Source organism: Rhipicephalus microplus, chromosome 8, assembly GCF_043290135.1.
Source record: "Rhipicephalus microplus isolate Deutch F79 chromosome 8, USDA_Rmic, whole genome shotgun sequence".
Lineage (NCBI taxonomy): Eukaryota > Metazoa > Arthropoda > Arachnida > Ixodida > Ixodidae > Rhipicephalus > Rhipicephalus microplus.
This window is the reverse complement of record NC_134707.1, coordinates 101,270,745-101,342,833: the sequence shown is the minus strand read 5'-3', so window position 1 is coordinate 101,342,833 and position 72,089 is coordinate 101,270,745. Positions and strand designations below refer to the sequence as shown.

General features: G+C 45.8%; 2 protein-coding genes across 2 annotated transcripts; both read right to left on the bottom strand.

Moving 5' to 3' along the window:
* Window positions 1–573: 573 nt before the first annotated feature.
* LOC142768334 (uncharacterized) lies at window positions 574–6,855 on the bottom strand. Its single transcript, XM_075870303.1, has 4 exons — window positions 6,742–6,855; window positions 2,779–2,952; window positions 1,974–2,105; window positions 574–811 (listed from the first exon to the last, which is right to left on the bottom strand). Exons 1-4 carry the CDS (start codon window positions 6,853–6,855, stop codon window positions 644–646), a joined length of 588 nt encoding a protein of 195 aa, XP_075726418.1. The 3' UTR covers window positions 574–643.
* Window positions 6,856–22,637: 15,782 nt separating this feature from the next.
* LOC142768689 (uncharacterized) lies at window positions 22,638–26,328 on the bottom strand. The gene is made up of 3 exons (XM_075870702.1): window positions 26,129–26,328; window positions 25,032–25,179; window positions 22,638–22,762 (listed from the first exon to the last, which is right to left on the bottom strand). Exons 1-3 carry the CDS (start codon window positions 26,287–26,289, stop codon window positions 22,640–22,642), a joined length of 432 nt encoding a protein of 143 aa, XP_075726817.1. The 5' UTR covers window positions 26,290–26,328; the 3' UTR covers window positions 22,638–22,639.
* Between the last annotated feature and the right edge of the window lie 45,761 nt (window positions 26,329–72,089).

Genomic DNA, 72,089 nt, shown 5'->3' with positions numbered 1-72,089 from the left:
CACCACTTCTAAATTGTCCACGCTTTCGTGGTGCTGTTCGGGGGAACGATACTTCGGCCCTTGGAATTAGCCCGGCGATCGCCTCCCAAATTAACGGGACCGGTGCGACAGAGGGCACAGCCGGTCGGCACGGAATCCAGCGAGCGACAGCAATCGCCGGACGGTTCATCCCTAGTGGAGCGTGTTTCGAGAATAAGTGGTTTCGTGCGGCACGCTTTCCTCTGTGGTTGCTCCTCAACGGTCCGTCCATTCATCGCGCGCGCCTTTTGGGCCCCGTTCCTCCTTTTTCTGGAAATTTCGCCTTAAAAAGTAAAAACAACTCCTCAAGTATCACAGTGCAGCTGACGTAGCCAGCAAGAATGTGTTATGCGCTCACCTATGCTATTTACTGCTCAAGTCGTACAATTCACCATCTTGCTTACACCACAGACTGCCATAGAAAACATTGCATGCCACAATGACGTAACCCACGCGTTTTGTGTCTTTGCCCAGTTGATACAGGAACACTCCTGAGCTACACAAATGCAGATGACAAGCAATGATTGAAGCGTCTTTATTTTATGCATCTTTATTATCAAGATAACCTAGCTCAATGGCTAATGACACAAAACACCAAAATCACGCATTCTGTTCACAAGCAGAGTCAGCGAAACGTTGGACCTTGCACGCCTTTCAGTGCCGCACTGAAGTTTTTGAGGACACTGAATGGAGGTTCAGCACATTGGTTGTTGGGTCCCTCGTTGTGCACATTGTAGAGGAGCCACGCAGTATTTGCACGCAAATCTCCGAAGTGGGCTACGGCTTTGAGGAACTGCAAACAATGAAATGGCATTCAACGTTTTATTCTAACGCTCACGAAAAAAAAACGGGTGTCTCAGCTCGCCTGCTCATGGCTGCTGAAACAATCAGGCACGCGCAGTGCGCCGCAATGAAGTGCAGCTTTTTCTTTGTTATTGCGATATCGATCAAAAGGACAATCTACGTGTGGAGCTGCATATGAAAGAGCAGAAAATTTTAAATGACCAGATCAAAAGTTTCAAAATATAAGGCCGACTATTATAATCACTGACTCCTCACTACAGAGACTGGAGCCATAGGTACAACTCCACCACGAACCATGCCTGCAGTGCCTTAATAACAGCGAGCTGTTTTGTATAGGCAATTTACCAATGTTGGAACACGGTATCTCGGAGTAGTATGAGCGTTTTCTGATTTATGCAACGCTCTTCATTTTTGATGTGAAAACACTTGCGCCGGCCCGAGAATCACCTCATAAGGAACAGACTAAAGAAAACTCGAAATGTAAAGCCAGTTTTAAGTTTCAATATTGAAAAGTATACACTAAAATTGGCTGGGCAGTTTGTTTGAAAGCGTGTTAGTTTTACCTAGCGAGACAGATATCTGTCGAACGTGTGTACTTTTATTCTTCCTGTGAGACCCGCGGGGAAAAGGGGGCAACTGTTTTTAACCACTTTTGTTATGAAAAAAAAGCTTGACACGTCTAGAGGTAGCATACACAGTACCTCTAGGCACACACTGTGCTGGGCGCTACCACGTGGCAGGAAACACAAAGGGGGCCATTCGGTGCCATGAGCGGAGAGTTAACATATTCTTGGAGGGGCTGGGGGCTCGACGTTTTACTGTGGGGCTACGTAGATCTCAGGGGCGCCTCGGCATGTTCTCTATCCCCGGCGAAATGACGCGAAGGGTGCCCTTTAAAAACAAGAATCCGACATTTTCTTTCTGTTTCAAAACTGTTCTTGAGACGCAGATAAAAAAGAGGCTCCCTGCTGCGCCATGAGAAGCCTTAAAATTGCAAGCATTTCTACACCAGATTTAGGGGTGAATCTCCTGAATGTCGCCTTTCCGATTCCTTGAAATCACAATTATTCTGTCGCTCTTTTCGTATCGTACGGCGGCTAGCGAGGAAGTGCAAACAAATGTGTCATAGCACAAAATACGAGCTCACTTACCTTTGTAGCAAGCGAGTCCTTGTACTCACTCAACGTAAGCACTTTTGACGAATTAGAGAAAACTCCATACGTGAATACAGGTTCACCGATGTAGTTTTCGGGACCACCAGTGAAATCTTTATGCCGACAGAGCTGGAAAAATGAGGTTTGCGAACGCCTAATACGTGCACATGTACATAAATATACAGAAAAACAGATTGAAGAACTGTTAAAGCTGAGCGCGATCTTTGAATTGACACCTGCTTATTGCACCCGCTCATCGGCATTCGCGGCGCCTCCTGCACTCCTTTGCCTAACGTTGTGCATTGTAACAATTCCGACACGGGTGTGCAAGGAATTAAAAAGAATTATGTTTCATATCACCTGGCTGTTTTTTGCACCCTGCCTTATTTCTCAGTAATAAATATATTTAATATAATGATTACGTTTAATCAGGATTAGCCCTTTGACAACAGTTTTATTTCTAAACGCGCGTTTGCTACTTAACGTAGTCTACTTTCACTTTAGATGTGCGCAATTATTGTAAGGATAATTCAGATATATAATTGAGTTCATTGATCAACTGTACGCATCTGTGACCATTGCAACTAACTAAATTATCAGATTGCAACCACCTCCATCTTTCACATCTTCGAAAACTCCTTCGGCTGCTCGCGAAGCGCATAGTTACGTCAAGAAATACACCCCAGCAAAACTACCATCGACTATCTAGTGCCAGAGAGCTAACTAAAGAATCAAAGTTACCTGCAAATTTCATTTAGTATGGAGCAAAAAGTGAGAATGGACGATAGCAAAATGTACGCACTGCTTCTCGCCCAGTCTTCTTGACGGACAAGCCCCGCTTATAGACGCTATTGATGAGTGTTCTCGGTTGATCCACCATGACGTACTCAAGAGCGGACAGCTCAAAAGACAGGCCAGTGACTACGGACGCCTTTGAGAAATTCGTGCTCTCCGACACAATGAACCAGTGGGCTTCCTAAAATGAGCAACAAAAAAAGAATACAAAAATATTGCATGATTTCAGTATAGCACAGGTGAACAGTGGGATTCCTATAATCAGCGACAAAGAAATAATACAAAAATATTGCATGATTTCAGTATAGCACACGTGAACAGCTTCTGAAGTCTTCACTGACGCATTCCTGTTTTAGAAATTGATCAGTGCCAGTGTGTATTTAGGAAGAGTTCGTAGACTCAGACACGGAAAAAGAGAATCAATTCAAGCTGGTGGCCAACTACCGACACGTGTACTTCTCTTACAGCGAAGCTGCATATTTGCCAGCTTGATTGCATACGCATAAATGAGATGCCTAGCACAACACTTTTCACCGCCCCTCACCTTCTTCGCATCGCTACATCGTCAATGTTCCGCTCTCGTTTTGCCACCTTACCACCGCCAATGCTACTCTTGCAAGCAATGTAATATACGGGCGATGACCCTCTCAATGATTCGCTGTACACATTTGCCTCGCTGCGTGAGCCAGCGCAGACACTGTTATCAGTGCTCGGCCTTTTTGACTCACTGTTGGTCGGACACGTGCCCTTCAATCGGTGGAAGTGAAGCCGTGCTGCAGCACTGTTCGTCAATCAAGATGTTTTCTGTGCTCGCTCCCCAACAACGGTACAGACTTTATTTCTTTCGCGAATCATGTGTTGAGGTGCAAACAACGCTGTGCCAAAGAAAGCCTACATGCCAAGTTCCTGATGCCTAATTGCAAATAACAAATTAACTTTCTGAGCAAAGAGTTTTCATATGTGGAAAAGAAATTGATATTTTTGTTTCTTAAGAGGGCCCTGTAAAACTAATTCGAGAATGGCGAGAAAACGCTGCAGAGCAGCAATAGAGGCTCCTGAGAACACGTAAGCAAAATAGTGTAGCACAGCACGCGGCTTGCAATTCACAATAAATTATCAAAGCCAGCTAAAAAGGCTCTCTTTTCTATCAGCAAATTACAGAGAAAGCTAGAAAAAGAACTCGTAGAAGGCCTTTTATGAGCCATTGACTGATGTGAACACGGTTCGCTGGGTTGTTACGGGAATCGCCACGGAAGGCCGGGACTTGTCCACGCATGCAGGTGCCATCACCATCAAAACTTTGCGTATTCACAAAAAAAAGAAAAATTGCTCAAGATCATGAGGTAAGCATGACGTAATATTTTTTTTTTGCCTTCGTCATTTCATTCCTCCCTGCATAGCTTCCAGTGGTTTCGTTGGCAGGAGAGAAGATATTTGACTGATTTGTGGAGTTTAATGTCCCAAAACCACCATATGAGTATGGGAGACGCCGTTGTGAAAAACTCCAGAAATTTCGACCACCTGGGGTTCTTTACCGTGCACCACAATCTGAGCCCACGGGCCTTCAGCATTTTCGCCTCCAAAGAAAATGAAGCTGCCGCAGCCCAAATTTGATTCCGACGAGGAAAGAGAGAATGCGATTGCAGCTTGCAACAAATCTTTCTAACTCCGTAAAATTTTCGAGGTGTTGAAATCGTGCGCCAATGAGATGTTTTAGTGAATCCTGTTCATGGTTACTTGAAAACGTGTTGGAGGGCTCTTCAATGCACTGGATCTCGTTACTGCCTCGAGGGATTAGTTTGAACTATGCTCTTTCTGGCACGGTTAACATTGTTGATTGATATGATTGATATATGGCGTTTAACATCCCAACACCCCCATATGATTATGAAAGATGCTGTAGGGAAGGACTCCAGATATTTCGACCACCTGGAGTTCTTTAGCGTGCACCCAAGTCTGAGCACACGGGCCTACAACATTTCCGCCACCATAGGATTAACTTAGTTGCCACCAAGTACGTTGATATTAGTGTTCAATGTTTTTACTCTTTATTTGATATAGTGCCCATTTGAAATTGAAGTGACACAACTAAAGATGCCACTTTTACCACTTATGTCTTCCTTATTTATATAAAGGCTGGCGGAGGGGTTAATGTTTGCATCCCCTCCAACTGCCTCTGTAATGTATTGTGGACTTGCACGCTTCTGTCGTATATAAACAGAAACAAATAAATAATTCAATGAATAAACTAAGGCTCAATGCACAACTACATTATTTACAACATCATGCTGCATTTAGGATGTGTCTTTACAAAGTATTAGCCTCCCCAAATGAAAAAAAAACATGTTCTGTTTTCAACATTTTGGAGTACTCTTTTAGTATTCTTGCAAAACTATCTCAGAACCAGTTTTTTGCGTCCGTGGAAAATGCATATTAGTATCTGTCTTCCAGACTACCAGCCTATGTATTTCGGTATATCTCATGCGGAATAACTTTTGAGTATCTCTGAACAACTCAGGTGAGTCTTATGCGAGCTGGTGATTGCCGAATCTGCTGGAGTAGCAGCCATGACGGCTATAATGTAAGGTGCTACATACGTAAGCGTCGACACAACCACCGGCTGCACACACAAAAATACCGCAGACTATCGTGCCGTCCACTTTTAGAGGGAACGAGACTCCGCGTTGGTTTACGCTGATCAGCGCTATTGCATCCGGAGCGGCAGCGCATCGAACCAAAGCAGCAAATGCGCCAGCGAGTGCACCGGTTTTTTTTTGTACAACAGCGTTAAGCAGACCATGCTAGGTATCATACGCTGTTCCCTGTACTAACGCTAGGCATTGACAAATGGTGATGCTGCAGGTCGCAGAAATACTGTGCTGTGTTCGTCCTAAATGTTGACGGTAATGTACCTCGAGTGTCACTACTATTGCTGTAACCAAGTTCACCCAATGAACAGATTATGAACTCTACAAAGTACACTCTAATGAACATAAATTATCATACCCTATACAAAACAAAACATATCGTCATTTTCTTTCCTTAACTGTAATGCTGAGCGCTTCGGAATCATCTAGTGCGACTTTGACGCAACTGCATACAATGCATCCTATTGCGTGACTTAACGAGATATCTGTGTCTTCATTTTCATAGTTACCTCTCCCTCGAGTGAATATGCTTGACTATAAAGGTGTAACACTGTCAAGCTAGAAAGCGCGTGTGTGGGAAGAGTCCTTCCGTAGCCCTTACTCTAGCTCAGCGCTGTGGCATCAAAACTTGGCCTACCTAAAATGTGCAAAACGCCGAAGCTCACCAAGACCAATCACACAATCTGTTATTTTTTTATGCGTTCTTTTTTTAATTCATGAACCATTCCCAGCCCCCCTCTGTTTTAACAATAACACACGGCATTTTAAGTGTATAAGCCTGGTGATCTTGGTGTACTTAGCTAATCAGATTCATGATTCCATAACGTGTATACAAGTATTTGACTGTACTTTCGAAAGCTTTCTCGTGTTCAATAATGTCATCGCCGATCAGCTTTAGCGCATGTAGAATCCACCGCCACCAAAAAAATATATAGTTCAAGCTGCTGTCTAAAAGCTGTTTAAGCTGCTCTCCTAAGTCTAACACGCGATCATTCTATCTCCATTTACAAGCCTTAGCCTACGTTGTTGCTCCGGTCAACTGTGTGTCTTCATGATCAATCAAGAGTAGGAACTCCAAGGTGAAGTGTTGAGTCGTCCATCTGGTGAAGAGTGAGCTGATGTGAGAAAACACAACTTTTCAACGTTTGAAGTTTGGGGATTGAGCTGTAATCGATGGCAACTTGCTTTCTTTGCTCTAAAACCATTTTAGAACCATGTGATAACTATTAACCTATCGCTAAACATAACAGAGCTGTTCCTCAATGCATTTTATTGCTCTAAATGGGTCGACTTGGTTTCATTATGTCATAAATAAAACTCACCAGCACGGTATGGCCGAGGTTGTCGGTCCTCACAGAATTGGGGGGTATGGCGTAGTACGATCGCGCGGAAGTGTCCCAACCCGACGAAATGATGGCGATGACGATGTCTGCCATAAAAGTGCTTTGAAGAGAAAGAAGCAGAGACATAAATAAAAGATTTATTTGCGATATAGTCTCTGAAAACCCAATATACTGGAAAAACTGAGAAAGAACAACACGGTAATGCAGCTACCCTCACCTCAGCTCCAACTTCAGTTACGAAATGAACTCAAAAGTAGGAGAGGCCGTAGGATCAGAAGAACCATTGCTACAAAAGTGTTGGTTGCAAACACGTCTTGGGCGCTTCTCAACGCCGAGCCAGATGCTACTTTTTTAGAACAAAATTGCCTAAAGGCATTCTCCGTGCCGCATCAATTTACCCCGAAGTATATGTGACGCTATTTTAATTGTGGGATAGGATTCAACACAGGGACAATCTCCTATTTGTGATGCATTCAGACATTTTCAGGCGTAAGTGGCATTAGACGTATGCCAACACAAAATTTACCAAAGAAACACGTAACCTTTCGTAATTGACGTAATTGCCACGTGGAGGGACGCTCATTCCACGTGGCGGCACGAGCATTCGGTAAACAAGGTGGAGTGGGTTATCTCCTCGAGTTCTTTACTAGCGTCACGCATGTGATCGAGTGTAGCCGTGTGCCATCCTGACGACCGATGTATTTCCACTCAGCGAACAGGTACCGCACCCTCTGCTACGCAGACTAATAGCCATCGCTCGGGCCAACTGTCCTATCTTTTTTTTATTTGCTATCACCGAGTGGTGCGTGTTAGCTTACTTTTAGAGCAAGTCATCGCAATACATTGCACTTATTTTATTATGGTCGTGGTCTGCCACTCTTTATGGTGTCTGCACCGGCCAGCGCACTGTCACCTACGGAACATCTGATAGAAGTGTTAAAGTTCAGGACAACCCCAACGCACCACGACCCAAGTGCCTCCTAAGCAAGCGACACGCGTGAAGGCACCAAAGTAGACATGAAAGAACAAACCCGCCGTAACCACCAGATATATAGACCAACGGTGGAATTGAGACTGCTGCCAGCTTTCAACTCGTCGTAATAATCACCTTTTAGCTTCACCTATCGCGGACGCCAACAACCACACGTGTAATCATCCAAACACCCACACCGGTAACTATCAGCGGCTTCGTCAACCCACACTGTTTTGTGGATCTGCTTGCGAAGATGTGCTCTCCGCTTAGATTCAAACTGGAACAGCAGCAAGCCTTTGCGCTGTCAAATTATCACCATTGGCAAGTGCGCGCATCCTCTGTGTAGCAGCTCTGCGCGTATATGCGTGCCTATCTATGGTGATAAGTGTACGGCGGGCACTACATACACCATCGCGAAGGCTTGCCGCTTTTCGGGATTATTCTGACGGGGATGGTACATTACAAGGCTGGCTGAAGCATCACAAGCAAGTCGCTTCTTTGAACAACTGGTCAGATGACAACAAACTACGAAACGCTTTCTTTCACTTGTGGACTCCTGTAGCCCTTGGTACGATCCAGGCGGCCTACTTCGGAGCATACACCTTCAAGGCGCAGGCGTCTAAAACGTACCGAAAGGTAATGCGGAAAGAGCGAGCAGAGGTCTTGCTTCAAACTCGCCAACAGCATCCATTTGTGCCTTGAACATCTTTAGTGAAGAAATGAAAAAATGCTATTCCGCCACGCAGACGCGAACATGACTGAAGACAGGAAGCTTCGTTATCATAGGAGAGCCGTCAAAGAGAAACTTTTGCTGGCTGTCATTCGCAGCCTGCCGAAAAGTGTCGAGAAATTAATAAATTTAGCCCCCACCAATGCAGTACTAGCTCTACTACCATGCTCTCTGACTGACTCCAATGATCCTCATAGTAGCACCGCAAAGTTGCTTCGAGGCACCATTCGTGCTCTTGTGTGTGATGAGCTGTGCAAAGTACTACCGGGTGCAGAATCCGCTATCGAATCACTTGCTAACGTTGTACGGGAGGATAATCAGCAAGCTCTCTGAACACTTGATTCCACCGATACATCATCACTAACATCACTACATATCGTGGAGGATTCAGGCAGGACCAACCTGGTGGCAACGCGATAGCTACACATCAGCACATCGCATACCATCTAGCCCACCCCGCGATGGGCGCCATCTTCTAATCGCCCTGCAACGTACCAGCAAACCGTACCATGAAATACCGACGTTTGGAAGAGCACAGATTGACTACCTAGTTGTTTCCACTGCAGCGAACCTGACCACTTTTTACGACACTGCCCCATAGGCAGACTGGCCTTCGCAGTTACATCAACGCCCCCCCCCCCTACCCCGTTGATTCAAAGTCAAAGTCAAAGTCAAAGTTCAGGCCTCTATCACTCCACTCTCGCTGCTATCTGTCACCCTATAGTAGGTACTCGGTAGGCAGGTCACTCATCCCCCGTAAGGAACACTAACACTAGCGACGTCAAGAGGTGATGCCGCTCACGAGCGGACACCGGAAAACCATCCAGTTACACCGCTGCAACGCGCCAACTCGACTGAAGCCAGCACCCCGAAGCAACTCGGTATTACGACGACTCGACAGGATTCCCCAGCGTATTGCTAAGAGGCTTTCAAATGGCCCAGCTGTGACACCAAAACGAAACACGGGAGAATCAGTTATCTATCGACATCGATGCCGCACATCGAATGTTGACTTGGAAGTAACCTTTGAAGAACGTCCAGTAGTCTGACTGGTCTATAAAGGGGCCGGCTACTGTGTAGCGAGTGAACGATTCTTTAGTCTTTAGGTTCTTTAGATTTAAGAACCTATGGTACGGCCCCCAGATACGCACTGCAGGGGGCCACCTATAACCCCTACTTGACAATGCACAATGTGTGTGACTTTCACGGCGAGCATACAACAGTGCTTTCGCGACGTGATAAAGGGGGTGGGCTTGCTGAACGAAAGCGGAACAGTGATCGACTCGCAGATGAAAGCCTGGTCATGGACAAAAAACAGCCCGCATCAGTGTAGAGACGTCCTCACCACGCCCCATTCACCGTCTTTACCGATCAAGTAAGCATCCCACGAAATGCGAGCGTTATGGCACTCGTCGAAAGCGATGTGCTCTCAAATGGTGATGTGAACATGGAAGCAACGCTACAGCTACTTCTTGACCACAAAGTTTGCGTCACACATGGGGTCATCCACCTACGTCAAGGCTGTGTTATTCAACTGTTTCAGCACGGAACAAAAGCCCCTCAAGAACGCCACGCTGATTGCTTTTAGGAAGAGAAAATTGACTATAAAGTAAGTGACGCCCTATTGCTCTCTGATTCCTCACAATCAGCACCGTTGACAGCAACCTAGGAGGTGAATTTTGACATTAACCCCGACTTGCCCCAATTCAAAGAAAGAAGGTAAGTCGCGTCCTTTGGCATAAAAGGAATGTTTTTCAAGGACGTTGAAGATCCGACAATTGCCGTTAGCGTAGCATTGCATGATAACAGATGAATCAGCTTATCTGATCCGATGAGGTTCTAACCGCATCTAAGTTCGAGAATGCTACGCAAGTGAAGAGAGGTTAAGGTGATCTTCAGCGGCAAAGGAAGCTGAAGCAACTAAGATAATCGGCTGCCGAACCGCAGGTCGCGGGATCAAATCCCGGCTGTGGCGGCTGCATTTTCGATGGAGGCGGAAATGTAGCCCCGTGTGCTCAGATTTGGGTGCACATTAAAGAACCCCAGCTGTTCGACATTTTCGGAGCCCTCCACTACGGCGTCTCTCATATTCATATGGTGGTTTTGGGACGTTGAAGCCGACAAATCAATCAAATTAATCGAAGCTGAAGCAACTTTCTAAAAAAATTGATTATTAGCATACAAGGATACTTTGATCTGTGCTGAATTACAAAAGCGATGGAAGAGTAATCAAAATGAATGCCAATAGCACTGTTTGGTTAAAATACAGCAGCTGTCACCGCCGGGCTTCTTCATACGCCGAACGAACACGGTGACGTCATTCTAAGCATGCTACGTCATCTGCAACAGCAGCACTGCTGAAGTGTGGCCTCTTCGATAAGTTCCGGCAATGGCACGTTATGAGTCAGTCACATCGAGGCCGTTGTTAAAGATAACAAAGAGCATTTGTTGAGGGCCAGAGAAAACGAAGTTGACGTACGTTCCATGCCCACACTGCCCACACATTCAGCGCGCTCGAGGGGTGGAGCTTGAGAAGCTTTTATCTCGCCTGTTCTAATTGCTCCTGCTGCTACAACTGCGAAAATAATTATGAAATCGCCAACAACAATGCCGGTCCTTCTGAAACACGAAGCTTGATTTGATTCTAAAATTCCTTCAGTGGCCCTTTAATATTCATCGTGGTGATAGTAAAAAAAACATGGCACTTCATGCTTCTAAATCAATGAGCGGCGACTAGACAGCGTCGCCAAGAAGGACGTCCACACAATCACTGCTGATAATCGACGATACGTTGCACCGACTGTTAGGCGCCACATTTATTTCCTCCGTGGACTTCAGGAGCCGGTATACAACTAAGTGGACGAGAGGCACCGTGAACTGACTAGTTTCGTCACACCAGTTGGACATTACGTGTTCATAGTTATGCCGTTCACATAGGCGTATAAGGAGGGGGGGGCAAGGGAGGGCGAGCCCCCCCCCCCCCCTACTGAATGAAGTTAGAAAAAGGGGGCGGAGCCCTCCCCACTTTCGACAGTGGTCCGTCTTGGCTGCATGCTGTGGAAACTAACAAGTTAGGCGTAGTTTTTCATCACAACAGTAATCACAGAATCATGTTTTTACGGGAAAATGGAATTGTTACGAGGCTATACTACAGCATAGGGAAATTTCGCCAACAATTCCACTGTGATGATTTTTTTTGTAGGCTCCTATATAATTGTAGATATTCCGGCTGACGAGTGAGGTAGGTTTGCACCCATCTTCGCGTAAGAGCTGGTGAGCCACAGGCTGTTCAGGCTATGCTCAGCACCGTAAATATTCCAGCATGTCGTGGTAATGCCACCTAGATAATTTCATGCATATTATATCTGCCATGGGCTTGGACGTCACTCCGTTTAAAACAGTGTGCTTCGCTGCACAGACGTGCTTACGCTTGCCCTTGCCGCTTGAGAGACATGGATTGCCAAGCTCGACGAACGTTTTCGTGGCGTGTTGGTGGGCTTGTGGGCAACTCGAAAAGACCGTCTTTTGCTGTGTCGGCTAAGTGCAGAGTGGATATGTAATTCGTTTTGTGCACTGGTTATTCCCAATCTATATGGCTCCAAATCTGAACGGTTGGGCTATTCTGCATGGTGAATCGCCACGGCAAACGGACCGAAGCCTCGAATGGTCCCGTTTCCAAAGGGCAACCGAAGAAGGTAATGGGAGCGTGTCGTTCGTCGAGCTGACGTTAACACCCGTTTTTTTCCTGACCCGAAGGTACGTGTGCCCTTACTACCCATTCTCAAGTGGTTCCAATTGCCCCGTCTACACCATGTTTCATTCTTGCTCTAAAATAATGGTGTTATGTGTGCTTCTGTCTTGTTGGCGTAAGCCCTGGCATTAATTTAATAAACGCGCGTGGCAGCACTTTTTCAGAACAGGCACTTTTCCTTCAGCGTTGGTAAAAATTTTGCTATTAGCGATTAGCGCACGGACTTGTTACACCTTTGTTCTCTTCAATGAGAGAAACAAAACGAATGCTGTAGCATTACTTAGTGCGTCAGTTTTGTGCATAATATTTTCTTGCCAGTGTCCGTAAAACTTTATTGCGGTATTAGATTTTGAGCCAGTATCGTGAGCACCTTAGCCTAGTATATTTCCTTGAAATTCAGATGCGCGTAGACACATACGAAAAAGAGCTTTCGTAATTTATTGTCAGGTTTGTGAGCTCTACTTCAAGCCAAAATGTTTGAAAAACCACTGCAAAAATATACCGGTCCAAGAACTTGCGGTGCCATATAAGCTCGCATGGGGGCTACACGATTTCCAATACACCCAGCACTAACTTTTTTTCTAGGCCCTAAGTTATATTTCCGACTACGCACAGTTGCGAGAAGGGCAGAGCGAAAGAGGAAAAGTCGCTCCTCTTTCCGGTCAAAAAAGATGTTTGTGAAAAGAAGCGTTTTCTTTCTTCTTTCAATTGCCATCGTCCTGATATTGTGCTGAATAACACACTTTTGGCAGCAGCACACATTTTCCTCTAAAACTACATGTCCACGAAGAGACAGATGTTCTAAATAGTACAAATCGACCTGAATAACCTTTGCAAATGAGTATAAACAGTTTTTTAGCATGCTATAGATAGTGTGTGGTTGTGTGTATGTGTAAACTGTAGAAAATGAATGACATTTACACTATTTATTTCGTTTTTTTGTTGGTTCATCAAGTTTTGCTCTAAGATATCGACTACACGTTCTCTTGCTCACAATCTTTGACTGCATCATGGAAGAAATGTCTCACATGTGACTATTCAAATGCTTTCAAGCGCAATATATTACTGAAACAAGCGCGATATGACACAAACGGCCCAATAAAACTGTTAGGCATGTAAAATTTGCCTTGAACGCTCATATTTTAACGGGAGGCGATAGTGGCACTGGAATAACTGCCTCCCGTACGCACTCTCTCGGGCAACGCGAGTGACGTCACGGCGGCAGTGAGGAGGCCTGGTGATATTTTTCTGGGCAACGTTGGTCATGAACGCAGTGTTATCCAGTTTGAAATCAAAGACATACATCGTCTATCTCGACGACGTTGTTGTTCTTGCGTCCACCTTATACGAGTGCCTTCACTGGTTCCAGGCAGTACAACATACGACTAAGGCGTCTGGACTCATATTGAAACAGCACACAGGTCGCTTCGCCTGCGAAGAGCTCTTTTTTCTAGGCCACGTATTGAGGCGCAAAAGCGTCCGCCCCGATCACATGAAAATGGCATCCATACAAGTTTCCCAACACCCCCTGACAAGAGATTTGTCTGCAGAGTCTTGCACAACTTTGCAGTTTACAGGTGTTTTGTACGAGACTTTTCAAGGATCACCGAGCCTCTCACGCACCTCACAAAAGCCGACGTACACTTCATGTGGCAGAAGCCCCAGATAGATTTTTTTGTGAACAACAAAATCGGGTGAAGTCGTCGTAAATACTAGGCCGCTTCGATGAAAGCGCTGACAGATAGGTCCATACAGACGCGAGTGGCGTGGGACTCGGAAAAGACCTGAATGATGATTCAGAGGAAGCATAGCCTCGAGCAAATCACCACCTATGCAAGCAGGTCTCTTTCGAAAGCTGAAATACCCATCGAGAAAAAAAGGGATGGCTTGCTCTCAATTGAGCAGCCATAAAATTTGGGCCGTATCTCTACGGGAAGCACTTCAAGGTCTTCACTGACCACCACGGTCTGTGTTGCTTTGCTAGCCTACGAGACACATCAGGTCGTCTCGCTCTTGGACCCGTGAATTCCGGTGCGTTTGCAATCGATCGACGTGCTGAGTTTAACCTACGCGGGGTACTTCAATACCTTGAAGGTGAGAAGGTTTCACCACCAAAGGTGCTCTAGCGCTCAGTCTTCTCGGTGTGCCCGCGGAACTAACTGCTTGTAAAGAAAAAGTCAACGCCCCACAGAACAACCCACCTACGAGGGGTTCTAGTCACTCTATGACAAAAAAAAAGAGTTTTGGGGGAATTTCACGACTAACTGACTGCAGCACATCTGGAGGTTCACTCGTATACTGCGGTAAACTCAAGAAAAATAAACTGACTCGGCTTGAGGATGAATGTGGCACACTTTGTAAAAACCCGTCAACATTGCCCACGTCAAAAAACGGTGCAGAGAAGGTCCGCAGGCTTCCTGAAACCAAACGAAGCACAGCAGAGGAGAAGCCATTAGAGAAAATTAGAATTGATTTACTTGGTCATTTTTTGACTTCTGGCTTTAAAATTAAGTGGATAGTGGTAGCAAAAAACTACCTGACATGCTACGTGGGGACCACGGCCACACCTTCTCGCCATACGGGCGAAGGCACCGGATTTTTCGCGAAGAAGCTAGTTCTGTCGCATGGCGCACTTATGCTCATTGTGACCGACAAGCCCGCATGCAGCAGATTTTATGCTTAAACCAAACGCTTAATCGAAAAAGCACAGCCTGCCACCCACAGACAATCGGCCTGAAGAAGCGCTTGAATAAGACCTGTCGCCAACATGCTCGCCATATACGTTGACGTCAAGTACGAAGCTTTGGATAGAGTCTTCCCGTACGTCTCTTTTGCGTACAACACTGCGTCGCAGGAGATACGCAGATGACTCCTTTCAAGTTCGTCTTCGGCCGCTCAATCACAACCTTGCTGGATGCAACGTCATTTCGCGTCTATAACAGGAGCACCCGTGCAGACGTCACCGGATTCCTTCGACGTGCCGAGGGAAGCCGCCAGCTTGCTCGAAAACGTAGCAATACACGGACACCCTACTTTTCAAACAAGGACGACGAGACCGACTGTACGCGCCCGGTGACCGCGTTAGTGTATGGACCCTGATTCGCCGCTGGGTTCTTGATGAAGAACTCCAGCGCCTCAAAAACTTTTTTGAGCACTAGTAGACTGACATTTTTCTCAGAGTACTCTCACTAGGCCCTTGCAATTTTTTCATTTGCTTCTGCTGCGGTCTTCTTCATTCAAGAGAATACACTTTTTCACGGATGGGCAATGCCATGTGCATTTGGGAAAAGCGAAGTGGGCTGGGCAATGTTATTGAGTTCTGTACCAGCGCCACGCATGCTATTGAGTGTAACTATGTGCCGTCCTGATGACGGATGTGTAGCTGTGTCCCGAAGAGATAACGGATCTCTCATCCACCCCACGCAGTCTGGCAGCCACCATTTAGGTACGCTGTCCTTTTTTTCGCCCTCGCCAAGCGGTGCGCGTTACTGGCTTTTAGGCGCGAGTATGAGCGCAATAAATTACATTTAACTAATTACGGTCGTGGTCTGCCTCTGTACCGATCTATGCACTACCCAGTCCACCATCGCGTACGTGACAGTATCTACCCGCACTGATTGCAACATTTTGTCAGGCCAAGTGAGTAGCAGGAGCAGCTAAGCCATTTAAGCCTATATAAATAAGAGCAACCACGCCTTTTTGCTCCAACTTGTCTTTTCTCAGTCAATTATTGACTGCTATTCATATTGTCACGTTAAAGAGACAGGAGACGTTTTTAAGGCGTCCTCACAAAAGTCCGAAGAGCGGTCGGCTCAGCACAGCCAAAAACAGAACAATGGCACGAGGGGAACTGCCACTTCGTCTGCCTCTTTTGCGCTGGCAGATCAAGCGCGCGGCACTGCCCCTCCTCCCTGAAGAGCATCGCCTCGATGCTAAACGAAGCGTGTATCGTAAAAAAAAAACATTGTCACAGTGTGTGGTACGGTTTTAACCGCACCACGTGCACAATCTCGGGTCGTAGCTGTCGGCGTCGGGGTGGTTGGCTTCCGTCCGGAAGGACTTCGTAATTGACGTCGCTCACTTGTCGTAGCACTTTGTACGGGCCAAAATACCGACTGAGAAGCTTCTCAGAGAGACCTTTGCAGCGCACAGGGGTCCAAACCAACACCTGGTCACCTGGTTTATAATCGACTTGTCTGTGGCAGCGGTTGTAGCGCTGTGCATCGACGCCTTGTTGTTTCTTGATGTTTACGCGGGCTAGTTGACGTGCTTCCTCGGCTCGTTGCACGAAACACTCAGCATCTTCGTCGAGATTCTCGATGTTGTCAATGTCGCATGGGAGCATTGCGTCCAACATCGTCTGAACGTCCCGACCGTATAGAAGACGAAACGGAGTGAATCGTGTGGTCTCTTGCGTAGCGGTATTATACGCGAATGTTACGTAAGGCAGTATTTCATCCCACGTCTTGTGCTGTACGTCTATGTACATAGACAGCATATCAGTCATCGTTTTGTTAAGCCGCTCGGTCAGTCCATTTGTCTGAGGGTGATACGCTGTTGTCTTGCGATGCGTGGAGTAACTTAACTGAAAAACTTGTTCAAGGAGCCTTGCTGTAAACGCTGTTCCTCGGTCTGTGATGACACAGGATGGAGCACCGTGGCGTAATACAATTCTCTCGATGAAAAACTGAGCAACTTCACAAGCCGTGCTTTTAGGAAGCGCCTTAGTTTCAGCATAGCGGGTTAGATAATCTGTAGCGACGATTATCCACTTGTTGCCGGAAGATGACAAGGGAAACGGACCCAGGAGGTCCATGCCGACTTGATCGAAGGGTGTTCTGGGTGGCTCGATAGGGTGAAGTAATCCCGCAGGCTTAACAGATGGGGATTTTCGGCGCTGGCATTCGCGGCAGGCTTGAACGTACTGTTTAACGCAAGCGGCAAGTTTCGGCCAGTAGTAAGACTTTCGTACCCTAGCGATGGTTCGGGTGATGCCCAGATGGCCCGATGGAGGCTCGTTGTGGCAGGCAAATAGAATTTCCTCACGCAGCTCTGCGGGGACGACCAACAGGTAAGTTTTGTTGCTGGCGGCTGCGTTCTTCTTGTACAACACGCCCTGTCGTAAGCAGAAGGATGACAATCCGCGAGTTATATGCTGGGGCAGTGATACGTTGCGGCCCTCTAGATGTTCAATGATAGGTCGCAATTGAGCATCTGCTCGCTGCCGTAAAGCCAAGTCTGTTACGCTTACGGAGCCAAGGAAAGGGCAGTCCTCTTCGAAGCTCTGAGCGGCAGGCTCAACTGGCGCGCGTGACAACGTGTCCGCATCTTCGTGTGCACGACCGGACTTGTACACGATAGTGACGTCGTACTCCTGCAGACGTAGGCTCCACCTTGCCAGTCGTCCGGAGGGGTCTCTGAGGTTCGCAAGCCAGCACAGCGAGTGATGATCCGTCACTACTCTGAATGGACGGCCGTAAAGGTAAGGTCGAAACTTAGCAATTGCCCACACGACAGCAAGGCACTCCTTCTCCGTGGTACTGTAGTTTGACTCCGGGCGTGTTAGGGTTCGGCTTGCGTAGGCGATAACCTTTTCAATTCCCTCCTGCCGTTGGACGAGTACCGCGCCCAGACCGACGTTACTGGCGTCGGTATGAATTTCTGTTTCGGCTTCCTCGTCGAAATGTCCAAGAACAGGTGGTGATGCCAGGCGAAGCCGAAGCTCTGTGAATGCTGATTCTTGTTCAGCACTCCAAACGAACGGCGTATCGTCTCTAGTGAGTCTAGTTAATGGTTCGGCAATTTTCGAAAAATTGCCTATAAAGCGCCGGTAGTACGCGCATAGACCAAGAAACCGCCGCACACTTTTCTTATCGGCAGGAGTCGGGAAGGCTGCGACAGCGGCGGTTTTCTCAGGGTCAGGACGGACGCCTTCTGCGCTTACGACATGTCCAAGGAACTTTAGTTCTTCGTAACCGAAATGGCATTTTTGCGGCTTTAACGTAAGGTTAGCCGTCCGAATCGCCTCAAGTACTTGTCGTAGTCGCTTCAGATGTTCGGAGAAGCTGGTTGAAAACACGACCACATCATCCAAGTACACAAGGCAGCTTTGCCATTTTAAGTCAGTCAACACAGTGTCCATCATGCGTTGGAAGGTAGCTGGCGCAGAGCAGAGTCCGAACGGTAGCACCCGAAATTCGTAGAGGCCATCCGGCGTGACAAAGGCGGTTTTTTCGCGGTCGCGCTCATCAACCTCAATTTGCCAGTAGCCACTCTTTAAATCCAGGGAAGAAAAATACTTCGCTCGTCGTAGTCGGTCAAGCGAGTCATCAATACGCGGCAGCGGATAAACATCTTTTTTTGTGACGTTGTTGAGCTTTCTGTAATCTACACAGAAGCGAAGCGTACCGTCCTTCTTCTTAACCAGAACGACCGGTGAGGACCAGGGACTGTTCGAAGGCTGGATAACGCCGTCGTCGATCATTTCTTTCACTTGCTGCTTGATAGCTGCGCGTTCTGTCGGCGAGACGCGGTATGGCTGTTGGTGAATAGGTCTTGCGTCGTCGTAAGTGATTATCCTGTGCTGTGTAATTGGCGTCTGACTCACTTTAGACGACTGAGCAAAGCACGCCCTGAATTCAAACAATAGCTCTCGCAAGGCCCTCTGGTTCTCTTCTGGCAGTGCACTGTTCATGTCAACATCTATTACGGTTTGTCCATTGCGGCTACTGTCTTCACAGGCAAAACACTCAATGACGTCCTCCAAGGCTTCAGCGTAGGCGACCGCAGTGCCCCGGAAAAGGTGACGATGCTCATTGGTGAAATTTGTAATCATGACCTCAGCTGTACCGTTCCGAATGTCAATGATGCCTCGTGCCACAGAAATTCCAAGCGCCAGCAGCAGGGAGACGTTGCACTCTGCCACTGTTTCACCGTCACTGGTTCCTTCGGAAGTCACCTGAATTAGGATACTTGCACGAGGTGGTATTGTGACACTGTCGTCGGAAACACGGAGGGCGGTTGTACGGCGGTTGGAGTCCCTTGACGTAGCGTTGACTGTCGAAAAGGAAATGCAGCGTCGCCGTAGGTCGATTACGGCGCCATATTCCCGAAGAAAATCGAGGCCGAGAATTAATTCGCGGGAGCAGTCACGTAGCACGATGGAGCTGACCAAAAACGTGCAGCCTCGTATTTGTAGCCTGGACGTGCACAAACCAACCGGCGTTACAACATGTCCGCCAGCTGTACGTACATGCGATCCTGTCCAAGGCATTATCACTTTCTTCAAGGTACGTGCCAATTGTCCGCTAATAATCGAGTAGTCAGCACCAGTGTCTATTAAGGCAGTTAAATTGCGACCGTCGAGCAGCACAGGTATGTCCATTGAAAAGTCGCTCAGCTGGGATACAGGCGCCGGCGTAGTCGAATTTCCGTTGGTCCGATGTCGCGTCGATTGGAGGGCGAGGTCTTCATCACGTCGAGAATCAGCGGCCTCGCCTCGAAAGGTCGCTGGCGTTAGTTTTCCAGGCGAGGGCTCGGAGACCGTCCTTGCGGCCTTCGATTTCCGTTGCCTGAATAAGATGACGACCGCGGTGACGGTGAGCGCGACTGACGCCTGAGTGGGACGTTCTGCCGAGCGATAAAATCTTCAATTTCTGGTGGTCTCTGTCCAAACCGGGGGCGGGGTGAATTGGCAGGAAAACCCTGCAGCCCAAGTCGGCGGTACTGGCAGTCTCGGTAGAGGTGACCCGCTTCACCGCAGTGGTAGCAAAGCGGTCGTCGGTCGGGCATGCGCCATATGTCGGATTTACGCATGACGGGTCGAGTGTCTGCAAAATAAGGGACCACCTGTGCGGACTGCAGTGTGGCGTACGGGGTTGCGGCTGGTAGTGGGACTGGTGCAGGTGCGTTGTGTTCGAACGTGTCGGTATAAGTGGTGCGCTGGAAACCACTCACTGGGGATGGTGTCGTGGACGACGGAACGGTGCGTCTCAATACGTCTGCGTAGGTCACCCCTAGAGGTTCACTTGAAGTTGCGAACGCCTGAAGTGGTGCAGCAACCTGCGTTGGTGTCTCGCGGCGAGGTGTGCCGAGCGCATGCTGAACTTCGTCACGTATGATGGTGGCAATGCAATTCGTGGAAGGCTGCTGCTGCGCCTGGTTCAGCTGTTGCAGCTGTTGTAGCTCGTCGCGAACAACCGAACGTATCAGCTCGCGAAGCGCTCCCACGTCGGTCGGGAACGAGCCTAGCCCGGTGGTATAGGTAGCATTCACTTGCCGATCGTACTGGTTCCGCTGCTGCAGCGCCTTTTCCATGGCGACGGCTTCAGTGAGGAACTCCGCGACCGTTCTAGGCGGACTACGAATGAGTCCAGCGAAGAGCTGCTCTTTCACACCTCGCATCAAGTGTCGCAGCTTCTTGTCTTCCGGCATGGTTGGATCGGCGCGAGTGAACAGATGAACCATATCCTCCACGTATGTAGCCACACCTTCATTAGGCATCTGCATGCGGGACTGGAGGGCCCTTTCAGCGCGCTCTCGACGATCGAGACTCGAGTACGTTTCGCGGAGCCTGTGACAGAACTCATGCCACGACGTTAGGAGGCCCTTGCGGTTCTGGAACCATGTGCGAGCACCATCCAGAAGACTAAAGTACACATTCTTGAGCTTCGCTACTTCGTCCCACCCGTTGAAATCCGCTACGTACTCGTACTCAGCCAGCCAATCTTCCACATCTTCATAGAGGCCACCACGAAAGGGACTCGGAACACGTGGTTTTTGTAGCGTGTAATGAGTGGGTGCAGCTGCGGGTGCAGCGGTTGGAGCAGCGGCGGCTCCAGCGGTAGGGGAAGCGGTGACAGCAACAGTATTCTCCATACCAGTCGACGTACTTGTACTGTGAGGCACAAACTCGGGGGACAGTCCTCGAATCCTCCGACTGAAACGGTGTACCGGCGTAAGCTCTGGGTTTTGGGTCACGTTCCGGCTGCTAGAAGGAGTCTGTTGCATAGGTGAGGTTACCCCGCACCTCCACCATTAAAATGTCACGTTAAAGAGACAGGAGACGTTTTTAAGGCGTCCTCACAAAAGTCCGAAGAGCGGTCGGCTCAGCACAGCCAAAAACAGAACAATGGCACGAGGGGAACTGCCACTTCGTCTGCCTCTTTTGCGCTGGCAGATCAAGCGCGCGGCAATATTTGTAAGTCAAGGTAAAAGCAGATATATACACGCATTAGGTTGATGTTGCACTCATTTTCACTTTAAATTCATAAAGCAGAGATATACACTCATTGAGTTGATGTCACACTTATTTTGATTTTAGATTTATCCGCTTACGAGTTCCCCTTACGTATACGTATTTTCCCAGCATAGATTGGGAGACTCTTCATTGAACCAAGTCACTCTGAACCATTCAGAGTTCAACTATCCTTAGTGTCACTCTGACTGTGTCCATCTGAATAAAATCGGTTGCTTTTGAATTCTACTATGCTCCGTTGAGGACGCCTTTGGTGAGTCGAAGACTGCGAATGCTTCTCGAAGCTAACTATTCATGCGTGCGAGTGTAAGTGAGCCGTACTTCAGTATTGTTTTTCGCGAATATAACCAGTTGAGTAGAACATTGTTAAGCCTGACTATATAGGAGTCATTGCGAATCAAAGTTAAGTGTGTGTCCTTCTGATTGACCTCTATTTATTTGGGGGTATATTCGTTCAAGAAATGTTTGATTACGCCAGCAGAGCTTAGTCCAACCAACATGGTTATGCATGACTATAAACCATTGGGAGAGTAAAGAGAATAGTCCATTTCTAAAATGGTGTGAGTCAACACCTTCACTCAGGTTCCTGTACGACTAATTTTGAAAGTTTTCGTGCATAAAGTTTGACGCCGATGATGCCAAGAATTCTGCATTGGATTTAAGGTACTGCTAGCATAAACCGTCAGCACACCGCACGGTAACCTGATCATCATGTCCATTGTTATTCATCCATCTTCACACAATGTACTCAAATTGGAAAACATTCATCTTGATTTTTCGATTTCAGCTGAAGTCATATATAAATGTCACTTCTAGTTCCTTACCAACTTTTTTTATGCTCGTGCCACTCTGTCCGCGTTTCCTATATATTGGTAGAGCGCTTACTATATATTACTAAAGAACCATTCGGAGAAATAAGTTCCTAAATAGATTATCTATAGTACATAATAATTTGACTTAGTGTTTTTATTGTTAAGCCCTTTTTTTACAATTTTTTTGCGTGTGTCATTCGCAGTGTTACTGCAATGAAAGCGTTGGCTTTGCCATCGACTTGTGTACTTATTCTTACGTGCTGTGTGGTCTTTAGATTATCTCGCAGTGTTAGTTAGGCTTTAAAATTAAGACGAACTTCAAAGTCTAGAAATTCAGATGAGGGGAGGACTTTACTTACTTTGTCACGTTAGCGACAACCGCTTTGACGGTTGGCATAATTCGGTCGCTATATTGATAAAGACCAAAGGCGAAGACGGTCTTCGCTGTCCGGTCCGAGGCCTGCATCCCTTTCAATTTCTGCACACGTAAATTTTACATTCAACAACCACTATTACACCATGAAACACAGCAGACTGTTAGGCTTGCCTAAAACTTATGAAGTGCTTATTGTGTAAATATTAACTGAGAACATTTTACAGAGCAACTTTAAATACATGTGCATGTTTTTTTTTTACCAAAAACTTTCCGTAGACATCAAATGTTCTTTCTTTCTTGCAGAAGGAGCTACGACGCTTTGATTTCAGTGCTCTTACAGAGCCGCGACTAAGATACGCAAAAATAAAGACACACGTATCCTTTCCTCATCACAACTGAACTTTTCAACCCACTCGCTAGAGCTTCAAAATGTAAGTAAATTCACAGTTGTATCATTACCATTATCATGCTATCGGACAATATCCGCGGACTCCATGTGCAGTTCTTACACATTCGTTACTAATAATTGCTCTTTATCGTGATAATGATTCTTACTGTATTAGTGGAATAATAGTGAAACAATCATGGCAACAATGCATTCATGGAAGCTATGTAGTTATTGTAGATTTGTAATTAAGCCATGCGTATTAACTAGCGATGTGCTCTGAACATGTTTTTAAATTATCTGCTTCTTTCGAATCCTATTAGTCTCAGCCGAAACACAGCAAATTGAAAGCCTTATAATCACTATGCAAGAGATGGTGCGAAATATAAAACAACCCTCTGTGATGCGCTTACTGCTCTGAGAGTTTTGACATGGAAACTTTCCAGCGCATGCTACACTAATCTTTGCACTTTTATCTTTAGAAAACACGCCACTGCTACTGTAAGTGAATTAATGGTCAATATATTGATTGCAGTGTGCATAACTTCATACATGAAAAAGGCAAATTATTTATCTCAACACTAATTCAGTTGCTTAAGCATGGTGCATTTGATTGTTTTACGTGCGACTGGAAAACTCAAAAGAACAGCGGGTAAAAACAAAGTTGCCAAAGTGGTGAACCCTTGTTTCCGTTAACTGTAAAGCAAGATGGGCAAGTAGTAATACCGTTCCAAAAACAATTTATGCTTGCTTCACTTCATACAGAACACATATATAAAGAAATATGTCATTAAGCTCCCAATAAAGGCGCTACATCACCATTTTGCCAACACATTACTAAATTAGAGTATACACGTCTGGGCTGTCGTAAATGGAAACTGATGAAGTACTTATTGTGTGAAACAGCTCTCTATATTTATTGGCATGGTAATACCGCAACGACCACGCCCCATATTGTTATCAAGCATACTTCTACTTAATTTAAAATAACACGGCAGGATATCATCGCTGAAATTCTTCCGAGGAATTCCTAAGGCAATGCTTTATGTTCGACGAAAGTAACATTGTAAACGCGTAGGTGCTCTGCTCGCCCACGTCCTTCACGTTTGCGATACGGCAGCTAAGAAACCTGTTCCTTGAAAGAAAATAGCGGAAATCTGAGATTTCATACTCGTCCTCGCGTTTATAGTTCATCATGTTAAATAAGGCACTTAAATTTCAAAGAAAAAAAGTTTCATCCAATCACTTAGTAGAGATGTCTAAAAAGCGAAGCTAAACGTGTGGCAATTGTGTACATCTCCCGCTAGGTGGGCCCCTCTTGCAGCCATCGGTCCTCTCTTACTGCTTTTGATTGCTCTAATACAACTTTTCATAGATGCGTGCTTGAAAGTTCGGCGTTGGAGTATATGGAGGTTTCAGGACGTTCAACAACACATCATCATCATCAACAACAACAAATAACTATTAATATTATTATTATTATTATTATTAATATTATTAATAATACTATTATTATTATATTGTAAGAACAATCATTTAAACACTTTCACTACAGATCTTGATCCTCCATAGCCATATATTGTGCAAAATCTTAAGGGGAACAATTGCGAGCGCGGAGATCTTTGAGGTCAAACATGCTAGCACTGCTTCTCAGTTGTGGTTCTGCACGCTGACGGGGCTGTGATTGTTTACCACCTCCTGAATATACTTACACGCGCATTCTTTTTTTTTTCATTTTTATGTTTAACGCCATTACACGAGTAGCTACTGCTTTGCAAAAAACACGCCACACAACTAGAAATAACCTAGATAATCTTGAAACCTTCTGTAGTGATATAGAGTTTTGTTTGTAGAACAACTAGACGCTCAATGTGTGATGTGCGAGGTCGCCGTTTGGTTTAATATTCCTCCACAAGTCTTCAAGGCGGTTGGCAGGCATCTTCCTGTAAACATCGGGTGACTCACAACGAAACCCGAATTACGTACCGCAATTACTGCTCGAGTAAGCATAAAGGCGTATTCATAGTCCGCCTCAAAATAAAGCCCAGTCAGGAATCCGTAGTGCCTGATGCCACCCCTCCTCAGGGCGTCCAGAGAGCCAGCCGCTTCATCCAGGTATTCCAGTGGGATAATTCTGCATTGGACAATGAATTAGGCTTTCGACAAGCCCTAGAAATAAGTGGTATGTTCAAGCAACGTAATTGATTGAGTTATTCGCAATTCTGCATTAAATGACCACTGGTACTCCTTTTCGTAGATGTTTTGGTACGTTAGAACTGCGCACGTGATTCAAGTTCTACCTATGACGCACTCTGTTATGTTTGGGTATACAATCACAATATGGTGGGACTGGCAGTAGGAGTTGGAATCACAACACCAAAGATGGGAAACCTTATAGGTGTCTTAGAGGGACTGATGTTTAACATCAACCAAAATTATTTGACTTCGCCTGGATAAGTAGTACGTATTATACTGAGAGCAGATTCGCAGTAACACTAACTGAATGGTTACCAATAGAAGGCAAACTCAGTCGAAGAACTTGCAGAGCCAGATAGAGGAACTAAAAAATAGGTTGCCAAGGATAAAATGGTATCAGCTCGCGAAGAATAAGGTGAATGGAAGATTATTAAGAGCGGCCAATCCCCTATACAGGCTCGCATTGATGTAATGGTTCGACTTCTGCTGACGACGCTCTCACGCGTGCAGTAAAAATTGTTCCTGAAAAGCCCTCGCGGCTATTGTGAAGAGTCTTGAAAAAATTGTTGCAATAGGATTCAGAGCTGGGATTTTTTCGTGGCCCTCTTTTTGAGTGTTTCCCTGAGTACGACACACCCCTATGTTCCTAAATAAAGCTCATTTGCTTTAAAACCGGGTTAACTGGCGGAGCACGGAAGAGGCGTTTGTCCTGCAGTTGACGTAGTGAGGCTGATGATGATGATAATGATGCTTTAAAACTCACCACATTATGGTATAACCATGACGCCATTAACTCAAGGGAACTAACATGAACGCGACAGTGCAACTTGGGAGAGCGCCATTTTTTAAGTGTCACCAGCGTTAAAAATTCAATATGTGCGACTTACTGAAAGGAAAATGAAACCCCAAACTCTATATTGCTTCGTTTAGCGGCCACCTCTTGGAAGACGATCCAGCTGCGGTTGCTATTTCCGCTGACGTCAATTTGTCCACTTCTTGGATACACGTTGGTGTAAAAGATGTAGTCGCAGTATTCTGACGGGTACATGTCAACAGATGTGGCGGTTTCACCTACTGTGCAGATGATTGCCTTCACTGCGAGTGAGAGACAGAAAGCACAAAATGGGCCTTTTGCGTGCAAATTTACAAGTTGGTATGCATTTGACTACCGAACCTTCGTTCTGGAACTGAAATGACCGATAAGAAAGCGCGTCCACATATTGGACGCATCGCTAATTGGTTGTTGTACATTGATGTTGCAATATTATCTGTAAAGACCACAAAAAACGAACTAAGCTTTTTTATGGAATAACTGACACATGCCAAAACAGTTTGAAATTCTCGCATATATTATAGCTAAACCGCAAAATGTTAACAGCAGTAACACTAAACGGGAGTGTGAAAAGTGTCAGGCCCAAAATGGTATGAGCTGTCCTTGCTGGCATATTAAGTTAGCAGGACTTTGTAGATGACGAAATGTACCTAGACCGTTTCTGTCTTTCTCTCTATAAACCGCCTACTTATGGGCGCAATCAGGGTCAAGCATTTATAATTCCGTGTACAAAAACTGGCATACAGTATGGCGAACAACAACCACGGGTCATAGCAAAATTGATCTCAAATCCCAGCCATGTGCAACGTGAAACATTGTCATCTAGTCACGTACCCATATAAAATGACCCCTGGTGGAAGGAAATGGTACAAGGTGAGTCACAGTACACCTCAGCTGAAGAACAGTGATAATAGACTTCGCAAATCTTAAAACGAGAGCATTATAGGGCATATGTCGCAGAAAACGGGGGGCTGACGTTGATGGCGATCTCGATGGTCGAAAAGCATCAATGGAAGCAAAGCATGAAAATCATACGGTGCCTTGTACAACCACGTAAGACTACAAATCTTTTTCATGGCAAACAACCTATAAGGAAGCCGGGAATACGATGTGCGGCTTAACGCCCCGCGGTACACAGCCGCCTTATTTTTCTTCTTCCGAAATCACGCTCTTCTCCGGTTCTGTTCGTCGAGCAAAAGAGGGCGCTACAACGGCATAAGGTGGCGTCACGTAACATGGCTTCACGCAAGAGTTGGTGACGTCACGTCACAATGTACAGCGAAATGTGACGTTATGCTTTGGAGATATGGCGATGTCGTCACGTGGTGATCTTCAATAAATCACTGATCCACGACGCCGAGAGACGGTCACCGCCGACGGCAGAATTTCGCGATCGAGGAGGCATCTCAAGCTTTCGCCTTTGGACAATGGCAGCTGGAGCCAGAACGATGCAGATACGCCTTTTAACGCCTTAACTCGTACTTTTGTCAACATACAAGAATAATCTTGTCTTGTTATGTTCAATCTTGAATATACGTCCTTTAAACCATGTAATAAGATGTTCCAAGGACTGCATTACGCTTCCAGCTCCCGCCATAAAATTCGCCGACCACTGACTATGGCTTCTTTGTTAGAGAGAGCAGCCCTAATTATTTCTATAACGAGAAGTCAGGCGCAATTAGAGCATAAAAACTTATTTCTACCTGGAGCCAGTGTTGTCGTAGTGCTTGGTGGCGTCATTGTTGACGTCGCTGCAGGACTTGTCGTAGGAGAAGGGCGTGCTGCGAATAAACATACACAATTTCTCAATCGAAACTCTTGAGATAACGAAGTATTGATAGAACATCAGGAACTTGAACAGTACAATACGTGCATCTAACACATCCCTAATCCACTGGCGAAACGTCACAAGATACGGTGCTAAAAGCTGGCCACGTATCTCCATGCTCCACTAAAAGAGACGTCGAAAGACGATATTCTGTCTAGACGATCTACATGAGATCTGGCGCCCTCCTGCAGTATTATGAAGAAACAAAAAATTTTTTATAACGCGGAGCCATTGATAAGTGGCAACGTGAGGTCATTTTTGTTAGAATCACTGTATATGCAACCTTAGGTAGCAGAGTAATGCATTTTATTTCAAACGCCACTATATACCAATGCACTTTGAGGCAGCTGGTTCACCTGTCGCAACGTCGAAAGTGATCGCCATCCACCTGGAATCTCCCAAGCGACCACCTTGCGCTCTGCAGCTGCGACCTGGTGCATATATTATTTGCTTTAGATTCGTGCCACTAAGCTTTGACAGCAAAGTATTTGCGTGGACGCGGCACCATTTTCTAAAAACATACTGAAGTAACCAATGCGTAAGAATTAGTGGGGCACTTCTTAAATCTCGAAGGACCTACATCAACGCGAAAACGTTAGAGAGCTCGTGTCGAAGAAATTCCGCCGTCCGCGTCGGCACGGTTGGTTGTGAGTGAAAAAATTGTTCGTGAGAGAAACATTGCGAAATAAGCAAATAAAATGAAGAATAAAATTTTCGGTCCCATTGAAGATCAAACCGGAGCCGTGCGTGTGGCAAGCAGGTGTTCTCCCACAAAGCCACGGGGTTACTTGCAGCTGCTTTGGGAAAAAAACACTACATCAATGCCATGTAGTGGAAGGAGTCTCCTTAGCGCATTTTGTTTGACAGGTGTCACAGCAAAAACGAGCCCATTCGGCGATTTGTAGGCTCAATTGGGAGACCATCAAACTACGTCAAAAAAGGCCGAGAGATTGCAGTCATCGCCGCTAAAAACACACAGGAACTTTCAAAGGCTCTAGAAATAGACAGCTGTGTCTATCTAGCGAAAAACATATCGTGCCTTTCCAGAGGTGTTCATCAAGCAAACTGCAAACTCCAGATAATATCCTGCCACCCGTGAGGCATGTGATACTCTTTATGGCCGCCAAGATAGCAAGCGTGCGGCGTGTATCTTGGAAGCCATGCGACTCGTGCGTGCGTACGTGTGTGTGTGTGTGTGTGTGTGAGTGTGTGTGTGTGTGTGTGCGTGCGTGTGAGTGTCATCATGAAAACTGTGTCTTGACTACGGCAGATGGCCGTTTCAGCAGAGAGAAGGGGCCACACTGCACAGTCTTGCTCATCAATCAGTGCCTGCGGGACATTCATGTCAAGTATTGTCCCAGAACTAACGAGCAAGAACGATGGTAACGTTCAAGCACGAGTAACTGGGAGCATTACCCACGCCGTCTTATCCACGATACTTCGAGCAGCATCTGTGTCATATGGGGTTTGACGACGAGGAAGTATGCAGAAGTATGCACTTAGTGGTTGAAGGGTGCACTAGGGGCTGGATTTCGCTATCGCGTACAACTTTATAAAGCGAAGCTAAAAGATCCCCCAGTTTTGTGTGTGTGTTTGTGAGTTACCACTTATCTTCCAAAGCTGGCGTCTTTTGAACATGTGACAGCGGTGGTGCATTTTATTCTGCACCGCACTACGTCTTTGCCCTTTGCGTGAACTCCAGTGGTACGGTGCAAAAAGCAGGTGTTTTTAAGAGCGAAGCTCCTTATAGCGGCACCCGTTCATCCCTCGTAGCCGCCGTAGAATGTAACAAGTATAGCATAGTAACCTTCTGGGTGGTGCTGGAGAGAAATTTCTTCTGTGCATTATTTAACAATGAAAAATCGTGCTCAACGTACATGCCTACGGCTGCTAATAGGGAATGAGAGACAGGAGCATTCGGCTTTTAGTTGAAACGTACGCTGCGATCCCCATTACACTGTAAGCAAAAGTTAGCCGAGATGGGCGTTTCTCCAGCACATAAGCCCACAAACCTCCCCTGCCCCAATTATTTACTCCCTGATAGAGAGTGAACTCGGCACATGTCATCGTAAAACGCCCCCTGCTTAATCACAGAGTTTATGAACGACATGACCTTGTTAAACTCCCCAAGGAGTTTCAGGTCACGTGGTTACAAACTCCCTATAGGAGCTTTAAAAAGCCTCTTTGGGCGTGACGTGTGTGTGCGTGTGCGTGCGTGTGTGTGTGTGTGTGTGCGCGCGCTTGCGTGTGCGTGTGTGTGTGTGTGTGTGTGTGTGTGTGTGTGTGTGTGTGTGTGTGTGTGTGTGTGTGTGTGTGTGTGTGTGTGTGTGTGTGTGTGTACGGGCATATGTTTGCACGTCGGTGTGAAACACGTGAGCTTTGTGTGGCTAACCGTGTAAGCATCTGTCAACAGGCAACGAAATTATAAGTGCAGCGAAGAATAGCAACGACTGGTTGGTATTTACTGTGAACATTTCAATACATGTTGCACCGTTAAACAACTCTGCACATCGGTCCGATTCCTCAACGAAACACCGTGAATACCGTGCTTCAAAGGACCGAGTAACAAAAAACTTCGAAAAATAATTTATAGGATGCAAAAGTAAGCTGTTACGATCATCAGCGGCTGCTCCTGGAGTTCCACCGTCAAAAACTTCGAAGTGGTTCGAAGTAGGCTTCGCTCGACTACGGCAGGCTGGCTGGCAACCGGTCTGAGAGTTGCGCCGGCGACGCGCTCGCCCCGTCTCCGCCAATAGTGGCTTCTCGGAGTGTCACCGGTAATTCACCGGCTGCAACATCTAAGCGGTAAGAAGGCCTCGCTATGCCGTCGGTTTCAAGCCGGCATCGTATCGAGCTCGCTCTGCGCACCAGCCGCCGTGGCGAGCGCTACGAGCTAGCACCGACCACCGGCGAGGCAAAGAATGTGTTTTATTAAAAAATGAAGGCTGCTGCGATGTATAACAGTCTTCTGCGCCTTGCGACCACAGCTGTCAATGACTAACTACAAGGCGAGCGCCGAACGAGGCGGAGTACGATCGTCGGCGATTGCACCGTAAAACTTCGAAGCGGTTCGAAGTAGGCTTCGCTCGACCACGGCAGGCGGTCAGCAACCGGTGTGAGAGTTGCGCCGGCGACGCGCTCGCCCCGTCTCCGCCGATGGTGAGTTCTCGGAGTGTCACCGGTATTTCACCGGCTGCAAGATCTCAGCGGTAGGAAGGCCTCGCTATGGCGTCGGTATCAAGCCGGCATCGTATCGAGCTCGCACTGCACACCGGCCACCGTGGCGAGCTCTGCATGCGAGCAACAGGAACAGCGACTGCGAACCGTCTCATTCGCTTAAGTCTATCGCTCCGTAGCTTAAACTGCGTGGATAGCGGACACCTATTTTTGCGCATGGGAAAAACAACGAGACGTAAACTACACATCAGCAAGCATTTTGTGATCGCCAGCTGTCATTCATCGAATCACTGTGCGGTACTCGTGAGTGAGGCCTAGTCGTCGAACGCGGTAGCGGCGGTCTACCTCGGTTTATCGCTGGAGCTGCTGAATGTGCCTCGTTAATGTGTTCATTCAAGGCCGCTCGCACTTTGTGTATGATTAAGTGCATTTTACGGGTCCACAAACAGTACTGCTAATGCAAATTCAGCCCGTACGACAGAGCGTCAACTGATAAAATTTTTTTGCTATAGTAAAAAAATATTGAATATTAGGCAGGCTTAGGATAAAAGGCATGTGTGCTGAAGTGCTTACATCAAACCACCGCAAGTTCATACTTATGCGGTGCGTATTTATTGCCTAATTATCAGCAGAAAAGGCATTCACCAGGGCTTCATGGGAGGCTTACATGTGATGCCTAGATATACCCCGTGACTATAAGGTAGGTGTGTACTGCGTGTGGCAAGCTGTGGTGAGTGTGAGTGTTGTGATGTTACGTGATCGTTGTGATAATGTTTGTGTACTGTAATCATATCTGTGCGCATTAAATGTAATGTAATTATAATTATGCCTGCGTATGGTACGACTGCTGACGTATTTTTTTTTCTCGGTCGATGCAAAAAGTTTACTCCCATACCGACCTGAAAAAGTTCCCCAATGGATGTAAATAAAAAACCCCCTGGCACCATGCAAAAAACCCCTACTGATGGGCAGTAAATTTTTACTCCCTTCGGATGGTGTTTATAAAACTCCCATCGGGGCGTGTGCTAGAGGACAAGGTCATTTACTCCCATCTCGGCTTATTTCTGTTTACAGTGTAGCAGCCATTCACATGTACATTGAACACTATCTGACAGGAAAAGGTTGCTACGTTATACTCGCTGGGCGTAACATCCTTGGTTTTAGAAAGGTTTAGCGAGCATGGGGCCGCAGTTCCATGAATACAGTGAACAAGTATATACCATGAACTCGAGGTTGTTAAAGGTGGGAAGTAGACCCGAAGCGCAAGTCGTAAGAAAGTGTGCTTGTGCCACCTCTCGTTTAGTCCTTAAAATAACCGCTGGATCGCGAAGCTTCCATATGGGGAATATATGATGAAAAGAGGCGAGATGGTGGTATTTGGAGTGTTGAATAAATGGACGAATGTACACACAGACAGATGCATGGATGGACGCATGAACGGACGCAGGGGGGGTGCATGGACGAACGCAGGGACGGATGCACAAAAAGACGCATGCACGGATTGGCGGATGGACGCATGGACGGTCACACAGACGGACGCATGGACAGACGGAAGCAAGGACAAATAGACGGACGAATGCTTCGCCCCACTCTCCATCTTCACTCCGTGGATATGCTGTCAATTTTGTTTCCGTTTCTCGAATGGAAGCGCCAACGAAAGTCCTTGTTGTCTTTTTTTCTTTTTACGGGTCTTTGAAAGAGCGGTGAGTGTCGCTTCCATCTTCCTGACGTCGTTCTTTCATTGGTTTATTCCCCCGAGGAAACGCTTGTTCTCGCCCAAGTAGCTGGCTGGACACTCAGAAGACGACATATTGTAGACTGTTCCTTGGCGTTCTTCCTTAAAAGATCCGTCTTTTGGCCGCGGTGGCAAGCTGGTGATCGTCGATGCTGGCTTGTGAGTCACTGTGACCCGCTCTTTCCTGAAAACCCTTTTGATCTCTTCACTGATGCCCTGCCCGTTTGCGATGAAGATACACTGGGCTGAATTTTTAAACTCCATATTGTAGCTGGTGGAGAAGCCTCAGAGTGAAGGATGTCATGTAGTGAGTGTTTCACAGCGCTGCGTCCTTTGTAAGGCGTTATCCTTTCGATAATCAGCATGACACCCGACGGGTAAACACTTCCGAGGAATATTATTTAGTAGCTTGGCAACAATATTCCATTCTCTATAATTGTTTTGCCTAATGGCGTGCACATTGTTCTGACACATTACAAGAGCGTTGACATCCAATTAACTTTGTCGACATTCGGAAAACAGGACACTGAGAGAGTTATGCACCCCTCTGTGTCGACGCCGGCGAAAGTTAAGTCATAACTGCGACTCGGTGAAAAGCTGGAGTGCCATATTGCCAACAGCATTTTTCTTATTATTCATTTCGAAACTTGTGTTGCCTCTTCTCGGGAGCGAAGTTGTCATTAAAATATTTGTAAAGGGTTTTAGTAATATGACGCATAGTTTTTATTCTCGTTTCAACTTGGAAATGTGGTTAGGACCAACAGAAAGACTATAAGCTATGACAGTAACCCATGGTATTAGGATGAATGATTCATCTCTGTGTTTAGAAAAAGTTAGCGATTCAGAGTACTAGGTACTCTACTACGGGAGAGCATTGAGTCGTCACGGGGGTCTCACACTTGATGAGGTCAAAGCCTCTCCTGGGCCTCAGTTTATGATTCATATGCAGATGAAACACAGAGCAGATTTAAATGAACCCTACAAAACTGTTGAAACACACAGAAGATTTCACGAATCCTACAAAACTATCTGAAATCTCGTTTATATGTACATTTCTCTTTTTATTCGGCTAATCATAGATAATTCTGCTTAACCTTTGATTGCGCCATATAAACGCTGGTAAATTAAGTACATTACGCCTCAAACTACCTCCATTAAATTATTCGACCACTGCGTACAGCTTTCTTCAGAGAAAGTGGCCTTCATTATTTCTTTATGAGAAACCAAGCATCAAACTGACATAAAGATGTTCCCTTACGTGGGGTCACTGCTGTCGTAGTCTTATTCGTAGTGGTTGTTGTCGTTATCGTCATCGTCGTGGTTGTCGCAGTGTTCACTGCCGTGGTTGTCGTAGTCTTCCCCATTGTTGTTGACTTAATCGTCGGCGCAGTCGTTGTCGTTGTAGTCCTTATTGCTCTTTCTGTGGACGTCGTTACAGGGCTTGTCGTAGTATATGGGTGTGCTGGTAATAAACATGATATATTTCTCAATCGGAATGCTCGACTTAACGAAGTCTTAACAGAAAACCTTGAGCTTGAATAGTAGAACACATCTTACACTTCACAATGCCACTAGCAAAACATGAGCAGCCTCAGTGATATATCTCCATGCTTCACTACAAAGGATGTCGAAAGACGATAGCCTTTTGTCTGGACGCGCTAGGTAAGCAATGGCACCCTGTGGTAGTAGTGTAAAAATGTATTTAGAGCGCATAACCACAGGTAGGTGGCCGCTCCCTGTGGTTTTTTAGACCCTGAGTTTGTAGGCCTAGCGTAGAAAACACCTCTTCGTATTGCCGTATTTATGCATTTGATAATAGAAATACACACTGCCTAACAATTGTGTATTTATAAATGTTGTGCCTGAAATATGTGTAATATTCACTTCCTGAGTGACGACGCTCAGAAGTATAAAAACTGCCACCAGTTCAAGATGGATAGACGTTGAGCAGTGGTTAAAACCGCGGGGTGGCTCAATGGTTGAACAGACACCAACAGATAGGAAAAATTTCGCGTCGGAATTTTCTAAGAAAGTATATCGACTCTAAAAACCTATAGGAGGCTAAAAAAACTTAGGCCTAGTTTTAGAAAGCCCGAAACGTCAGTCTCTTTTTCATGGGGTGGCTGTATTTGTCATGGAAGCATTTAGCATCCTCCTTTCACCACGGCTACAACTTTCCCTTTGTTTTTCCCTCTGTTTTCCACGTCCCTTTCATTTCCCTAACATTGCGGAGATCATGAACGTTTGGACAGGTTTGAATTCGCGAGTGTGTTTCTAATGTGCCTGAGCTGAAGGCCGACCCTACTACCCGGATTCCTTTCTGTTTATCGAATGAAAGAATTATCGAAGTCAATCACGTAGCCTATCTTGCCCCTGTGATATGCAAGAGCGGTGCGTTGCGCTTCCGTCTTCCTGATACCAATCTAGCGTTTGTGTAGTCCTTAAGGGAAACACTTTAGCATAGGTGACAGGACACTAAGAACACGGCACCTTGTAGATTAGATCTTAGAGTTCTACTTTACAAGGTGGATCCTTCGGCCCCGATAGGACGCTGTTGAGCGTCGATGCCGGCTTATGGATCACCGTCACTCATCTTTTCTGATCAGCTCGGAAAACTCTTCACTGATCACTCGTACTTTCGCGATGAAGATAAGCTGGGCTGAATTCTTTATTTCTATTGTAGCCGTGGTAAGGCTGGGAAGGAGCATGTTATGTTGTGCCAGTTTCGCAAGTGCTGCTTAGTGGTATGTGGTTGTCCTCTCAATACATGGCGCGATGCCCGGTGGAGGAACGCTTACGTGCATTCGTTCGTTAGTAGCATGGCTGCAATCGTATTTTCTTCTTTCTATATTTGCTCTAATGACGACCAGGTTATTCATGCACGTGACCAAGGCGCGGAATTCACCAGTGTTTGTTGTGTTTTTGCACCAAGAATGCAATGCGAACGCCCTGCCATCCAAGTGCAGCATAAAGACTTATGAAGACTTTATTTTCGTGGCCTTTCACTTATGCCATAGAAACAAAGGTGCCAAGTGAAAACTCTTAGATCATTCGCCGAACACGATATGTTACCGTCAGTCATGGCATCATCAGCATCAACAAAAAGGACGCAAAAGTTGTGTTCGTGCGATTACGCCAAACCATGACAAAATTCGCGACGCCACGAGATGAGGTCATCAAACGGTGTTGTGATAGATTGAAGCTGGACCGATCAAGGAGGCGATGCTAAAACGCTTGACGTACGTACCTAAACTTAGGATGATTTTGATCACAGAGCCAGTGCTAAGCTACGACCAGGGTTAAAGCTTTCGGACGGGATCAGTGCGACAGGAGGAGGTCACAAAGTGGCGGCTATCACCTTCCAGTTGTGATGGATGATTGCATAAGGGGTGATTACTTATCGTGCTGCGTTAGTCCTGTTACTAGATATGTAGGTTTTATATTCCGCATAATTAGTGTGCTTATTCCTGTTTTGTAATGCACAAATAAAAACCTATTGTGCTCATGAAAGCATTTACTTTAATGAAACACTCTTTTTTCTTTTTCACGTTGTTACTACCTGAACCTGACGCTCGGGTTTCAATCCAGTACCTGAATTAAAGTTGTTCAAAAAGTTCCCTGATTAATAAAACTGCCTTATTTTGTTTATTTTTCTCCCTGGAGTTTGCACTTCTCGTTACGTTTGAGTTCGCGTGAAAATCTAGTATATATGGAAATATTCATTGTTATTCTATCATCTATCTATCTATCTATCTATCTATCTATCTATCTATCTATCTATCTATCTATCTATCTATCTATCTATCTACCTATCTATCTATCTATCTATCCATCTATCTGTCTATCTGCCTGTTTGTCTCTCTGTCTGTCTGTCTATCTATCTATCTATCTATCTATCTATCTATCTATCTATCTATCTATCTATCTATCTATCTATCTATCTATCTATCTATCTATCTATCTATCTATCTGTCTGTCTATCTATCTCTATATTCATCTATCTATCTAACAGTTTACGCCCAGGTTTTTTGTCGCATACTCGTCGCGCACGTCATCAAGCTCTTCCCGCCAGACAGTCACACAAATCCGCGGGCGGGTATGTGCCACAGGTACGCGGGAAATGCCACAGGCGATTACGCTTCGTATCTACCGAGGATTGACGAGAACACAGATCGGCAATATCGCTTTGGGTATAGGCGTGCCCAAAGACTTTTCTTCAGGAGAGGTTGGTGAAGTTTTGTTATGCCCTCCCTCCCTAGTAGACCTATGTATGGGGCCCACTTTGCGCAACCCTCCTCCATAATAGGTCACTGTAGGGGGCAGATTTCACCCATTTTTATATGACTAGATGGGGGAGGCACCCGCCGCCTCCCTCATGCGCATGTCTACGTTTACGAGAAAGCACAGGGAAGCAAGGCGGTAGTTGCGTTGTTGGAAGCGTTCCTCGAAACCCAAAATCACGCCGTCTTTCTCGCTGTCTCCCTCGCTTCTTCATCGTGAAATAGTTTTGTAACGTGAACCGAGTGTGAACCGAGCACCGCCTGGGTGTTTTCTGTGCTTTTGTGGTTTAGTGGAGCTCCACTATGTCAGTAGACTGTGAACAATGTCAGTAGACTGTGAAATCGAGGAAGGGGAAGTTTGCAACGAGGCTATCTCGTAGGTAACGTCGGGAACCTGACATAATAAGTTGTAGGATCCTGAGTACTGGGAAACTAGTTATTGAGTCCATAGTATGTCAAGTCCAGGTCTACAACAGCATAAGGAAACCCGAGGCACATGAAGCGTCGTGAGAATGTGCGTGTAAATGCTGCTCCTGCCGCTCTTGTGATGCAAAAAAGCGCTTACGAGCGACTTCTCCTGCTTTGCGAGCTCTGGTTATAGTGTCACAGGCGTATTCAGTGGGCGAATCGGCAGCTGTGGGAAAGTTGGTGTCGAAAGATAAGCAATGCAACGTCCCAGTCTAGCTGGTTGGAGGAGACGTACATAGAGAGCCTGTCAGGAACAGTCCAGTTGCATCATTCAGTCAGTCCATCAGTTTAGGGGCGGTAGGTCTCGCAAGAGCGAAACAGGTCGTCAAACACTCGGGACAGGCAATACCGTCGAATATCTTCCAGGAGCCGGCATGGGACACCATGATGAAGCATAAACATCGTACAGAAAAGAATTGGCAGTGTTTGTAGTACAGGTGGTTGGTAAACCCCGTGCTGTTGTCTACCAGGTTGTGTGATCCGTAGCGACAGCTATTCATTTGTTCCCGGAAGTACACTCTGGGAAAGAGCCCAGGAGGTCAAAACGAACTCGGAAGAAGAGGTCAGTACGAAAGTGAAGTAGCTGGAGAAGTCTTGCAGGGTCCACAGGAGTTTTATTTCCGGCGTTGGCACTAGTCGGTTGCGGTGACGTAGTGGCGGACGGAGCGATAAGTACTGGGCCAGTGAAACTGACGCTTCACATTGCCGTGCACATGTGAGAGACCAAGGTGACCGGCAGTGGGGTTGTCATGGAGCTGGCCGATGACATTCAAACGTAGGTGCGAAGGCACCACGTGCTCGAGTTCAAATATGTCTACATTGTACGGCACAAGGTGCCTTCTGTAAGTACAAGCAGTCGAGTAGACGGATAGAGCGTCATGAAACTCAGCTTGTCGACAATGTCGCGCAAGACGGGATCTCGGCGCTGTTCAGAACGTATGTTGTTCAAAGTAGAGAGAGATGGAGCACACATGGCGGCACTTTATTGAAAGTCTCGGGTGGTCTACCAGACGGAGGTTCAAGCAGTAAGCGTCATGGTGTAAGCAGCCAGATTTGTAAGTCACTGAGCCGTCATATTCTTGGAGGTGTGTTGTTCAGCGACCAAAACAGCCAGTGGGATCCTTAAGCGATGGCAGCCAGCAGAGGGTGTAGAGTTCGGTTGTGACGGTGAAGCATCGACCATGTAGGTATGGCCAACTGCCCAAACAAGAGCAAAGCATTGATTGATTGATACGTTGGGATTAACGTCCGAAAACACCACTTGATCAAACGAGAGTAAGGCAGTAGGATCATTTAGCGACGCGAGCAAGCAAATGCTGCCGTGATATGCTGTGAGAGTGAAACGTTGTCCTTGTAAATCGGGCCAAAATTTAGTAAACGCCCACACGAGAGTAAGTCAGTGGGATCCTTCAACGACGAGAGCCGGCAGAGGGCGTGGTGATTGGTTGTGACGATAAAACGTCGGCAATGTAAGTAGGGTCGAAATTTGCCAACTGCCCAAAACGAGAGCAAGACATCTTCCTTTCATGGCCGAGTAGTTCCGCTTGCCCACGGGAAGCAGACGACTGGCATAGGTGATATGATGGGCACAACCACTTTGACGCTGGACGAAAAGAGTGGCGATTCCGGACTTATTAGCATCGGCGCGGGCACCTGTTGGGGCAGAAATGTCGCAATGAGCCCAAATGAAGGTGGTATCAGCAACGCTCTGAGATTAAAGAACTCCACAGCCTTCTCACATTAGAAGGCAGTCGACGTCCGCAAAACTGTTTGCAAAATGTCAAAATAACATTACTAACGCGTGAGCGTTAAAAAAAATGGCAGATTTTACATACAGTGGGAATAAATGACATGTGAAGCACAATTGAGAAAGGTGTATATGTCACTTTAAAATAAACACAACGTCCCAAGGTGGTGGTAAATTAAACCGTACATGACCTCCAGGTTATGATAATCATGTTTGGATGTGTCGTTTACCTTCGTCATCTATTCACGTCAGGTGATACGAAATTTGGTATATGTAGAGCTAGCGAAACGGTGATGAGTGCACCATGAATGGCCCAATATACTTCGACGTGAGGTTGACGCACGCGCACGCTCGGCGCAGCGACGCTACGTTATCAAAACGCGAGCACTCTATTGTATGAAGTCTGGTGCGACCAGCGTCCGTTGGCGTTGCCTGGCAGCAGCCGGCGCGAAATGTGACATGATGCATTTCGCGCCGCTGACGTTCACCACACAGCACCGCGTCTGCCTGTTTTCATGACGGAGGGACGCCGGGCGAGCTCAAACGCACATGTACCGACGCAACGCAGGGCCTGTGAGCATATGGTAGGCAGACCAGCGCCTGGTATGGCACCGCCGGCGCGACGCGACAAAACAAGCGCCGGCGCGCACGCCGGCTCACGTTGAAGTGCACCTAGAGTCTGGCTTGTAGCCATGTTACATGACACGCGTCTCATGATTATCACGCTTGCACCAGTCACACACATTTGTCATGCATTCACATGCCGTAATACCAAATTTGTCATATGTAAAGCTACCGAAATGGCCGTGAGCGAATCTGAGTGTGGCATGTAGTCATGTTACATGACACAACGTCATGGTTGCCATGTTTGCACCAGTCACATATCTTTGTCATCAATTCACGTCCCGTAATACCAAATTTGGTACATGCAAAGCTAGAAAAACGGCCGTAAGCGCATCTTGAGTGCAGCATGTAGTCTTGTTGTTACATGACACGCAAGCCATGATTTTTATGCTAGTCTGTCGCTTGTGTTAGCAATGCAGTTGTCATGTCTTACCTTACCATACCATGAAATGTAAATCATGATATACATGTCATAATTATCTAGCTATGACTACTCACGTATGCTCGTCGTACAGCCTTCTTACGTAATACCAATTTCGATACCGATACTTTTATCGAAATCCCAAGGAGAGCTAAACGTCGGAGATAGATAGATAGATAGATAGACAGATAGATAGATAGATGGATTTATGGATAGATAGATAGATAGATAGATAGACAGATAGACAGATAGATAGATAGATAGATAGATAGATAGATCGATAGATAGATAGATAGATAGATAGATACGCTTAGAGTCGTTGAGCAAAGCATTGTTTCGCATTTTAAAAAATGGCAGATTCCACGGGCAGTGCGAACCGATTATATGCGAAGCACGAATGAGGAAGTTTTATCATCATCATCATCATCAGCCTGACTATATCCACTGCAGGACCCAGGCCCCTCCCATGTTCCGCCAGTCAACCCGGTCCTGTGCTTGCTGCTGCCAATTTATACCCGCAAACTTCTTAATCTTATCTGCCCCCCTAACCTTCTGTCTCCCCCTAACCCGCTTTCCTTCTCTGGGAATCCAGTTAGTTACCCTTAACGACCAGCAGTTATCCTGTCTACGCGCTACATGCCCGGCCCATGTCCATTTCTTCTTCTTGATTTCAGCTATAATATCCTTAACCCCTGTTTGTTCCCTAATCCACTCTGCTCTCTTCTTGTCTCTTAAGGTTACACCTACCATTTTTCTTTCCATTGCTCGCTGCGTCGTCCTCAATTTAAGCTGAACCCTTTTTGTAAGTCTCCAGGTTTCTGCTCCGTAGCTAAGTACCGGCCAGATACAGCTGTTATATACCTTTCTCTTGAGAGATAGTGTCAATTTACCTGCCATAATTTGAGAGTGCTTGCCAAATGTGCTCCACCCCATTCTTATTCTTCTAGTTAGTTCAATCTCGTGGTTCGGCTCCGTGGTTATTACCTGCCCTAAGTAGACATAGTCTTTTACAACTTGAAGTGCACTATTACCTAACTCGAAGCGCTGCTTTTTTACGAGATTGTTGTACATTACTTTCGTTTTCTACAGATTTATTTTAGGACCTACCTTTCTGCTCTCCTTGTCTAACTTCGTAATTATGAGTTGCAATTCGTCCCCTGAGTTACTCAGCAATGCAATGTCATCGGCGAAGCGCAGGTTACTAATGTACTCTCCATTAACTTTTATCCCTAACTGTTTCCATTCTAGGCTTCTGAAAACCTCGTGTAACGATGCGGTAAATAGCATTGGGGAGATTGTGTCCCCCTGCCCTACACCCTTTTTGATTGGTATTCTGTTGCTTTTTTTGAAGCACTATGTTAGCAGTTGATCCCCTGTATATTTCTTCCAGGATGTTTTTATATAGTTCATCGATGCCCTGATTTCGCAGTGTCTGCATGATGGCTGATATTTCTACTGAATCAAACACCTTCTCGTAATCTATGAAGGATATGTACAGTGGTTGGTTATATTTTGAGCATTTCTCTATTACCTGATTGATAGTATGTATGTGGTCGATTGTTGAGTAGCCTGTTCGAAATCCTGCTTGTTCCTTTGGTGAACCGAATTCTAATGTTTTCTTTACTCTGTTAGCAATTACTTTTGTAAATAGCTTGTATACTACAGAGAGCAAGCTAATCGGCCTGTAATTCTTCAAGTCCTTGTCATCTCCTTTCTTATGTATTATGATGATGTTAGCGTTCTTCCAAGACCCTGGTACTCTTCCCGTCAGCAGACAGCTCGTAAACAGGGTGGCTAGTTTTTCTAACACAATCTGTCCTCCATCTTTCAGCAGATGTAATGTTACCTGATCCTCACCAGCAGCTTTGCCTCTTTGCATGCTCTCCAAAGCTTTTCTGACTCCTTCTAATATTTCTGGTGGGGTGTCATCTGGGTTGCTGCTAGTTCTTATAGTATTAAAGTCGTGGTTGTACCGGCTACTGTACAGATCTCTGTAAAACTCCTTCGCTATTTTAACTATCCTATCCATATTGGTAGTTATTTTACCTTCTTTGTCCCTTAGTGCATACATCCGACTTTTGCTTATACCAAGTTTCCTCTTCACTGCTTTGACGCTTCCTCCATTTTTCAGAGCGTATTCAATTCTCTCCATGTTATACCTTCTTACGTCGGATACCTTACGCCTAATTATCGACTTCGAAAGCTCCGCTAGTTCTATTTTGTCTGTTGTGCTTGAGACTTTCATGATTTGACGCTTCTTATTGAGATTCTTCGTTTCCTGGGAAAGCTTGCCAGTGTCCTGTCTAACTACCCCTCCTCCAACTTCCACTGCACACTCTGTAATGATACTCGTCAGATTATCATTCATTGTATCTATGCTAAGGTTGGTTTCCTCACTAAGAGCCGAGTACCTGTTCTGAAGGGAGATTCTCAATTCCTGTATATTCCTTCTCAGTGCTAGCTCATTGATTGGCTTCTTGAGTATCAGTTTCTGTCGTTCCTTTTCTCAAGTCTAGGCGAATTCGAGACCGTACCATTCTATGGTCACTACGTCGTACCTTGCCAACCACTTCCACATCCTGCACGATGCCTGGGTGTGCACTCATTATAAAGTCTATTTCTTTCTTATTTTCGCCCTTAGGGCTCCTCCATGTTCACTTGCGGTTTCCTCGTTTTCGGTAGAAGGTATTCAAAATCCGTAAATTATTGCGTTCTGCGAATGCTACTAGTAGCTCTCCCCTGGCGTTTCTAGTACCGATGCCATAATCTCCTACTGCATGGTCTCCAGCCTGCTTCTTCCCTACCTTTGCATTAACGTCTCCCATCAGTATTGTATACTGTGTTTTTACCTTACTCATTGCCGATTCTAAATCTTCATTGAAGCTTTCAACTGAAGCGTCATCATGGCTGGATGTAGGCGCATAAGCCTGTACTACCTTCATCTTGTATCTCTTATTCAGTTTAGTTACAATACCTACCACCCTTTCATTTATGCTATAGTATTTCTCTATGTTGCCAGCTATGTTTCTGTGAATTAGAAACCCCACTCCCAGTTCTCTTCTGTCAGCCAAGCCCCGATAGCAAAGAACGTACCCATTCTGTAGCACCGTATAGGCCTCATCTGTCCTCCTAACCTCACTGAGTCCTATTATATCCCATTTAACACCCTCTAGCTCCTCGAATAGTACAGCTAGACTTCCCTCACTAGATAAGGTTCTAGCGTTAAACGTTGCCAAGTTCAGATTCCAATGGCGGCCTGGCCGGATCCAGAGATTATTAGCACCCTCTGCTGCGTTGCAGATCTGACCGCCACCGTGGTCAGTTGCTTCGCAGCTGCTGAGGACTGAGGGCCGGAAGTTTTATATGTCAGTATAAAATCAGAACAACGTTAGAAGGCGGAGGTAAATTATACCGTACATAACTTCCATGTCGTATAATTAATGTTTGGACGTGTCATTTACCTTCATCATTTATTCACGCAACCTGATACCAAATTTGGTATAGGTGGAGCTGGCGAAACGGCCGCGAGCGTGCAATGAGCGTAGCATGTAGTCATGTTTCACATGACACGAATATCATATTTATCATGTTCGGACGCGTCATTTACCTTCACCGTCTATTGACGCCACGCAATACCAATTTTGTATATGTGAAGTTTGAGAAACGACCGCTAGCGCATCATGAGCGTGGCAAATGGTCGCGTCGGTACATGACACGCATCTCGTGATTATCATGTTTGCACCGGTCACATACCTTCACCATTCATTCACGTGCCGTAATACTTGGTATATGTGAAGCTAGCGAAACGGCAGGAAGAACGTTATGAAGGGCCCAATATATTGTGACGAGCTCACGCAGGGCGCAGAAACGCTACGCTAGCAAAACGCACACACTCTATAGTCGGACTCCAGACGCGACCAGCATCTGGCGGCGCAGCTCGGCGGCAACTGGTGCGAAATGCGACATGCTGCGTTACCACGTTACCGAGAATGCACCGCGTCTGCCTAGCTTCGTGACAAAAGGACGGCGGGCGTGCTCAAATGCGCATGCGTCAAAGCAACACATTGCGGCGCTTGCCTACGAGTATATACCAGGCAGATCGGCGCGTGGCGTGGCATCGCCGGCATGACGCGACGAAACGAACGCTGGAGCACACGCGCAGCGGGTCACGTGTAAGTGTATTGGAGCCTTGCGTGTAGCATGTAGTCATGTTCTTACATCACACACATCTCATAATTATGTTTTCACCAATCATCCATTCACCTTCGAAATCCATTCACGTGACGTAATACTAAATTCGGCGTATATGAATCTAGCGAAACGGCCCCGAGCACATCATGAGTGTGGCATGTAGTGTTGTTACATGACACGCACGTAATGATTATAATGTTTGGACATCTCAATTACATATGTCGTTCGTTCACGCCAGGTATTTTTGAATTAGGTACATAAAAATCTAGCGAGACGGCCGCGAGCGCATCATGAGCGTAGCATGTAGTCATGTTGTTACATGACAGGCATCACATGATTATCATGCTTGCATTAGTCACATCCCTTTGTCGTCCATTCACGTCTCTTAATACTAAATTTGGTGTATGCGAAGTAGTGAAACGGCTGCGAGGGCATCATGAATGTGGCTTGTAGTCCTAATGTCTCATGACACGCATCTCATGATTACCATGTTTGCACCAGTCACATACCTTCTTCAACCATTCGCATCACGTAACGCCCAGTTTGTTATACGTGAAGCTGCCTAGACGGCTGTGAGCGCACCATGAGTGTGGCGTGTAGTTATGACTGATGACTTACATGACGTGCATGTCATGATTTCCACGTTAGGGTCTGTCACTTATGTTCGCCATGCTGTCATGTCATATAATACCACTTTCGCAACATGTCATGTCAACCAGACCAACACAAGATCAGCAAGACCGTGAAATGTGTGTTATGACATTCATGACATGCCTATCATGATTTTCATGTTATGATTAATCAAATAGGCTCGTCATACAGATATGTTATGTCACACCAAGTTTGGTATCCATATCATAATCGAAATGGCCAGGAGAGCTAAAACTCGTAGGCATGCTAGAAAGACAGACAGACAGACAGACAGACAGACAGACAGACAGACAGACAGACAGACAGACAGACAGACAGACAGACAGACAGACAGAGAGACAGAGAGACAGACAGACAGACAGACCGACAGACAGACAGACAGATAGATAGATAGATAGATAGGTAGATAGATAGATAGATAGATAGATAGATAGATAGATAGATAGATAGATAGATAGATAGATACGCTCAACGCCGAAGTTTGCCAAGAAATGCTTCGCATTTAAAAATCAGACATCAGCAGCGTTGACCCGACGATTGCCAAAAATAAATATCAGGGTTCCAGCAAAAATCGAGCCCAAGCATTCTTCTAGGCAATAAAGTATTCTATCACACAGCAATGCCAGGTCTCAGCATAACTTTTAAAATAGAAACTTATGTTCTTGAAACGTGAATTGTGGTTGTAGACCTGGCTATCTACTTTTTAAACATTACATACGTACTACTGTGATACAGCTGTCCAGGCATGTAACGTCAATTTTAGTTAGGTGCCACAAACTCTGGAGTGTATTTATGTAGCAGTGTCCAGAGTACCATCCTCATTAGCACCAGCACTTAATTTCAGCTTAACGTTTTAGGTGTCGCTCATACTGATGTTGCAGTTGGCATCGTTGCGCAAGTGCAAACTGGTTATATAAACATCTGCAATTTACCAACATATCTGAGCATGCAACATTTAAACGTGTACTTAACGTCATTTCAGGGCGTGTTACTCAGTAAAAAATTACTGCATGAACACCTTATCTCTCCATGTTTCGCATAAAGTCGTTTCCTAAGGCAGGTGGGCTCTGCCGAATTTTTCATTGTGACATTTAAATCTTGACTATTTGTAGCTTTTTCGCTTGTTTGAGGGATAATCTATTGTTCCTGCTATTTCTTCCTCAGCACTGACGCGTGAACACAGATTACGTGAGGTCGCCCTAATGGTGCATAGCTTAAACAGCTGCAGTTTGAGTTCAACGTATGTAAGCCCTGTTTCTTGGCCATTAAACTTGCGATCCTAGAGGAAGAGGGCTGCATCAGAAAGAGGAGGTTCGGGCTGTAGCAAAGGAGGTTTTAATAGATAAAAATGATCAATCTTCAAAATATTCAGAGTGGTGTGCAGCTTTCTGTCTAGAATAATACAGTGGTAAAAAATGTCAAAATGGTAAAATGCGCATTCGCAGCACTCTGTAACTGTCATTCTCAGTTGTTCTTTCTTCCTAATTATCCTACGCCGTCATTAGGGACCACTTTTGGCATTGGAAGTTCTAGTATTGAAAGTAAGGTGCTAATCAAAAATTGTTATTCTGGTATTTAAAGAGATAACTGAGCCTTCTTCCTACAACAGGCACATTTACCTGCCAGAGCTAATAGTCATCATTCACGATAGCCGGGCCATGGTTCCTATCTGTGGTGATAATAGTGTTCATGTCAGCCTGAATATAGTGACGGCATTGAAAACGAACTATTCAAAAAAACTACCTCTGTCTGAAAGCATCACATTTTATTTTGAAACTAAGAAATTGGAGTTACATATGTGGGTAAACAAATTCTGTTTATTATTGACACATATTGCCTTGGAGACTTCGATTGAGCGTAGCAACTGAGTCGTGCGCTTACGCTGCGATGAGCGAACAATAAATCAAATGTTAACACCGTCCTTTTGATGCAGCAAGATTTTCAAAAGGATCTCTGTTGTACGTCAGTCTTGTATATACATATATATATACTATGAAATGCATACTGTGTATTGCAGTACACTTATAAAAGGCCCCTAAGGTTCAGCTCAGTTGCCTCTGGGCTTACCGAAGCATTCATTCAGGTGTGAACGCTTTCATGATTTGTTTTTTTTAGTCCGCTCATTTCAGCCAGGCAAGCTCTAGGATTTTTATATAGCTTCATTGTTTACTCCTAATCAATTTGAGTCCTTGTGGTGAGATTTGACGTGGAAACTTTTCAGAAATTGATTCACTGAGGGTTGTCACATAAAGGCGCTAGAGTAGTTGCACATAGCCCTTATCACAATGGCGTAATTCTACTGTACAATATATGTCACTGTGTTACCTGTCACGTCAGATAACAAAAGGTGCATTTACCTGTGGGTGCTAGAGTGGACACCGGCTGAACTGTGACTCTTGGACTGCCTCCCATGTGTGGCGTCGAAACAGTTTCTTCGGCTTTTGTATTAAGTCGACCTGTGGTTAGCTTCATCTCAAAAAGATTATCCGTGGAGAGGAGACCAGGATCACCCCTTACTGCAAAAAAAGAGAAAAGATAGCATAAACTAGTTACCTGCAGTGAAAGGTCAAAAATTTTAATTCTCACGTATGATATCGGTAAGTCAGCTGCAAAACCTGAGCAACTAGCCAATAAAATGAACGAACAAACAGCTTGCCACCGTTGACGCCCAAACCCACCAGATTAAATTGACGCGTTTGGATACCTTCCAAGTAAGTGACAAAAGTACCTTGCTGATTTCAATCTATTACTGATTTACTGCGCAACAACTAAAAACTACAAATGATGTTAAATTTATTTCACTTAGCCTTCTTCTAGCTTCATCGATTACCGTGGACGAAAGAAAACTAGCGCCTTGCCAAATTCATGGCCTTTACTTATTTTACAACGAGGGTAACTTCCGGGCCCGCTAAATGCCCTAATCCTGCATGTGAAAGATTATTTGTCGCCTGCTTTCTTATAAATAGCTCCTCAGGTCGCGGGAGAAAATCCCGGCTACGGCGCCTGCATTTCCAATGGAAGCAAATGTGTTGTAGTCCCGTGTGCTCAGATTTGTGTGCACGTTAAAGAACCCCAGGTGGTCAATACTTCCGCAGTCCTCCACGACGGCGTCTTTCATAATCATATGGTGGTTTCGGGACGTTAAACCCCACATATCAATCAATCACTTGTAAATAGCTCACATTCTACGTTATAATAGCTGGCGCCAAAAGCGGGACACTCCCTAATGAGTGCGTTGGGTATTAGTAGCACTAGTGACTATCGGATGCACGCACAGCATTACCCATCATTGTGCACAGTGGAGAGGGAATGCCGATTGCATCCGTTATGCAAGTAATTTCATTTAGATGTAGTGGACTCTGTTCCCATGGAGCCAAGTCAGTTTTCTTTAAGATTATTTACGATCCGTATTATTTGTATTCCACTGCATATGTGTTAGTTGATTGATTGATATGTGGGGTTTACCATCTCAAAACCACCATAGTATTATGAGAGACGCCGTATTGGATGGCTTCAGAAACTTCGAACACCTGGGGTTCTTTAACGTGCACTCAAATCTGAGCACACGGGCCTGCAGCATTTACACCTCCATCGATAGTGCAGCCGCCGCAGCCGGAATTCAATCCCGTGGCCTGCGGGTCTGCAGCTGAGTATTCTAGCCACTAGAAAACCACGGCAAAGCAATATGTGTTGATTCGGTTATTCCTGAAAGGTATATTTGAACGATAAGCTAATAAAATGGATGCTTGGAAGTATACTTGCTTACAAATGCCAATGAATACTTTAGAAAGCTTTTCTGCCTAGTTGTCATTGTTATTTGTGTATATACTTTTACATGGGGCAAAACTTTCGAAGTAATCAAGTGGCTTCATTAGGCAGTTTTTGTTGCTCACGATTTCTCTACTGCAAACCTTCATAAATTATATCAAATACAAAAATAACGTGGGCGCACGCTGGCACCATCTTCGCATTTGGTACTAGGGAATGCGCTGAAAGCTACGCAGGAGAGGGAGGATCAGTGGGAAAAAAAAGCGCCCCTTCTTCAGCAGGTGCAATGAACTTCAGTGCTCTTTATTTTCTTCGAAAGCATGCATTACGTTTAGTGTGGGTGAGCAGCAAGCCTGGGTGTACGTGGCGACATCCCTCGTCAAACAGGGCAACTATGCCACTCACTATTTTCAAATGAGCTAGTGCTCGTGGGCATTTCGTTTAACCCTAGTCACTTCAGTTTCCAGCTTCATGCGTAGAGAGATGAGGCAATCACTTGTAGCTAATTTTGATAAATGTTTGCGGATTCCAGGCAACGCGCTGCCAGAAGGCGATCCAGCCTTATATTTTAAGAAGGGGGGTAGCTTGAATGAAACCCGTTAAGACGGGCTTCTGGCTGTTTTTTAAATGCGTAATATCAACATAAAAACCGCATTTAAGCATAAATACTGTTAATTTGTGCTCACACTGATTCGACAGAATGAGTGTGAGAGGTGGATGAGAGGCCCTGCTATTAAGAAGGCACTGGACGGGACACGAGCTTTGGGTGGAAGGGGGGGGGGGTGAGGTGAAGCCACCAACACTACCACCCCGCCCTTCTAGGCACACCACTGCGTGTTGTGCTATAATTTATGGCTCACGTGTTCTCGCAAGCATTGACTACCGACATGCAGAGTTTTCCGGACACGCTGAAAATTTAGTGCAGGGCCCCTTTTCAGTAAAGTAAAAAAATGGAGTGCTCACCAAAATCACTGCCGCTAACGAGGAGGGTCACCACGAGGCTGATCAGGGCCACCAGGCAGACGCACATTGATACAGCCAGGATGGTTTCTCGTGATTCGGGCCTACTGCACAGAAGTTTGTTCCTTTTGTGATTTCAATATGTGCTACTATATGAGGATACCCGATTTAAGTAAGGGTGTGCGACAGAAAAAAAATGATCTGAAGGATTAAGGATCATTTTGTAACTTATTAAGTCCCACATAAAAACAAACGACTGACTGGTTTGCTGTCTACTTCCCCCCAAAATTTAAAAGTTACTCATGTGCTTTGTGAAAGGCAATCAAAACTATATATGTAGTCTCGTTGCGTGGAATGTTCTCAGTGGGATAAACATGCGCCACTTGGCAAAAAACAATACCGCCAAGTTTATGGTAAATAAACTAAGGCAAATTTACCTCGAAGCAGCTGTTACATTCAAATTAAAAATTTCCGACACTTGAAAGAAGAACACCCTCGCAGAAGTAAGCCGTGTTGAGGAATCACAGGCAAATATGCCTATGGCCGCTGCCACTGAAGCAAGTGTATACAATTCATACTCGTAAAACTCCACTCTCAGAAGTACAATAGCTTTCTTAGGGGAGAACAATGAACGCACGTCAATCATCTTGTGCGTGTAGGAAATTAGTGCAACCACATATATTCGCCACGTAAATTTAATTGACTAAAGCATCAGCAACACGTTGAGAAAACCCAATTATCAAACTCCGCTCATATCCACAATACGTTTTAGAGATATAGAAGCCGCTTAATAATATTGAAGCGACCCAAACAAACCCGGGTTACCAGAGACTGCTCTGAGGAATGCTGCAAATAATTTAGGCAATCTGGAGATCTCTATTTTTTAATGAAACCACATGTAAGACGTGAATCTAGCATTTGGCACCATGCAATGTGGTACTTCCAAGCCAGAATTCATACGGCGTCTTTTCAGCCAGGAAAAGCGATCAACTTAACCACTAAGCCAGCATTGCGGCTATGGATATGTATGTTAACAAGAACACTTTTGTGTCCCGTGACATTTTTAATAAAAAATGGTGTGTTTTATTAGCTGTAGCATTCAATGAAACTGGCAAGGTCAGTTGAGCTGGTATTTCTTTTTTAATGGCAAAATCTAATATGTAACAGCAGGCTAGCTTTTGTTCAGAAGCTGACAACAAGGTCGGAGTCATTATGCTGATTTTAGTAGTTAGATAGCAATAATATTATTTATCATTGTTCAAGGGCAATATTATATGTGGTTATCACAACTTGTCGTTTGCAAGTATCATTCATTCCACTTTGGTGTATGACTGTACTATTCGTTGCAAGCTGTCGTTAACAGTGAGTAACTACGACAGCCTTCTTGTAATGAAATTCGGGGAGACCTTTGCTAAAGTTATCGCAATGAAACCGAATGACCCTACAAACTTTTGGTGCCTTTTGAACGTAAAAAAAATGTGTACTGCGAAAGTCGTAACTTACGACTCGAGGCGTTCTGATGCTGAAAAAAATAGAAAATCACCATTTCAATTGTGAAAGATATATTGTATTACCTAAAAGATTGTTCGGCCTATTAGGACATGCCTAATTGTCAACCATTACTTCAAAACTGGTGATTACCTACAAATCCAAATACGAACCCATATATTTACCATATCCACCTACTACGACTGATGCTTACATTTTGATGTTAGTTGTTCCCCATTCAAAACTGCATCTACATAATGATAGTTTCATAGTTATTTATTTATAATGTGACCTTAAAGGTCTCAAGATTAAGCAGAATTAACAATACACGGAAAAAAGTGACAGTCAAAAAGAAAAGGAGAACAGAGCGATAGCATGAACGGGGTCAGCACATAACGGCAAGTCACATCAATATACTTTGTGCCGAAACATCTTACGGTAAATGTTTCCTCGTTTATTTTTTGTACTGATAGAGGAAAACCACGCAATTTTTTAATAGCGAAGACGACGAAGGCAGAAAACAGCATATTTACAGAGTGAATGAGGAGGAGTAGGACGAAGCGTGCGTCTGTTCGTCAGCCTGTCTGTCTATCCGTCCGTCCGTCTGTCTGGGTGTCTATAGATATGCTCTGTTCAATACGCCAGAGGAATGAACAGCTCTAGACCATAAAGAGCTTCGGCCTTAAAACGCGGCACTCACGAATTATTTGATATCGATGAGTGGGAACGCAACTTCTACGCGGTTTGGGGTTTCCACGTTTACACAGTGCAGAGAACCTTTCCCTTAGAGTGGTGTCGTAGTTTGAAGAGATGTAATTTCACCGATTATGCTGCTGTTGCTTTCGTTATCATTTTTTATTCTCGAGAGCATCTTATGTTCGGGGCAGTGTCCGTTCTGCGGCGTCGGCACCTACACTGCGCATGCCCAACTCTCCCTCATTTTTCTTTCCAACACGGGTGTGCACTCTCCACATGCCCTCTCCCCGTCTGCACCTCAGCCACCACGCAGCACATAATTGCACACATCTTTTTTTCTCTCACTCTAAAGGTAGGCTGGTAGGCGGCGCAACAGTCACGGAGCCGTGTAAAGCAGGCATTCGAAGTGCCTCCGTCATTCTGGATGAGTGCAACGGTGTGCGCAACTTCATAAACAACGTTAAAGTCGGTGCTAGTTGCAGCAGCAGTGCTACTACAGCAGAGAACACAAAGGCCCGGAAAGCCGACCCTAAAGTTCGACGTCGGCAAGCCAGGGAAGCCGAACGTGAACTTCAACGCTCGCATGAAATTTTCATGCAAGCAACACGGGCTCGGTATGTTTGAGTGGAACATCGTCGGTATCAAGACGACCCCGAACTCTTGGCTCAGAAATTCAAAACGCAACAGCAGCGTCGAGCGGCAGCTCCCGATCCGCAAGCTACAAGTCGACACGAGCCTTTGGCCAGAGCCATCGTCGACCACGAAGTCCCCGCCATGCTTTCGCATTCTAGTATGTTTGCCCGTAGGGGGAGATATCTAATTTCACTACATTGGCCAATACCGGCCCAGGTGTCCGGAAATTAGGATCAGGTCCAACTAGTTTTAGTAGCGCGAGGAAAGAAGATATGGGTAAAAAACGTTCATAAAAAGGAAGGCTCCCGGGATAAAAGCAGCGCATATGCAGCTTGACTGGTGCCACCTTTTCTTAGAACAACAGCGACATTATGACAAAAGACTTCTACTTGTTGCAATATTCAAATAGAAATGCACAGAGCAAAAGTGGGAAAACGTGAACAAGAAACGTATATCTTCAAGAAACACAAAAGTAACGTTAACGTTCATAATATCAGTGGGACTAATGCTTTTCTAGAAACATAAGGCTAGTTTTCTTCGCGCTAGAAAAGTACATTCAAGGGTTTGTTTTATGTACTAGACCCAATATTCAGAACTGTGAGAAAATTATGCCAAAGACAGTAGATGGTATGTTTTTAGAAGTGTTTTGTAGTTGTGATGAAAGAAATGTGGACGAAAAGATAACTTGCTAACATGGGCTGTGACCAAACCTGCAAAGTTCGAATTACAGGCCCGACGCTCTACCAACTGAGCTACCACGGGGGTTATCCCGCTGTCTACCATATGGGGAATGTATTTGCAGTAAATAAGACAATGTCAGTCAGCACCGCTTGCTGCTGTTGCGGCCATTGAGGGACACCCATTTTCTGCCTGTTGGCGTGAAGTAGCACGTGAAAATATTACGAGCTGGCAGCTGACCAATAATCCCTCAAACACCATTTGAACTTATTTAGCCTGGCAGAACGAGACTCTCGCTTTGAGCTCAGTTGGTACCGCATTGAACGCATTATTCGGAGGTCGCAAGATCGGTATCTCCCTATAGCAAGTTACATTTTCGTCCACCTTTATTTCTTTCCAATTACGCTACAGTACTTCTAATAACATCCCCTATACATTTCTTTCCAAAATTGTCTGTCAGTTCAGGTTCTTCTTTTCAGCGCGTAATTTATATTTCTTTAGCGCAGAGGGAAGACAGTGGGAAAGTGTTTGATTAATACAGTTAGTGCATGGTCGTTGTACTTCCCATTATGTTACACGACCTTGCCGTTGCTTATAAGTCAAATGTTTTATCAAACATATTCCCTTGTTTATATAGTGTGCCTTGCAACCATGAAACAAACAGCCCAGGTGTCTATATCAGCGTAATCCATAAATGCACCGCGAAACTTGTTTCGGATAAATAGCATTGGAAATATTATACGCGTAATCTTACGGGTTCTATCATGGCACATAATTACCCCGAAGAGCTGTTTAAAAACGATGTTTTGTTTTACTCGGGAGTAAAATGAGGCACACTGTTCAAAAATATACACGGTGCCCAAGCTTAAGTTTTATATTTTTATTATACGTCAGCACAGTGAAAAGCAGCACAACCTCCTTGAAGAAAACTTATCTATCCAGGGTAACACAAACTAAGATAACAATTATTGTTGTGAGCTGTTCATTTGACTCAGATTTATAATCCACTTTGGCAGTAACTGCAACAAGCAGGAGCACAACAAGTCAGCTTTCTACACTGTTGCACTCAGAATAGTTATAGCATGTCTGGGCTCTGTGATATCCGACGACTACGCACGCATGATGTTCAGAACTGGCTCAAAGCTCTTAACCAATATGCCGCGGCACTTTCATGTGTCGTTTAATCTCTTAGCGGACAGAAGGCACAGGTGAAGAGTCTAACTTTCGCCTTTTTTATTAGCGGAGATAACAAGCGCTGACTGTTTATCACATCACGGAGGAACATCTCGCATGTGCAGACTTGAAAGCGCTATCATGCAAACCACCAACTTTGCAGGGGAATATCTCAAAGTACATACATGCTGGACAAATACGACCAAGTGAAGCTCTGCGGAAGAATGACTGGCTCATTATCATTGCACTCGGCCATGCGTAGGAATGCTTGGAGCTGCCCAATTTGTCTCTGAAGTGCAGCACTAGGAGTGCCGTGATGGTCAGACATGAGCACGCCGTGACTTGTCATGCCGAAGTGTCATGTACTCTAGAGGACAACACTGGCTCTGCCGAGCTGGTCGTTGCAGGCCCCGTCCACGCCATCACTGAATGTGGTCACTCGCAGTATATGGACCTAGCAGGTGGTAGTGACTGATGCAGAGGGGTCGTCGCTTCGGTTGCAGGTCAACGTGGCGACAATCTTTTCTCATGTGAGAAGACATGAGAGGGAATTTACAATGCTGTACTGCGACTACCCGCACTGAGAAGAGGCGTCTGCTCTGTTCGGGACGTGTCAACGTGTGATCGGGTGTCCCACTGAACCTCTGCGACGTCGCTAAACAGAGTTCCTGTGCTGGCCTGTGAAGTAAATCATCCTCTTTTGGTGCTTCTGCTGATTGACTTGCCGTCAAGTCGTCCTGGCCAAATGTTTTGTCACCAGCTGCAATCGTGACCTGCAGCGGTAGGTCTTTCGTGATCTTGTCCTCAGGCGGAATGGACACCTCTAGTTCCTTTGCGGAAACTGAACTTGGCAAGAGGCGAGCGTCCGCTCGCTCGGCCAATTCCTGCGTGGGTATCTGGGGTTGACGTGGCTCGTGACAGTCGGCAAGAAGTAGTGCATTAATTTGCTATTTGCTTCATCTGCGGCTAGTAGTGTATTCTCCTAACGATATGCGTGATCGAGCGAGGAGCATGTGGTAGAACCCCGAGTTAAACTCTCTGTGGTGTGCGACTTACTGCTGGTATCCATAGTTGACAGTGAGTTGGCGGAGAGGTAGCCGCAGTTTTTTGAAAGTGGTCTAAAAACAGTCTTAATTCGGCCACACTATGCCCGGACTGTTGCTAGGCGCCTTCGTAGCTTTACCATGCCTTGGCAGCCCCGCAAAAACAGTCGATGGGAATCAGCCATTGGCAATATTCTGGCCAGACATGTAGGCTGGTGAGCGAGTCGATGGTCGAAATCCACCCGAAGACGCCGTTCTCTGAGCCGGGAAACATTGGTAGTTCGTAGTGAGCCGACAATGGAGATACGGCAGTCGAAAATCTGGAGGGTGCCCGCGCCAAGTAGCCCAGTTGGTTTGAGATCTCTATGAGAGAACGCTTGCGATGATTTTATTGTGGGCTGACCTCGAATTGTTAAGGCGTGACCGCAGCCAACATGACCTTCAGTGAGCACATTCTTGGCAGGGCGGCAGGCGACAGCTCGGAGCTCGACGTTAGCAAGGCGTTAGCCGTGACGCGGAGTTACGCGATCGTGTGCTGGAGTTCCGTGGCGTTGTCGAATGATTCAGTTGAGGAGACAGGACTTGCATCTGCTGAGGATACAGTGACTTTTGTCCTAATGGTGGTGTATTGCATAATCAATGACGTCTGGACGGCGTCTTTCGGAGACCCAGCCTTAGCTATATTCGTAGTCACGGGATACATATGACTGGAAGTACAAACGTTCCCAGGCAAGCAGAAACAGTAGTCCGTTATGAAAAGCATTCTGCAATAAAATGTGTGCACTTACACGAAATTAGAGTGCCTGGCTGAGATGGCTTTGTGATGCTGGGCCCGAACGTAGACGCCTCTGTTGAAAGAAGCAAGAGCACGCCTGTATAGCAGAACGCAATACTAAATGTTTGTATCTATTAATGAAAACTAACAGACAATGATGTCAAGGATAGTTTGTGGGGCATTATTACAAGAAATTATGATGTTTAATATAGAAATGTTAATGAAAAGATAACTTGCCTTGGACCGAGACCGAAGCTGTGACCTTCGAATAACGCGTCCGATGCTCTACCAAATAAGCTACCACGGCAGCTATCCCAACGTCCACTAAACGTGGGAGAGTCTTTCAGCCACCACCTGTGTACATTATGGCGAAAGTGGGGCATTCTTTGGCCTATTGGCGTCACGTAGTATGGAATCCTACTACAAGCTGAAAGCTTACCAATCCCTCGCATACCACCTGAATGCATTAGGTCTACCAGAAAGAGACCCTCGATATCAATGAAAAAAAAACGTATACGTGTAAGGGCTCCTATTTCTTCTTTAGATACAACATTATACAACAAATAAAGTTTTTTCATTCCATTCCATTCATTCCATTCATTCCATTCCATTCCATACAACATTATTGAGAATTCTAACAAACGATGATGCCAAGCAAAGGAATGGGAATAATATTGGAAGTATTTGCAACGTAACTGTGAGGGCAAATAAGTGGAAGAAAAGATAACTGATTGCACCACGTGTAAATGCACATATATACCGTTCCAACTGGACTGAAGGATAGCCGCTGTGGTAGCTCCATCGGTAGTGCATCAGATGCGCCATTCGAAAGTTGCAGGTTCTGACCCTGCCCACGGAAAGTTGTCTCTTCGTACACTTTCATTTCTTCATATATACATAACAATTACTTCCAATGATATTCCCTATACTTTCCCTGGCATCCATGTTGGTTCACAATAACATTGTGTCTAAAAAAAACGAGCCCTTAAATTTAAAATTTTTTCTTTAAATCTATAAAAAGAACACAGCTTTCGGATACTGTCAGGTAAGCTCAATAGTTGGAATCTTTAGCACATAAGGTGCCAAAACCCACTGATCATGTAGCTATAGATTCAAGAAAAATGAGAGCGTTACATCAGGTGGTTGCACAGCCGGCGTGATCAAGAGACCCTACATGCAGTTTGACTGATCAACAACTCCATGAGTGGTCGTCCAAGCCTCGTGTTTGGATGGTGCATGTATGACAGAGAACCGACTTATTGGCCACCACTCTTAAAATACAGCGATTGTTTCTTTTGCCCTTACAATCAACAGAATAGTAGAGCATTGCCAAGTGTTTCCTTGCATGCCAGGGCCTTAGGCATGCTTAATTAAAACATTATTTATGCTCCTCACCTCAGTAAAAGACATCAACTCATAATTCGTCAACATTGCCCTAAATCTAATTCAGAAGACTTATTTGTAAAGACAACAGTAACAATTCAGCGTACAGTGAAAGGCATGTTTACAGCGGAGGTTCACTATAACCCTGAGCGCATCCAGCAGGCTTTACCAAATAATGAGACGAAATTTACCGCTGGCCACTTGTGAGATGTGAGACATCGTTTAAGACGCTTACAATATACAGTGTAGTGACGGGGTCATAACACAGGGAAGAAAAGGTCTAGAAGTCTAATAAGAGACAGAGTATTACGAAAGGGCGATCCCAGCGCTGACTTAGAACTGTTTTCCGGAAATATTTTTGGGCATGAATCACAAATACGCTTTCACAGCAAGAAAGAAAGGTACCATAAGGCACTGCTCTCTTCAGTAGACATGCATACCAGCTGAGCACCACAAGCACTTTTTCTACATAGCACCTAAAAATTAAAACTTCTATTTTTGTGAACGCATTAGCAATCAAACTTTCACGGAGTTATTCTTCGGCGTTATATTGACGCAGGGTAGGCTGGCAACTACAGTAGCGAGCCTCTGAGCAGGATGACGAAGTAGTGCTGTGGGCGCGTGCTCCAGTGTTCGTGCTTTTGGCATTTGGTTACGAAAGTAAACGCCCTGTTTTGTGCATGCGTCACTGTGTCTTTGTGACATTTTCTGGTGGAAGTGTGGGGTACGGTAGATAATACGGTCCCTAGAGAGCACCCCTGACGAGAGCCCATCGAGTAGCTCAGCCGAGCTTACCCCTGTGCACGTAGGTTTCAGCCATCATCCTAAGGGACTCGAGCCGCAGCTTGGTTTGCTGCCTGAACGTCAGAGGACTATGAACCAAACACCACCTAACGCCACCGCGCCAGCACCAACTCACCTGGTTGCCAACCATCCCAGGACGCAAAGACATTTCACGGAGCTGCTTTTGAAGATGCCGATGACTGGCTCGAGTATTTCGACCGGGTCGCCGTCATCAACTATTGGACCCCAGAGCGTAAGCTACGCTATGGTAACTGCTTTCTCGAGGACTCCGCGAAAACGTGGTTCGAGAACGATGAAGCAACGCTTTTGTCATAGGATGAGTTTCACCGGCAGTTCCTCAAGGCCCTTGCCCGAGATGACAGGAAAGAGACAGTGGAGCGTGCTATAGAAGCAGGAGTTCGAGGCCCTAACGAAAGGGTCACGACTTACATAGAGGACATGGATCAGCTTGTCAGGCGTGTGGAGCCATCTATGACCGAATCCAAAAAAGTTCACCAATTAATGCGTGGTGTTAAAGCAGAGATTTTTGCCGGCCTCATTCAAAACCCACCTGCGACACTTGCGGAGTTCCATGAGGAAGCCTTTGCCAAGAAGATGGCCCTTCAACAGCGTGCCAGGCAGTGTGACCATGGTGTACATCTAAGAGGGGTCAATTCTGTCATTCTCGGCAATGACATCAGCTTGTTGCGAGAGCTCATTAAGGAGAAGCTACAAAAGATGCAGGTGACTGCTTCACATGTAAAGCAGCTCTCCATTGCGGAGATGGTACGCGCTGAGCTATGGCAAGCCGTTCACGCTCCTCAACAGTCCGAGGCGCCACAACAGAGGCACTGCGTCAAATTGAGCTACGTGGACGCAGTGCGACGTCCTCCATCGTGAAGTTCAGCCAGCGTGTTTTACTCTAATGATCGACGCGCTCAACAAATGGAGGTAAGCTTCCGTCCTCTCAGCCCGCCGTTGATCGCTGAAGCACGACCGAGGAAGAGTGACATCTGGCGTACACCCGATCACTGACCTCTTTATTTCCTCTGCAGGGAAGTCGCACACGTCTACCGAACATGTCCATACTGCCGAGGGGGTCTCCGTGTATTTTCGCCTGATGCCCCTCGTCCACGACCCGGCGAGAGACCACTGGAAATAGAGTTTTATCTCGAATCGTCGCAGTATCGAACATCGGTCGCATGAGCACCACTCATCTTCACTTGCTTCGTACAGGTCACCGAGCCCAGCCTATTCAGGCGGCGCTCTGGGACGCCGTTCACGCAGTTTTGTAAGTTGGGAAAACTAAGTTCAGCGACCTCCGGAGGTGAGGCACTGACGCTGACCCTACGGAAGATCCTCCACTACGACGACAGCGATGGCAGCAAAAAGATGTACACAAGCACTCATACGTGAAATGAAGAGTGGTGACATCAAACGTTGCGGTACCCTTGGATGACGAAGAAGTAATGGCGCTAATCGACACCGGAGCAGACACTTCCGTTATGAGCATGGGTCTTGCCTGCAGGCTGGAGAAGATTTCTACCCAGTGTGCTGGGTCGCATATACGTACGGCAGGAGGCCATCTTCTCACTCCGGTGTGACGGTACACAGCGCGAGTCAGTATTCAGGGATTTACGTATCTCGGTGATTTTATGCTACTTCCGAGTTGCTAGAGGGAACTAATTCACGGACTGGACTTTCTGCATAATATTGGAGGCGTGATTGACTTGCAAGAGTCACAGGTGACGTTTTCTACGGCACAAGCTTTAGCGCGCAACCCTCACGGCAGTTACGTCAATGCTTTAAAACTTGTTGACGATGATGTCACGTTACCGCTGAAGAGTAGCGTGTTGACCTTGGTAACCTGCGACGTTTTCGATCAATTCAACAACTATGAAGGCAATGCAGAAGCAAATATCCTGCTGCTGCTCAAATGAAACATCTGCATAGCCCAATGCCTTGTTCGGTTAGAGAATAAACGCTCTCGATTTCTGCTGAGCAACCTAAGCAATGAGTATCAGCACGTCCTTAGAGGCACCACTGTCGCTTTCCTCAGTGAACTCGCCGACTTTTCCGATGTCGGCAAATTGAATACGACTTCACCGCATGAAAAAGCTTGTGCTGACCTGGACAGCCACATTCACATTAATCCAGACTTGCCAGATTCACGAAAAGAGCGGCTGCTTAACCTTGTGACAGAATTCTCGGACTGCTTCTCTACAGCATCAAAAGTTCAACGCACTACTGTTACAAAACACCGCATTGTTACGGAAGAGTCGGCGCGGCCTCTTTGCCAACATCCATACCATGTGTCCCCCCAAAAAAGAGAGGGGATTAGGCGTCAAGTACAAGAAATCCTGAAGTATGACGTCATTCAACTCTCGAAAAGTCCGTGGGCATCACCTCTTGTCCTAGTAAAGAAAAAAGACAACACACTACGCTTCTGCGTCGACTGTCAATGGCTTAACGAAGTCACAAAACGCGACGTTTGCCCCCTGCCACGGTCTGATGATGCCTTAGACAGTCTACGCCATACCCAGTTCTTTGCATCATTAGATCTCAAGTCAGGCTACTGGCAAATTGAAATCGATGAGGGCTACCGTGAGAAAACCGTATTCATGACTCCCGATGGGCTCTACAAATTTAAAGTGCTGCTTTTTGGTCTCTGTTCTGCTCCCGTCACATTTCAACGCATGAGGGACACTGTACTTGCTGTACTAAAGTGGCAGGCGTGTCTTGTTTACTTGGATGATGTCGTTGTGTTTTAAAGCACGTTTGACGAACATCTTTCAGGGCTAAAGAGTGTCCTCACTGCAATAAGGAGAGCAAACCTTACTATTAAGCCTGAAACGTCTACTTTGGCTATCAGGAACAAAAGTTTCTCGGCCACGTGGTGAGCCCGGGGGTGTTCGACCAGATCCGGAGAAGGTGGCTGCCGTTGCCGATTTCCCTCCTTCTGGAAACAAGAAGGCTGTTCGGCGATTCCTCGGACTCTGTGCCTACTTCTGCCGTTTTGTTGAAGGATTTTCGAAAATGACACGGCCAGATGTGCCCTTCATATAGACGGAAGAACAACAACAAGCTTTCGTAAAGCTACGCAATCGACTGCAGACAGCTCTAGTGCTGGCACATTGTGACGACACTGGTGACACTGAGATTCACACAAACGCCTGCAACGTATGAATCAGAGCCATTCTAGTTCAATGGCAGGGCAGCACAGAGCGTGTGATCGCTTACGCGAGCCGCAGTCTCACAAAAGCAGAGGCTAACTTCTCTACTACTGAAAAAGAGTGCCTAACAGTCGTTTGGCCCATTGGCAGGTTTGAACCCCACCGATACGGTAGGCCATTTCGAGCGGTCAGTGACCACCATTCGCTCTCTTTGGCTTGCCAATCTACGGTACCCATCAAGCCGTCTCACCCGCTAGAGCCTCCGCCTTCAAGAGTACGACATAACGGTGGCCTACCAATCAGGACATTAGCATACAGATGCTGACTGCCTGTCTCGTGCTCCCGTTTCTTCGACGTCATCAGACACTGGACATGATTCACCGTTTCTAGGCATCATCGATGTAGTGCGGATGGCTGAGCTTCAACGTGAGAACACTGAGCTACTTCGTGTCATCCAGCAACTTCAAGGACAAGACGTTATCGTACCACGCCTGCTCTCACGTGGATTAGCATCGTATGGCCTGTGGAACAATGTTCTCTACAAGAGAAGTCTTGAGAGCAGCCAGGAAACTTTTCTCCTCGCCGTTACAACGGCACTGCGTGATGAAGTTTTGCAGGCGTGCCACGACGATCCTTCTGCCGGTCATTTAGGCTTTGCTAGGACATTAGTGTGCATCCGACAGAAGGCCAAAGCTGTATTCATCAGTTCAGCGCTATGTCCGCACCTGCCGCGACTGTCAGAGGCGTAAAGTTCAACCCGCAAAGCCTGCCAGCTTTCTCAAGCCTTTAGATCCATCTCAAGCACCGTTTGAACAAGTGGGAATGGATCGTCTTGGTCAATTTTCTACGTCATCCTCAGAAAACAAGTGGATAATCGTCGCAACCGACTATCTGAGTCGCTATGAAGAAGCCAAAGCTGTGTCTAGGGGAACTGTAGTTGAATTCGCCAGATTCTTTGTCCATGACATTGTTTTGCGTCATGGTGCACCTGCTGTTCTTATAACAGATCGGGGAGCAGCATTTACAGCAGAGTTATTACAAGTCGCCAAGGTGACGCACACCAACCACCGGAAAACAACAGCTTATCATCCTCAAATAAACGGCTTGACGGAGCGGTTAACCAAAACAGTGGCCGACATACTATCTATGTATGTTGAAGTAGAGCACAAATCGTGGGATGAAATTTTGCCCTAAGCCATGGTTGCTTATTATACCGCTGTGCATGAGACCAAAAACTTGAGACTATTCGAGCTTGTTTATGGCCGTCGCGTCACAACACCATTAAATGCTGTGCTCCTTTAGACCAGGACACCAGCGGAGATGACAGTGTTGACGACTTTGTTTAGAAAGCCGAGGAAGCCCACCAGCTTGCACGGAACCGCATTCGAACGCAGCAAGATACCGACGCTCACCGTTACAACCAAGGCCGAAGGAACATCCACTATCAAATAGGTGACTATGTAGGGGTGTGGACACCAGTTCGACAACGTTGGCTTTCGGAGAAGCTATTGTGACGCTACTTTGGCCGTTACGAAGTTGTGCGCTACCTCAGTGACGTGAATTAGGAGGTTTGTTCCTAAAGCTCTGAAACCAGTTTAAACCGAAGACGTCCACGTGCAGAAGCAGCCCATGTAGTACGGATGAAAACGTACCTTGCCCACAAGTTATTAACACTTCGAACTTTTTCTTATTATCACCAACAGGGCAGGGTTATTTTTTCCATGGCCATCTGTAGCATCTTAGCGAAACGATCGGGACGGTCGCTCTTGAAAGGGGGGAATCGATGCAAGGTAGGCTGGCAACTATAGTTGCCAGCCTCTGAGAAGGATAATGAAGTAGTTCTGTGGGCGTGTGCACTGGTGTTTGTGCTTTTGGCCTTTGGTAACGAAAGTAAACACCCTGTTTTTTTGCCTGCATCCCTGTGTCTTTGAGACAATATTTCTGCTCCTTTATTTCCGTAGTCACATTATTTTTTTTTACTTATTGTGTTATTTGTTTTGAAGCGATTGTCTTGAAGCCTCAATCCTTGCAATGAAGGCCTAGATAGCCACTAATTATTTATTTACGTAAAACTGATGCTCTTTCAGTTGATATTTAGAGTTTTTTTCTGTTTCCTTACCCACGACAATTGTATTTTCCTACCCAGGTTAATGGGAATACTTATACGATGCATTCAATGTATTTCACAAATCAGTGTACATGCTTTAAACGACGCGGCTGTGGCTGCCTTCCTCTTTCGTTTCTCGAGAAACAAACTGCTGATAACTTTTTTTAGGCACCGAACATATGAATTGTACATCGCATGCTTTTCTACCTTTACTATGTTATGCGGAACCTTGTGAAAGCAAAGTATAGAGATTGATTTTTTTCTCAATCCATTTCCGTCTGGAAATCCCTTCCGTTTGCCTTTCACTGAAATTTTTTATCTGCTTATAAAAGATGGCTGTCATGGAAACAGACTTGATTGAGAACGTTCGTGAAGGATGACATTGTCATTGATCTTTCATCGAGCTACATGTGTCCGCATGTTGAGAAATGAAGATCTTTCGTAAGTCAGCCCTGTGGTCATGCATCCTGTGTAGTTTTCGCGCCTATTTTTCTCTGTGATAAGCATGAGAAGCTATCGGAAGCCTCGAATATAGCGGTTACCTAGAAGACAAGAAAAACTCTTGAACTACAACGAAGAGGTAGGCATTGCATCCTGAAGCAAAAAAAAATGATGGCGTGCAATTCATCGAAAGGCACGGCAAGACACTGCTGGACAGCCCAAAGTTGCTCGGCCAGGCGCGGACTGAGGTTGGCCGCCTCCCACCTGGCCGTTGGAGAATCGGGACTCGATTGATCACACCCCCAGAGCGTGTGTGCTAATGTGGATGCACAGCCCGCATGCGGGGTACACGTCATCAGAACAGTAATCAGAGTATACTGCATTCAGAGTGTAAAGATTCAGAGTCGCCCGCCGCGCGCTAGGGCGCGTCCCACAGGACCCAAATAAAGTTATTCTGACCAACCAACTAATGACAAGGCACTTTATCAGAAACAAAACAGGGGTAACTGGGGCCCTTGTCGACATTGGGAGGAAAAAGTTCTAATGCGATGGTCAAGTAGTGCGTGGGCCAGGCAGCACATGATGAATGAGTACTGGAGACCATACCTAGAGATGCAAACTACACTCGAGGCTGGTTGGATGATTAATATTTCCCAAGGAGAAAATGTGTCTGCTCGAGCAGGAACAGTGTACATTGTAGGTTGTAGGCAGAACCATTCCTTCCTGGTTCACAGACCAGAGTGATCATGTGTACGAGTGCACACCCCAAGGCATGTATTGACAAATGTTTTGAGGTGTGCACTCGTAACATGGGTGTTAGCTCATTCGGATTCAGTGCTAGAGATATAGCTTTGTAAGTGCATCATCGCAAGATGTTTACTACTAAGACGAGTCAGCGAAACAAAAAAAGTATTAAAGTGCATTTTCGCCATTGGAGGCGGAAATGTTGTAGGCCTGTGTGCTCAGATTTGGGTGCACGTTAAAGAACCCCAGGTGCTCGAAATTTCCGAATTCTTCCACTACAGCGTCTCTCATATTCATATTGCTACGATACCGAGGGGACGCGTGCAAGAAGAGAACTATGTCAGCACGAGCGGTGATCTTCCAGACCCCTGGATTCTCGCATTCATTATCTCTTGTAAATAAAGGCATCTCACCGTAACAAGATTGGTGGAAGGTGCGGGGTACAGCGGAGTGATCCCAGGCAAACGATTACGGAAGCGCTACCTCAAGAACTACGCCGAAGCCACCGACTGACTGGTCTACCACCGCTCTCTATGGATCCGATTGCTGACGGCGACACCACGCACTCTTCATCTGGCCCTACGTGGCCCTGACACTTGGTACCACGAAGCTTTTCTAGGAGGGTCAGAGAACATGTCGACGAATGACTGAAACATTTCAACCGTCTTAGTAAATACAATTTTTGCGAAGCGGCCTCCCGGTTTTCCAACATCGGATTGCTTTTTTCAAAAGACGGCGTTGGTGTGGTTTGAAAACCACGAAGAAACATATCGGCCTGGGAAGCGTTTAAAAAATAAATAGTGAGCTGCTTCAGGGACCCATTGATTAAGAAGAAGCGCGCTGAGCAAACATTATTGCAGCGTGCTCAAGTCCCCGGTGAAACAAGCAGGACGTATATTGAAGAGTTTCTGAGATTGTACAAGTCTGTAGACTCGCGCATGAAAGAAGACGACAAGGTTGGGCATCTCCTTCAAAGAGCTGCTGAGGATGTCTACAATTTCCTCATCGGCAAGGACACCTTGGGATCTGTAGCGGACGTAATCCAACACTGCCACACGTTTGAGGCACTGGAGGCTAGGCGCACCACTCCCGAATTTGGTAGACTTGCCAATATCGATCGATATGTGGGGTTTAACGTCCCGAAACCACCATATGATTATGAAAGACGCCGTAGTGGAGGGCTCCGGAAATTTCGACCACCTGGCCTTCTTTAACACCCAAATATGAGCACACGGGACTACAACATTTCCACCTCCATCAAAAATTAGCCGCTGCACCCGGGATTTAATTCCGCGACCTGCGGGTCAGCAGCCGAGTACCTTAGCCACTAGACCACTGTGGCGGGGCGGCTTGCCAATGTCCCCACCGTTGCAAGTGTCGACGTCTCTCCAACATTATCCTGTGATCTTGCCTCAATGATTAGGCAGATCATACGCGAAGAACTAGGACGACGGGATGCTGTCAACCCGCTGAGGGCACATGCTAGCAACGCGTCCCCGCCATACGACGCAATGTGTGCTGCTGTTGATGCCACACTATATGATGTGCTCCAATCAAAAGCACTAGAGCATCCAACCGACAACCTCGTTCTCTTCTTCTTCCACGCGTCCTCACAGTATAGTAGCAATATGGTGGTTGCGGGACGGTAAATTCTACATCATCATCATCATCATGATAATCATCATCGTCATCATCACCATCGTCATCATCATCATCATCAGCCTGGCTATTTCCACTGCAAAACAAAGGCCTCTCTCATGTTCCGCCAGTTAACCCGGTCCTGTGCTTGCAGCTGCCAATTTACACCCGCAAAAACCCTACATATCTATCATTCAAAGAGCATTTTCGCGCCGAGCGAGCTTTAAATCCAAACGAACCTCAAACACAAACCCACCTGCCTTCGCAGGTGCGTTGGTGGGTTGAGCAGGTGCATTGCGGCACACCTTAGACATTCGATTTTGAAGCAGGATCGAAAATAGGAGGAAAAGAACGGCAGGGAGGTTGACCAGCCTATAGGCAGCCGGTTTGCTACCCTGTGCAAAGGAGGGGAAAGGCGGAGATGAAAGATAGAGAGCAAAGAAGGAAGAGAGATAAACACAGCACATACAGCAGCACACGTGCGCACATATCAGCAGTGTTTTCAAAAGGTGAATACATGTGACAAAACGACTGCGTTGCATTCGCACTACAAAGGAAACTTCGTGATAGTCGAAATAAAACTCTGTGAAGGAAAAACTGTAAAGCCGACATGCATGATTGAACACTTAAGAAAATTTAGAGTGGCAAAAGCTTGGCGCAACAAATGAGTGTTACAGGTCGCGGAATGAACTCGCTTCATACTTTCTAAATGTGGATGAATGCTACAATGAAAAATAAAGAACCAGTGAGCATGAAACAATATTGTAGCAAACGATAGGGTGGGCAACGACTTTACCATTGAGCACAACGCAGACCTATTGATCGTAATTGATTGCATTGCCACACTGATTGTCCTAATACTGGTTCACTACGTAGTTGAAGTATGCTATTAGCTCGGAAATGACTTACGCGTTGCCAGGCCTCCCTGCGATATCATATCTATCAGGCGACAGCTCGATTGATGCAGTATTCCTGCAAGAGTTGGTATAAGGGAGTGCTTGAGTTTTCCTTGCGGTTGACAAGGACAGGATCTGAAAATTAACCACCACACGTAAGTGCTGCTTCAAGCATACCATTCCCTTTTTCTAAAGTATGTCGTTCGATGGAAACCGAAACTACATCACACGTAGTATAAATGCTCAGCGAATTATATCTTACCTTTATCGTATGCAGGAAGAAGCATGCTGCATAGGCTTGTCTTAATTTGCTCATAAGTGCAAATCACGCAGTGATGTGCCCAGTACTGGCAGTGCCATTTCGAATTTTCTTCTCTAATGGTAGAACGAATGTGCGAAAATACCCCTTAAGCGGTAAGTATTTAGGCGTCTTTTATAATAGAGAGGCTTTTGTCGTTTTCTTTCTACAGCATGTTTCCAGCTGCCTGTGTAGCGATACGCAAACCGCATATTGAACGCGGCTACGTATATACAGAGATGCATAGAACTCCACCTAATCAGCCGCGCGGGCATCCTTAATTGTGAGCGCTCCCACGTGAACAAAACATTAGCCTATACGTTTTGTGACTGTCCATTACACGTGACGCAAAGGAAGATGCTACCTTAACTTTGGCAAGCATCCGACGAGCAGCATTTAGTGAAAGTTGCCTTTTGTCAGCAATGTGCGAACAAACATTGACTCCATCGAAGCCACTGAACGGGATACCAAACTATAGGGAACTATTAAAAGTGACCACTGTACATACGCACCACCTCCCCCCCCGCATTGGTCTACTGGCTAAGGTACTCGGCTGGTGACCCGCAGGTCGCGGGATCGAATCCCGGCTGCGGCGGCTGCATTTCTGATGGAGGCGGAAATGTAGGCCCATGTGCTCAGATTTGGGTGCACGTTAAAGAACACCAGGTGGTCGACATTTCCACAGCCCTCTAATACGGCGTCTCTCATAATCATATGGTGGTTTTGGGACGTGAACCCCACATATCAATCAATACGCACCACTTCTTTTTGTCCCCATTAACATCCTTCGTCCCACTTTTTTTCTCCCTTCCCTTATCCGCTCTGTGGAGTAGAAAGCTAGAGGGAACTGGCTTAGGCCAACCTCTCCGTCTTCTAGAAAATTATCACTCTATTCCTCTATCTTCAGAAAACAAACCCATTTGAAAATCAAGTCTTTTTCGATTTCGTGCTGTTTTTACAGTGGTGACACGTCGTTGTTTTATTATATTGAGCCTATACAAAGTAACTCCGCAAAAATTATTTGAAGGCTGCGCATTTTTCGGCTTTGTCAATAATAGTGAGTGGTCGGTAATAAGCGGAGAATCACAACTGTATGCAAAGCAACCCACCAATTTTTACAGATTTTTGTTTTTACGTGAGCTGTATTTCGCCTATGTACGCGAACGCTTTTAAAAACGCTCAGGTTCTGGTGTCTCTGAGAACGTGTATGCATGATTCGCCAGAAAGTTCAAGACCATCGTCCACGTATTGTTCAGAGCCATAGTGAAGCTATCACACGCACGGTGATAACAAAAAATCTGATGTGACTCAACGCATCAGATTTGCAATTTTCTAACCCTGCGCAAACATTATTTTGGTACTACTTATCCGTAAACAAGGGAGGGTGGGGGCCAAGGGAAGGGGGCTTGGAGTTTTTACTTCGTCCCAGGAGACTATCAGCCTTTTGATTATCGGCTCATGGACTATAAACTATCAACATCAAACGCCGGAAGAAGAAGAAAGAAGACTGCTGCCTGGAGCGAGCGCGCGCTACTTCGTTTCTTCTAATAAACCGTATAGGTTCGAAGCAGTCCCTGGTCTCGATCGTCTTAATAATGGTGCCGTGACCAGGAGACTACCTCCTCACCGGCAAGAAAAGTCGACCTGCCACAGAGCAGCAGAAAAGAAAACGGCGGAGGAGCAGAGGATCGACCTGGATCGAGCGACGAGACCACGGTGGACAGTACGAGCACCAGAACGAATGAATGACAAGTAAGGAGTCATTGTTAACCGCCTCAATGCGAGCAAAGAAGTGATAACGAAGAAAAGGAAAGCGCTTCGCTCCCAGATCACGCGACTGATCAACGCAGCCGAGCAGCAAACAATGATGGAGCTAACCGGGAGCAGCTGCTTACAACGCATGCGCAGATTAAAGCAATAAGCGACAGTCTTAAGAGCGCGAACGAGCAAATGGAAAAGTTTCTAACAGAAGAAAATGCCGAAGCTGAATTCGAAAGCGTCATTGAGTACGGCATGAAATTATGACGATCTTATCTGCAATAGAAATCAGACTTAGACAGCCTGAACGATCAGATTCAAGCGATAGGACAAAGCAGGAAGACGCCCTCAAATACAGGACAAGAAGCAACGGAACTAGTTAAGCTATCAAAGCTTGAAATAATAAAGTTTGGGGGAAAAACTTTGGAGTAGAACCGCTTTTGGTCTCAGTACGAGTCGGCAGTTCACCTGAGACCGAACATGAGCAAGGGACAGAAGTTCAATTACTTGTTAGCATCACTAACCGGAAAAGCTGCGGCTGCTATTGAAGGACTTCAGTACTCGGCAGAGGAAAATTGTGATAACGCAATCAAAATACTGCAAAAAACGTTCGGCAATCGAGAACATTCCATAGAAATGCACGTGAATCAGCTATTGAGTTTGGAGAAAGTGAGGTCTGTTCAAGATACCTGTGGCTTAAATAGGCTAGTACAGAGAGTGCAAGTTAACATACTGGCACACAAGTCACTAAAAGTGGAAACTCAGAGCTCTGCGCCGATGTTGTTACCGGTATTGAAAAGAGCAATTCCACCAGTATTATCAGTGCAGTTCAAGTCAAAAGAGGCTACGAGAAACAGCTCAGCTTCAGAAAACGGCGAGCAAAACAACGCAATGAGAAAAGCGTGCGAGGAAGAGCTGGACAGGCTTATGTTGTTTCTAAAAGAGCAAGCGGCTTTTCGTGATGAAACACAACGAGAACAAGAGAGGATAACCGAAAAACCAAGGAAGAACCGCGGACAGATGCGCACAACTTCAAGCTTCTATAGCTCAGTGGACAGAATATGCTTATTCTGCACGCAGAAAACCCACGCAATCGAAAACTGTCGTAGGAGTCTTCCAATGAATGAAAAGAAAGCTATGCTTACCGAAAATAGAGCATGCTTCAGATGCACGCGACCAAACCACACTGCACGCATTTGCAAGGCCCAAGTAAAATGCAAGCAATGCAAGGGACGACATGCCACGTCAGTATGTAGAACGGTGATGCAGAAAACAAGGGCAGAGCTGGTCTCAACAGCGCAAGCCGAAGCGACGACGTCTACGCTACACGCAAACGAAAATATCAAGCATACGTTTGTGCTTTTGCAGACGGCTGTAGCGTGCGTAGAAGGAGAAACATGTGGCCGACATTGCCGTTTGTTACTAGACAGCGGAAGTCAACGTTCATTTATTGAAGCGGGATTAGCGAAAGAAATAGGTGCGAAGGTGTTGTGACAGAAAAGGCTGACGATTGGTTCATTTGGAGGAGACGAAAAGGCCAAACTAATTAACGTGGTGCAAGTGACGGTAGGATCACGAGAAACAAGCACGACAACAGTGATTGAAGCGTTACAAGTCGACGTTATCTCGCACAGTTGTATACCCACTCCAACTAAGAAACTCATCGAGAAAATGAAACAGCTAAATATGCAAGTGGCTGATCACAGGGCCAAGACGACTGCAAAAGATTCTGTAGAACTACTGATCTGCTCAGACTATTATTGGTAATTCTTTACTGGTACTACTCAAAGAATCGAGGACAGACTGATGGCTGTAGAAACTATACTAGGATCGGTACTGCAAGGGCCGTCAGAGCAGAGCGAGACAGAACTAACACATAACCAAGCAGTCATAATTCTGGAGGTCGAAGCTGCGGAGACAGAACTCCAGCAAGAGCTACAGAAGTTCCAGAGCCTGGAGTCAATGGGGATCACAAGAAATAGTTTGGATAACACCGAAAATGAAGTGGTCGAAGAATTCGAGCGCAAGATTGTACAACAAAACGGTCGCTATCAAGTCAGCTTGCCATGGAAACAGGCCGTGAACTTGGAAAGCAACAAGGAAAATGCAATAAAAAGACTACAGCAATTGACTAAAAGGCTGCAGAAAAAGGAAGACATGCTGTATCGCTACGACAAAGCTATATCAGAGTATATGGCTTTAGGAGTCGCATAGGAGGTCCAAGAGCCATCAGAACAGCCAAATGCACTTTGCTACTACATGCCACATCATGCGATCATTAGAGAGGACCGAGCCACAACAAAGGTTCGAGTAGTGTTTGACGCCTCATCACATTCTCGAAAAGGCATGTCTTTAAACGAGAACCTAGAGGCAGGTTCCGATTTGAATGAGGACATGCTATCGCTGCTCATTAATTACCGAAAAGAAAAGGTGACGTTAGTTGGACATGTTGAAAAGGC

Excerpts from the sequence above, each read along its gene's own strand:
- LOC142768334 (XM_075870303.1), bottom strand. The coding sequence starts at position 6,855 with ATGGCAGACATCGTCATCGCCATCATTTCGTCGGGTTGGGACACTTCC. Across the intron at positions 2,953-6,741 it reads ACCTCGGCCATACCGTGCTG|GAAGCCCACTGGTTCATTGT; the intron begins GTGAGTTTTATT and ends TGCTCATTTTAG. Across the intron at positions 2,106-2,778 it reads AGAAGACTGGGCGAGAAGCA|CTCTGTCGGCATAAAGATTT; the intron begins GTGCGTACATTT and ends TCATTTTTCCAG.
- LOC142768689 (XM_075870702.1), bottom strand. The coding sequence starts at position 26,289 with ATGTACCCGTCAGAATACTGCGACTACATCTTTTACACCAACGTGTAT. Across the intron at positions 25,180-26,128 it reads GGGGTTTCATTTTCCTTTCA|AATTATCCCACTGGAATACC; the intron begins GTAAGTCGCACA and ends TGTCCAATGCAG. Across the intron at positions 22,763-25,031 it reads TTACTCGAGCAGTAATTGCG|AAATTGAAAGGGATGCAGGC; the intron begins GTACGTAATTCG and ends TTACGTGTGCAG.